This window comes from Cololabis saira, chromosome 13 (assembly GCF_033807715.1).
Source record: "Cololabis saira isolate AMF1-May2022 chromosome 13, fColSai1.1, whole genome shotgun sequence".
In the NCBI taxonomy this organism is placed as follows: domain Eukaryota; kingdom Metazoa; phylum Chordata; class Actinopteri; order Beloniformes; family Belonidae; genus Cololabis; species Cololabis saira.
Window position 1 is genome coordinate 3,200,067 of NC_084599.1, and position 72,089 is coordinate 3,272,155.

At 45.3% G+C, this 72,089-nt stretch overlaps 8 non-coding genes across 8 annotated transcripts; all 8 read right to left on the minus strand.

Annotated features, from left to right (window-relative positions):
* Positions 1-14,078: 14,078 nt before the first annotated feature.
* trnaw-cca (transfer RNA tryptophan (anticodon CCA)) lies at positions 14,079-14,165 on the minus strand. The gene is given in 2 exon segments: positions 14,079-14,124; positions 14,129-14,165. It is a non-coding gene; the product is annotated as a tRNA-Trp (tRNA).
* Positions 14,166-16,231: 2,066 nt separating this feature from the next.
* trnal-uaa (transfer RNA leucine (anticodon UAA)) lies at positions 16,232-16,314 on the minus strand. The gene has a single exon. It is a non-coding gene; the product is annotated as a tRNA-Leu (tRNA).
* A 128-nt stretch (positions 16,315-16,442) lies between these two features.
* On the minus strand, positions 16,443-16,525 carry trnal-uaa (transfer RNA leucine (anticodon UAA)). The gene has a single exon. It is a non-coding gene; the product is annotated as a tRNA-Leu (tRNA).
* Positions 16,526-18,919: 2,394 nt separating this feature from the next.
* trnal-uag (transfer RNA leucine (anticodon UAG)) lies at positions 18,920-19,002 on the minus strand. The gene has a single exon. It is a non-coding gene; the product is annotated as a tRNA-Leu (tRNA).
* Positions 19,003-24,988: 5,986 nt separating this feature from the next.
* Positions 24,989-25,071, minus strand: trnal-uaa (transfer RNA leucine (anticodon UAA)). The gene has a single exon. It is a non-coding gene; the product is annotated as a tRNA-Leu (tRNA).
* Positions 25,072-25,252: 181 nt separating this feature from the next.
* trnal-uaa (transfer RNA leucine (anticodon UAA)) lies at positions 25,253-25,335 on the minus strand. Its single transcript has one exon. It is a non-coding gene; the product is annotated as a tRNA-Leu (tRNA).
* Positions 25,336-37,812: 12,477 nt separating this feature from the next.
* On the minus strand, positions 37,813-37,894 carry trnal-uaa (transfer RNA leucine (anticodon UAA)). Its single transcript has one exon. It is a non-coding gene; the product is annotated as a tRNA-Leu (tRNA).
* Positions 37,895-39,281: 1,387 nt separating this feature from the next.
* trnal-uaa (transfer RNA leucine (anticodon UAA)) lies at positions 39,282-39,364 on the minus strand. Its single transcript has one exon. It is a non-coding gene; the product is annotated as a tRNA-Leu (tRNA).
* Positions 39,365-72,089: the final 32,725 nt, after the last annotated feature.

The following is a 72,089-nucleotide window of genomic DNA, read 5'->3' on the forward strand; positions in this document are numbered from 1 at the left end:
CAGGGAGAGAAAACAAATTAAAACCTAACAAAAAGGGCAGCGGCCGTAACACAGTAAAACCACATTCATAGATGAAATGACATAAGGGATGGAAAGGAGGGATGGCAGTTTTACAGGGGGGATGATTTGGACCGTTTTTATTTCAGGGGGGATGCCATCCGCCCTCATCCCCCCTCAACTCCAGTACTGGCGGTAGAAAGGTTTCTTTAGCACTGCATAAAGTCCACTATTGACACAAAATTCCACGTTGGATCCTCGAACTCCCGCTCAGTCTTTGCCAAAAGACATTTCTCACATAGAGGAGGCGGGAGGTGTGATGGCTGAGTTCTGTCTGGGCCACGGCGCTGCTGCTCTGCATGCCGGCTCATTGTCAAGGTTAGTTTGGCCTTAAAGGAACATCAGGGGCCTTATGTACTAAGAGTGCGGCGCACAAAAAACGTGCGTACGCCACTTTCAACGCTCACGGTCGGATGTACAAAGAATGACGTGAACGTAGAAAGCTGCGGTCCTTCACTCACACATCAAGGCTGTTGTACGCACTTTTCTGAGGTTTTGTCCGTTGGCGACACTCACTGGTGATGCAGTGAAGTGCAGAATATGAAGAAAATTAACGTCAATAATAAATTCACGACCACGTGAAGGACATGACAGTCCCCACATCACCAGATAAGTTACACAAGAGTGGAGCTGCAACAATCTCACAATCAACCACATGATCTGAACAAACAACTAAAGGAGCTCAACGATGGAACCCACAAATCCTGATGGAGCTTTGGCTCCGTTAGAGGAACCTGCTGATGGCAGGATCAGGAGCGAGTCCTCAGGCACCAAACTGATCTGCTGGTCCAGGACTAAGACTGAACCATCAGCTGGTTCAGGTACCAAGAGGTTCCTCCTGGATCTCTGCTCTGAACTGGACCAGCTGCTCCGGTTCAGACCAACATGATGCTTCAGCTGGAGCTGCAGGTCCGACATCTGTCTGTCACCATGACGACCGTATGGGAGGACTACTGGAGATAAAAGCCAGATCCTAAAACATCCCATAACTGTGTCTGGACAGAAATACATTAAAATTAATTTTGAAGCAAAAACCGGTGTTGTGCCAAAAAGTGATTGCCTGCCAGAATCTGATTTCTTCTGATTTGTGGCCGCGGGAGCGCGCACAGCAGCCCGTTGAGCGAGAGCGCTAAACCGTCAGATTTCAGATTATGAAGCTCAAGAATGAGATCAAGTAATATTTAGGCAGAAACAACCTTTCATTAACTGTATTTGGCCTTCAATCAATTTTTGGCAGGTAAAAAGAGCCATTTTCAGGGGAGAAATCAGATTCAAGCAGGCAATCACTTTTTGGCACGACACCTGTCTCTCCTCCTGCGGATGAAACACACCGAGTTACAGCAATTTTGCTCTTTATTTCTCACGTTTGCACCTCGATAATCCCGTCGGCACAAATTGTCTTTATTTCTGCAGCAGAGGAATCAGATCATGATGCTTCATGTTTTAAATATACATTCATGTTGTTCACATTGTTATACTTATGAGAGAGGTGATCGCGGACATCCATAATGTGTAAGACTCAATAAACGTGTACATTGGTCTTAATCCGTTAGTATATAATATGCATGACAATAAAGCAGAACGAGGAGCCGTTTTTCATCCACCAAAAATTCTGGTGTCGGTTTTTAAAATACAAACAAGAAAAGCAGAGTGTAATGATGCACTAACGCTGCCCATAAACATTCACAAACCCGTACAATCATAATAAAACCACAACTCTTCACGGAACGCAACGCAACGCAACGCAAAGCAAAGAACACCATAATGTAGGTGTCAAACTGAATCCCAGAAGGGCCGGTGTCCTGCATGTTTTAGATGTTTCCCTGCTTTAACACACCTGATTCTAATTAATCATCGTCACCAACTTGTCATCAAAGTCTGGACACTTGTGTTGATGACACAGTCAGTTGTATCATGGTGCAATGAAGCAGGGAAACATGTAAAACCTGCAGGGACACCGGCCCTCGAGGACTGGAGTCCGACACCCCTAAATTCCCCAAAATGAATTATTTATTCCAGCTCAGAGCATTTTCTTGTTAGGATGAGCGGTTTTTAATGGATAATTATCTTCATATCATATTCAAACATATATTTGAGGGAGGAGACAAGGCGGAGTGTTGTGCTCCCGCATGTGCGCTCAAATCCACGCTGATTGGGATGTACAGAGAAATCTGCGTGGATTTGGGCGAACGCACAGCTTTGTACATATGAATTTTTGCGGTCTTGTTAATTCCACGCACGGATTCACGTTGAAATCCACGCACTCTTAGTACATGAGGCCCCAGGTCTCATTCTCTGGACCTGTGCTGTTCTTCATACTGTGACAAATGAAAAAGTATCCTGTGGACTGGATCTGCCTGCTCAAACATTTAGTGTGAGAACCAACCTGATCTCACAAAAATTCGTGAAATGTCCACGACCTCTCACCACTATTTTCCGTGGCACCAACACGGAAATGGTAAAATTCCGTGTGAGCACCACGGATATTGTGCCATGCAAAGTCAATGGGCTCCTTTGTCGTGATATATACACGGATTATTATTATTATTATTATGTATATATATATTATTCTTTATTATAGTGGCTAAGTTATGAGTTTTTTACGCGCAAGTTACTGTTTGTTACTGTAAGTTTGTAAAAGCATGTTTTTAACGCTGTTTTAACAGTGTTTTAATGGTTTTTTGATGATTTTTAACAGTATTTTGATGGCGAGTATTTAAACGTGTTTTCGAGTATTTAACGTAAATTCGAGTATTTAACCATGTTGTTTGCTGTCGCCATGACGACGGAGGTGGTGTAAGTGATGTGAAATTATTATTTTTAGCAAAAACCACAAGGGTTTCCTATTTCTAACCAATCATAAGTGGTGCATTAACCTAACCAGACCTTAACCAGAGCGTCGTCCAGCCACAAAATATCATTTTTAATGGCTTTTGAACCAGGAAGTGGAGACAGGTGATATTTAAATTAATTGTTTTAACCATTCTCCCATTCCATCAAACACAGGGAATTCCCTGTGCATCCCCTCTACGTCACTCCATGACGAGCGGAGATCCTGATCACGTGACCAGTGCCCCGATCGCGGATCTGTTTTTTTTTTTATAAACTTTATTTAACGTTTAAATGTATGGATCGCGGATATCTGGTCATTGATTACTGTTGCTATGGACGTGGAAGTAAACCGTTAAATATATTGTGCTTTTGAACGGTTAATATTAAAATAAACCGTACACAGGTGCTCACACGGAATTTTACCATTTCCGTGTTGGTGCCACGGAAAATAGTGGTGAGAGGTCGTGGGCATTTCACGGATTTTTGTGAGATCAGGTTAGTGAGAACAGTTGTTCCTCCGTTCTGGAGCTGTGTGTAAAACTGCTTTTCTTTACAAATGTCAATCCTTGTAGATGTTGAAAGACTCATGTATATCTCCTTCAACAACTATGAGTAAGGTCTGATAAACATGTGAATACATTTTTTGCTACTCTTCCATTAAATAAAAAACCAAACAATCCACAATGACGACTAAAAGAACTGGAAACTGACAAGAATAATATGTAATTCACTGACAGATGGCTGATGTCGTCATTTTTAAATTCTGGTTAAAAAAAAGAAAAAAAAAGTAAGACGAGATGAAAACGGCCTGGACAGATATTATGCTCCCCTCAGAAAAAGATGTTTCCTTTTTTTTTTAAATATTTTTTATCCCCGATTTTTTCCCATTTTTTATCACCCAGTGCTACTTAGCTAAGCTACAGTCCTGGGGCCTCATGTACAAAGGGTGCGTACGCACAAAAACATGGCGTACGCCCTTTTCCACGCAAACGTTCAGATGCATCAAGAGTGAAATGACCGTGGAAATGTGCGGTGCCCGACGCCAACTTCATGGCTGGCGTACGCACGTTTCCACAGCTATTGGTCCTTTGGCGACACTTAGTGGTGATGCTGGGAAACTGTTAATAATGTGAAAACAATTAGCCCTCAGAGTGATGTGCACATCAGAGACACACTGATGAACAATTAACACATTCAACTGTCTGCAATTACACGAGTGGATATAAAAGCAAAGTGGTGCAGAAATACCGTTAACAACAATGGCAGCTTTGGCAGTGTTAGAAGATATCACAAATGGCGCAGTAAGAAGAGAAATAATATTTAGCCGGTTTTCCTAATGTAATCGGAGCTATCGACTGCACACACATTGCTATAAAAGCTCCATCACTGGATGAATATGTGTACGTTAACAGGAAGCATTTTCATTCCATTAATGTACAGATTATATGATTAATTTATGATATTTGTGAAGTTATTTCTTGGAAAAAGGGGATCAGATAAGATTCTTCTTCTTTCTGCTTGCTTTTCATTCACGAGTTAAGAACATTTGTATTTGTATTGAATTATTTTATTTTTTTTGAATGAAATAAAGAACATTAAATAAAAATAAAAAAATATGTCACAGGTCAGGTCATCTTCTCCCGCTTTATCCGTTACCGGGTCGTTACCTGACAGCTCTTCCGGGTGGAGTCCGAGGCGTTCCCAGGCCAGCCGAGAGACATAGTCTCTCCAGCGTGTCCTGGGTCTTCCCCGGGGTCTCCTCCCGGTGGGACATGCCTGGAACACCTCCCTAGGGAGGCGTCCAGGAGGCATCCGGTACAGATGCCCAAGCCACCTCAGCTGACTCCTCTCAATGTGGAGGAGTAGCGGCTCGACTCCGAGCTCCTCCCGGGTGACCGAACTCCTCCCCCTATCTCTAAGGGAGCGTCCAGCCACCCTGCGGAGGAAACTCATCTCGGCCGCTTGTATCCGCGATCTTGTCCTTTCGGTCACTACCCAAAGTTCATGACCATAGGTGAGGGTAGGAGCGTAGATTGACCGGTAAATCGAGAGCTTCGCCTTTCGACTCAGCTCCTTCTTCACCACAACGGTCCAGTACATCGACCGCATTACTGCGGACGCTGCACCGATCCGTCTGTCAATCTCACGCTCCATTGTTCCCTCACTCGTGAACAAGATCCCGAGATACTTGAACTCCTCCACCTGAGGCAGGACTTCTCCACCCACCCGGAGAAGGCATGCCACCCTTTTCCGGTCGAGAACCATGGCCTCGGTCTTGGAGGTGCTGATTCTCATCCCTGCCGCGTCGCACTCGGCCGCAAACCGCCCCAGCACATGCTGGAGGTCCCGGTCTGAAGAAGCCAACAGGACAACATCATCTGCAAAAAGCAGAGATGAAATCCTGAGGTTCCCAAACCGGATCCCCTCCGGTCCCTGGCTGCGCCTAGAAATCCTGTCCATAAAAATTATGAACAGGACCGGTGACAAAGGGCAGCCCTGCCGGAGTCCAACATGCACCAGGAACAAGTCTGACTTACTGCCGGCAATGCGAACCAGACTCCTGCTTCGATCATACAGAGACCGGACAGCCCTTAGTAGAGGGCCCCGGACTCCATACTCACTGAGCACCCCCCACAGAATGGCACGAGGGACACGGTCAAATGCCTTCTCCAGATCCACAAAGCACATGTAGACTGGTTGGGCAAATTCCCATGAACCCTCGAGCTCCCAGCGGAGGGTATAGAGCTGGTCCAGTGTTCCACGACCGGGACGAAAACCGCATTGTTCCTCCTGAATCCGAGGTTCGACTATCGGCCGTAATCTCCTCTCCAGTACCCTGGCGTAGACTTTCCCGGGGAGGCTGAGAAGTGTGATCCCCCTGTAGTTGGAACACACTCTCCGGTCCCCCTTTTTAAACAGAGGGACCACCACCCCGGTTTGCCACTCCAGCGGTACTGTCCCCTTCCTCCATGCAATGTCGCAGAGGCGTGTCAACCAAGACAGCCCTACGACATCCAGAGACTTGAGGTACTCAGGGCGAATCTCATCCACCCCCGGTGCCCTGCCACCGAGGAGCTTACGAACCACCTCGGTGACCTCGGCTTGGGTGATGGATGAGCACGCCTCCAAGCCCCAACCCTCTGCTTCCTCAGTGGAAGGCATGTCAGTCGGGTTAAGGAGATCCTCAAAGTATTCCTTCCACCGTCCGACAATGTCCCCAGTCGAGGTCCACAGCTTCGAGCCGCCGCGCCGACAATGGAGGCAGAGAACATGGTCCACTCGGACTCGATGTCCCCCGCCTCCCCCGGGATCCGAGAGAAGCTCTCCCGGAGGTGGGAGTTGAAGATGTCCCTGACAGAGGGCTCGGCCAGACGTTCCCAACAGACCCTCACAATCCGTTTGGGTCTGCCCGGTCTGTCCAACCTCTCCCTCCGCCAGCGCATCCAACTCACCACCAGGTGGTGATCAGTTGACAGCTCAGCCCCTCTCTTCACCCGAGTGTCCAAGGACATGCGGCCGAAGGTCAGATGAAACGACAACAAAGTCGATCATTGACCTCCGGCCTAGGGTATCCTGGTGCCACGTGCACTGATGGACACCCTTATGCCTGAACATGGTGTTCGTGATGGACAAACTGTGACTAGCACAGAAGTCCAACAACAAAACACCGCTCGGGTTCAGATCGGGGAGGCCGTTCCTCCCAATCACGCCTCTCCAGGTATCACTGTCATTGCCCACGTGAGCGTTGAAGTCCCCCAGTAGAACAATGGAGTCCCCAGTTGGAGCACTATCAAGTACTCCTCCCAGGGACTCCAAGAAGGCCGGGTACTCCCCACTGCTGTTCGGCCCGTAGGCACAAACAACAGTGAGAGACCTTTTCCCGACCCGAAGGCGCAAGGAGGCGACCCTCTCGTTCACCGGGGTGAACTCCAACACATGGCGGCTGAGCTGGGGGGCTATAACCAAGCCCACACCAGCCCGCTGCCTCTCACCCTGGGCAACTCCAGAGTAGTGGAGGGTCCAGCCCCCTTCAAGGAGCTGGGTTCCAGAGCCCAAGCTATGTGTGGAGGTGAGCCCGACTATCTCTAGCCGGTATCTCTCAACCTCACGCACAAGCTCCGGCTCCTTCCCCCCCAGCGAGGTGACATTCCATGTCCCCACTGTGAGGGTTTTGGTCCAGGGATTGGGTCGTCGAGGCACCCCGCCACGACTGCTACCCAACCCACATTGCACCGGCCTGCCATGGTCCTTCCTGCGGGTGGTGGGCCTACAAGAAGGCGGGCCCACGTCGCCGTTTCGGGCTGAGCCCGGCCGGGTCCCACGGGCAAAGACCCGGCCACCAGGCGCTCGCCTACGAGCCCCAACCCCAGGCCTGGCTCCAGGGCGGGGCCCCGGTGACGCCGATCCGGGCGACGTAACGGTCCTTGATTTCTTTTTCATCATGAAAGGCTTGTGAACCGCTCTTAGTCTGGCCCGTCACCCAGGACCTGTTTGCCATGGGAGTCCCTACCAGGGGCGAAAGTGCCCCCGACAACATAGCTCCTAGGATCACTCGGGCACACAAACCCCTCCACCACAGTAAGGTGGCGGTTCAAGGAGGGGTATGTCACAGGTGTCAAACTGAATCCCAGAAGGGCCGGTGTCCTGCATGTTTTAGATGTTTCAGTGCTTTAACACACCTGATTCTAATTAATGATCGTCACCAGCTTGTCATCAAAGTCTGGATAGTTCTGTTGATGACACAGCTCCTTGTATCATGGTGCAATTAAACAGGGAAACCGGCCCTCGAGGGCCTATTTAAATACATTTGCATATTTAAATGGGGGCGTGGACAGGGAGGAGTCTGGTACTCCTACATGTGCGCTCAATTCCACGTTGATTGGGATGTACAAAGGAAATGTGCTTGGATTCATGCCTACGCACAGTTTCATACATCTGGATTTTTTTGTGCGTAGGACGTTTTCTGGATTTAAGCGTACGCCATGTTTCAGTAGGAAATCCACGCAAGTCTTTATACATGAGGCCCCAGGTCTCCTCCTTAACCTGAGGAGTGTTCCCGTGGCAACCATGTAAAAAGACCTATTTGTTATCATTAATTTTGACAAACATTCAATTTGATGAGCACATTCTCACCATGTGAGAGAATATTCACCGTCGTACAGTTGGCCATGCTTAAAAGTTGATGCATCAGCCTGAACTTACCGGAGTCACGTACAAAAATGTGCTGCAAGAAGTGAAAGACAGAGATACTTTATATGCCTGTGCAAACCCTGGGAGAGACAGAAACTACACATCCACATTCAGTCCTGCAGAAACCAGGGAGCACCGGTGACCTGCACTGCATCTGCTCTGCAGACAAAGTAAGACAAACTGCAGTGCAACTGGCTGGAAAAATGGCTGGACATGCAGGGACATATTCAAAAGAATTACAATATAAAAGCAGTCCCACATATACCACGGGTTGATGTGTACTCTCATGTTTGACGCTGCTGCTGCTGTATTCAGCAAGGCAACAACCACAATCAGAATCAAGAATGTCTTCTGAAATTGAACAATTATTTTTCCTCAGTCAGTCCACATTGCAGCGTCATTCATCTGATACGGATTCAATTTTAGGAGGCGATTCATCCGAGCTCTTGTTTCTGGGCTGAAGAGAATCCCTGGGACTGCTTTGTCATCGTGTGGTTTTAGAGGTCACTGCGGAGCTCCTTAGACCTTACAATCCATCATTTTTACGTTAATTAAACTGGTAGAAGTGAAGTAGCTAATAATTTCCAGCTCTTCATGTGTGCATCACATCAGACGTGCAAATGCCTCAATGATGCACTTAGTAGAATCTTGGTAATGATCACTCAGGTCTATGCAGCTTTCTGTACTGCTGCTATTGGATTCTACATCTCTTTGTTCCACTTAACTGTGTTTTAGAGAGAGTGAGAGCCAGAGGAGAGAGAAGAAGAGAAGGGTAAAGAAGAGAAGGGAGAGCCCATGAATGTGGGCAGATGGTAAATACTTCTCTCCTGGAGGGAACCATGTCAGACTGCAGAGTGCTGCTGCTCTCTGCATGATGAGAGCGGGCAGGCAGACGATGCATGAGTGTGAGTGTGTGTGTGTTTGTGGGTGTGTTTGTTAGTGCGTGTGCGTGTGTGTGCATGAGTGTGCAGGCAGGAGCTCTCAGTGAAAGTAGGTGAAAGGGCTTTGCTGTCAAAACAAGCCAACACAAAGCCCAGCAGAGCAGGGAAGGGCTATTTTTCCAAGGGGCGAGGTGGAGAGGCCGATCGATTTGGGTGGAGGGGGGCGGTGGGGGGCACAGAAGCAATCTGATTAACTTCTGGTAGAACGCCAGCTGTTTTGGGTTGTCTCAGCAGCCAACTCAGATTGTGGGAAGTGAAAACCTCGGCCCCGGATTGAAGGCCGTCTTATGGGTGGACCACGTCTCGTATCCCAGAAGAATGTTCAGGCCAAACAAGGCCCATATCGTCCCAAATCCAACTTTATTTTTGAGATACTCCTCCCTTTCACAGTTTTCGCTGTTACAAGCATATCAAAGCTGGTTCATGCTACAACCAATACTGGAGTTGAGGGGAGGGTGAGGGGGGGTGGCGTCCCCCCTGAAATAAAAACGGTCCAAATCATCCCCCCTGAAATAAAAACGGTCCAAATCATCCCCCCTGAAATAAAAACGGTCCAAATCACCCCCCCCCTGAAATAAAAACTGTCAAAATCATCCCCCCCTGAAATAAAAATGGTCCAAATCATCCCCCCCTGAAATAAAAACGGTCCAAATCATCCCCCCTGTAAAACTGCCATCCCTCCTTTCCATCCCTTATGTCATTTCATCAATGAATGTGGTTTTACTGCTATTTCAACATTTAGAGTCATCACCAGAAAAATAACTTATTTGACAATTTTCACCTGTTTCAAGTAAATTTTCACTTGAAATAAGTAGAAAAATCTGCCAGTGGGACAAGATTTATCTTCTCATTACAAGCAAAAAAATCTTGTTCCACTGGCAGATTTTTCTACTTATTTTAAGTGAAAATCTACTTGAAACAGGTGAAAATTGTTGTTTTTTCCAGTGATGAGTCTTGTTTTAAGTGTAATGAGATTTTCTTACTAAAATGAGACATTTTAACTAGAAATAAGACAAATATTCTTGTTAAGATTGTGAGTTTTTGCAGTGATCCATTTTACTTATCCTGTGAAGGACAGAGTCATATTGATAAGTTCAGAAAAGTGTTTTTTATTGTTGTGTTTTGATGTATTTGATGTAAGTCCAGTGGATATTTAAAGCTTACAGAAGGCTGCATTTAACTGCTGCTATGTCATTCCTGCAGTATTTCTGCAGCTGTTTTGGTCACTGCTATTATTTGTAATATATTATATTATTTGTAATCAGCACAAATTATCTGTCCCCATATGATAAAATCCACCATCCCCCTGATTTATTTTTACAACTCGAGTACTGGCTACAACCCATTACCTCTGGGTACGCCTGGTCCTCATGGCACTTAACTGTGGCGTAGCTGGGCCATGAGCTCCAAAAATAGTCCAGAATCGGACAAAACGTTTCTTCTTTCTGAGATAAGACTTTCAGTACGACACAAGTATGAGATGCTGCTGTCACATCCACAGTCGTCTGTGCCTCTGCGGTAGCAACCCGGTGGCCGAGTCTTCTGGCCGGCCAAACTGGCTGCAGCAGTCAGAAAATAATGATTATTAACGGTTTGGATCCATATGAAATCCCTACTAAAGAGTGGAGCTCGGACGAGGACTTACTGCCGCAGTTCTGCACAACCCACGTCTTCGGCTAGCTTGTTTGCGGTGTGCGCGCCTACACATCGGAGCAGTTCCGTAGTTATAAGTCGTTGGAGTCTCATGTGCAGTTCACAAATGGATGGATGGGTGCAGGAGCTTCAGATCATAAAGCCGGCAAACAGTGAGAACAAGTTAAACCATTAGCGATCTTTTCCCCACGTCTGTTATGTGTGGAGCTGCTGCAGCTACAACACAGCAACGGGTTACCATGGTTACAGAATAACGGAAAGTAAACCATTACAAGTACCGGTAGGCTAAGACAAAACGAAGAGGGAGCACGTCTGTACACAGTGCAGTGGTCTGAAGAGCAGCTAAGGTAGCATCCAACATGGCGGCTCCGCCAGGTGATGACGCCAAGACGACCAAGCCCTATAGGACTCACAGCAGTCTGACCAGCACCGATCCAGCTGGACCTGAACTATGGGATTTGTTGCTTGTGTTGTTCTCTCAGATGTGAGTCGCTTTGGATCTGTGTCTGCTAAATGACAGAAAGAAAGAAAGAATAAAGCTGTGTTTGTAAGCTGTGTTTGTTAGTTGTGCTAGGCTGTGCTGGCTAAATCTCCTCGTTCCTGTAAGAGAAAGTGGCCTAAAGTGACCTCAGCTCTACTCCTCTGCACCCCACACCTCCCCTCCCCCTCTGCTATTCATTATGTGAGCCAACGCAGCTCTCCAGCGCTGATACATTTCTCTTCCTTTCTCTTGCAGCTAAACCTCCCTGAACCCAACACTCGCCTGTAATTGTTAACTGTCCTTTCCAGTTTATGCCTGCAGCCGAGTCTCACACTCACACACACACACACACACACACACACACACACACACACACACACACACACACACACACACACACACACACACACACACACACACACACACACACACACACACACACACACATGCGGAATCCTTATCTTTTTATAGCTCTCTTGCAGCCGAAAGAGCTTGGTGTTATATAACAAGAGATATATGTCTAAAAGGTATGAGCAGTTTAGTCTGTTTGTGTTATTAACAAGTTATGAGATACTGAAGATGTGTACTTTTCCTTCTCTAGCTGCAGGACTTACAGCCTTGTCAGAGACAATATAACACATCTTGAGGTTAAATGGAAACAAATCTAACTAAATATGTGATATTTGATCCTTAATTTGCTGAAGAAAATGATCAAGTATGCCACATTAGTGGAATTAATGAAATATTCCACACTTCATCAGCAGATATTTCACGTCTGGCATGGATGATGAGTTTCCACACCATCACTGGCAGATTTGTAGAATGGCATTGCGTCAGCAGTAGCTTGTTATGGAGTCTTCAGTCAAGTGACTTTGAGAGTTTTTCTCTTAAATCTCAGATTCCACCTCCAACTTGTGTGGTTGAAGATTGGAAGGAGCACAATGGAGAGCAAAGGCCAGGAAGTGTGCGTCCGATGGAGCCACTGGTTGCAGCACACCTTCAAGGCAGATGGCTGTCAGCACTGTCCTCCAGGAACCCCGGCCTGCCGTCCAGGTCTGACTGTTTTCAGTCGGCCCTGACTGAAAAGGCATACAAGGTGGCTGCGCTTTCGGCCAAAGCGCTCAATGTCCTTTCCCTGGTCACAGCTTATCAGGCTGAGTTGTGTGAGGATTTTGCGCAGACTCAGGACCCAGCCACACGGGAGGAGATTCCAGTAATCACCGACCTGTGTCTCCCTGTCCAACGCTGTGCGGTCCAGGCCACAGGCGCTGGGGAATATGGTTCAGCAGGAACGTGCGTGGTGGCTCAACCTCACCAGCCTGTCAGACAGGGAGACGTTGGACATGATGCAATGGTGGTGTGAAGCCGAAAAGAAGGAAGATGATGCTCTCCAGCTTGACCCGCCCCCCTGCCCAGCCATGCCGGCTGGCCTAAGAAATCCCCGGCCCCGGTTGCAGCTCCGCCAGCAAAGCCCGCGCAAGCTGCCTACAACCAGGCCAAGAAAAAGAAGAGAGTGGCCTGATCATCCCTCTCTTCATCGGTGTTGCAGCTGGAAGTTCCCCGTTCACCAGCTCCACCAGTTTGGCTTTCAAGCGTGCCTTCAGGGGCCCCCCATACCCCCATCTCCCGGTTGCCATGGTGAGCTGGGAGAAACGAACATTTGACGGCGGAGGGTTCAGCAGTAGCCCCTCCCTCATGTCCAAAAGCACACATAATCACACATGTTTCCACAAAGAAAAAATAAAGTGTGTCTCCAGGCCGAGTGCTGAGGGTGCAGCTTATGAATAAAGCCAAAAATATCAAAATAAACAGTACGGTGGCAACACCCGCTGTCCCCCCCCGCAGGAAGCCACGGCTTTTCCTCGGGAAGGGGTTCCCGCCCGCTCCTGCTGAATTTCTGACCATTACCACCCACACCTGCAACGTGTGTGTTCCACTCCCGCCCGCATCCGCAAAACTCTGAGAATTCATGCCGCACAATAATAGAGATGCATTGATTTTTTTTCTTCTCCCGTCCCGCAAGAGAAATGTCCCAGACAAATGTATCTGATTTAATGTTAACATGATCATTGTGGAGCTTGATGGATAATTGACAGTTCATAGGTCACCTGACAGAAAGTTAGATCCAAATCCATCATTGTCATCATCGCACAAGCTATTTCACCTTTCGCACACGCATCAATTATGTGATTGAGGTTATAGCAACGAGAGTAGCTGTGAGTGGTTCAAATAACACTAATAAATAACATAAAATAAACAAAGTTAACGAATTGAACTAATTAATTTAACAAATGAATCACTTAGCCATTACATTGCTGTGGTCGAAGAGAATGTTGCTGACTGACTGAGGTTCCAATCCCTCGTCTCTTCCAAGATGCTCCACAGACACTAAATGCAGTTTCTCCAAATATCTGACTGGCCTTGCTTTGTCTTTGTTTTGTAAAGACCTTGTTTGAGATTCTTTTCCACGTCATTGATTTCCATATTTTCGCTAGACTACATCCCGATCCCACAGTATTTTTTATTTAGCCGCCCGCTCCCGCTCGCAGCCCGCTCCCGCTAGATTTGCGTTGGGTCACGTGGGATCCAGCGGGACCCAATCCCAATGCAGCCCTCTACAGCACAGCATCCGCATGGCCACATATCTGGACAATTGGTTGCTGCTGACACAATCGGCGCAAACGCGTATTCTCATACGACACCTACTTGACCTAGGTTTCTTGATAAACGCGGAAAAGAGCATGCTGTCCCCGGCACAGGGCATACTCTTTCTGGGATTATGCCTGGACTCAGTGCCTTTCTCAGCTCCCCTGTAGGTGGAGCGGGTGAAAGCTTTCAGGTCATGTCTCGCACTTTTTCATCCAGGTTCAGTTCAGTTCAGATTCTGCCTTCGTTTACTAGGGCTGATGGTGTCTGATGGTATTTACCAGGAGTGGGGTTTGAACACACGTGAGCATTTGCTCATTGGATCTCATTGGAGTCCAACGCCTTAACCACTCAGCCATCCTGGTGATAAGGGATCCATCCCTTTTCATTCAGGCAAATTTGTTCAGTTCAGATTCTCCCTTCGTTTACTAGGGCTGATGGTGTCTGCCATTCTCGTAGTCCATCTCGGCCGTCTCCACATGAGGGAATTCCAGTTTTGGGTGGCCTCATGCCGGTTGGATCCTGTGCGTCATGGCGTGCCGGTCACACCGGGATGCGCCGGGGTGCTGCTTCACCAGCGAGTCCCGTCATTTCTGACCCACGGGTTCCCATGGGGGTCCGTCCTGTCCAGGAAGATGATCACTACGGACGCCAGCCTGACAGGTTGGGGCAGGAATTTACGAGAGCCGATCTGTGAGGGGCCACAGGAGTGTGGACCTCCAGCGGTCACACATACATTTTCTGGAACTATCAGCGGTGTTTCTTTCCCTGAAACGTTTCATTCCATCTCTCATGGGTCATCATGTCCTGGTGATGACGGACAATATGACGACGGTGGCGGACATCAACCGCCAGGGGGGATTGCGCTCCCATCGGTTGCACATGCTGGCACCCAAACTGATCCTGTGGAGCTCCTGTCGTCTCTCTCCTTGAGAATGACCCTGCTTCAGCACACCGTGATACAAGTTCCTGTGTCATCAACAGAGATGTGCAGACCTTGGTGACAAGCTAATGAGGACCATTAATTAGAATCAGGTGTGTTGATGCAGAGAAACATCTAAAACACGTGTTGAACTTCAGTCCTCGAGGGCCGGTGTCCTGCATGTTTTAGTTGTTTCCCTGCATCAACACACCTGATTCGAATTAACGGTCGTCACCACCTTGTCATCAAAGTCTGGATAGATCTGTTGATGACCAAGCTCCTTGTATCACGGTTTGATAAAAAAAGGGATACACCGAAAACATGCAGGACACCGGCCCTCGAGGACTGGACTCCGACACCCCTGAAAAACATGCAGGACAGGGGGTCCCGAGGACCAGGGTTGAAGACCACTGAACTAGAGGTTTACTGAACACTAACTAGAGGTTTAGTAAACACTAGGTATAGGCTTTACTAAACAGAAGTAAGGTTTTAAGTTTAGTTTTAAAGGTGGAGGTGGTGTCAGCCTCCTCCAGATTGGAAGTTGGTTCCATAGTAATGGTGCCTGATAGCAGAACGCCCGCCCTCCAAATCTAAATTTGGATACTCTAGGAACTACGAGTAAACCTGCATTCTGAGAGCGGAGAGCTCTGCCAGGAACATAAGGCACTATCAGGTCTTGCAAATAATGCGGAGCTAAGCGGTTTTGGGCTTTATATGCAAGTAATCAAATTTTAAATTGGATTCGGAATTTTACGGTTAGCCAATGAGGCAATGCTAACACTGGAGTGTGGAGTAATCCCTTCCTAAAATGCTCTGGACCAAGAATGATAACCTCTGTTTTATCTGAATTTAGAAGCAAAAGATTTCCGGACATCCAGTCCTTGATGTCCCTAAGACATGCCTGAAGTTTAACTAACGGTTCTGTTTCATCTGGCTTTATAGATAAATAGAGCTGCATATCATCAGCATAACAATGAAAGTGTATGCCGTACGAAAGTGCAGTTATACACGAAAGTGTATAACTGAACAAGATTGGCCCTAGCACTGAACCCTGTGGAACACCATAACAGACCCTTGACTGTTCTGAAGAAACCTCATGTACATGAACAAATCCAGTGCTGTCTCTGTGCTATGATGCATTCTGAACCCTGACTGAAAAGAAGATAATTTCTATACAAATGGTCACATGACTGACTTGCAACTACCTTTTCCAAATGGAAGATTGGAAATTGGTCTATAATTAGCTAAGATGTCTGGGTCAAGAGAAGGTTTTTTAGGTAAATGTTTAATTACTGCAACTTTGAAAACCTGTGGTACACATCCTACGTTTAGGGATAAGTTGATCTGGTCCAGTATTGTCCTGCCAATAAGAGAAAAAACTCATTGCTAGGTCTCCTTTGACTTGAAAACTGTTGCAATACCAAGTTGGTTGGCCCTCAGGCATGCTGGGCCTCCCAAGCAGCCTGCAATGACTGCAATGACATTGATCTAATCAAATGCACCCGTATTTACCAGGAGTGGGGTTTGAACCCACGTGAGCATTTGCTCATTGGATCTTAAGTCCAACACCTTAACCACTCGGCCATCCTGCCATTCTTTTGGACAAAAAGGGGCAACGTTTCAATTAGATGTCATGTTGGTTGGCCCTCAAGGGCCTCAAGCCGTCAAACCACACCTTGAATGACTCTCTTTGGGAACCACTGATCAAACACAACTGTATTACCAGGAGTGGGGTTTGAACCCACGTGAGCATTTGCTCATTGGATCTTAAGTCCAACGCCTTAACCACTCGGCCATCCTGGTGATAAGACAGTTGTCCAGAAAGGAAATGTTGTTCTTTCTATATCGGTACGGCGACCTTGAGTGCCAAGAAAGGCTCCTTTAAATACAATGTATTATTATTATTATCATTATTATTATCATTATTATTATTATTATCTCTATTCTCACTCCATATTCTCTTTCTGTTTCTTTTTTTCTACTGTGTCATTATTCATTTCCACACAGACCATATCAAACACTGATCCTGAAGGATACAGAGTTGATGTTCAGATGATTGTGGGCTGCACTTGAACAATGAAACTACCAAATGTTTATTGTTTTTCATTGTTACCTCCTTTCCCCCTCACATCCATCTGTTGAGATGTTTTCCTGTTTCATCGCACCCTGATACCAGTGGCAGGGTCCTTAACAGAGTTGTGGAGACCTTGATAACAACATTTACGTAAATCATGTGTGTTAAAACAGGGAAAGTTGTATGTGCAGGGTCATTTTTTCCACCGTCTTTGGGTCAGCCCTGGTTCACCCGGGAGACATCCTTATTGTTCTCTGTAAACACAGAGCCGCTCAGCTTGTACTGAACATCTCCAGCGCGGGTCATGTGGGTTGGTGTTTTAAACCCTGAAGGAGGTAATGTGTTTTTTTTGTCTCACAGTACTGAGGGACTCTGTGAAACCTTTTATGGTTTAATGCTCCTCATTACATCATCTATGTTCTTCTGGGCTCTGAGGGCAGAGCTGCAGCCCTTTCCTGGCAGCACCCCGTACCAGTGCACAGATGATTCAAACCAAGCCTTTATTTTTGGGAAGCACTAATGACTGGATGGGTTGATGGAAGGGTGGGGGGGCAGAGCCTCAGACATCAAACGGTGGGGCAGGGTTAACGCATAATGTCCTCGTGGACCACAAGATGCTTCTCCTTACTGCACATCGTTCAGCTGTGAGCTCCTGATTCCAAAGTTACGTCATTTGTGTGTTACCACCAATGAAGAATTTTAAACACTTAATGTTGGATATTTGCATTGTCAACATAAATGAAGATTTCAAAGTTAAGCTACTTTCACATAGAACGCGGCACACCGCCGGGGTAGGCGCAGACTCGGCGCAGAGTTGGCGCAGGTGGGAGCAGAGTCGGCGCAGGTGGGAGCAGAGTCGGCAGCGAGTGGGCGCAGACTCGGCGCAGAGCAGGGAACAGAGCAGCGCGCATATTCGTTGCAAGTTGCTTGGACAGGAAAAAAGGTTTTTCCGGTCTGGCGCCGTTTTCCCACTCGTTTGGACGTACAATAGCTACAGCTCGGTTTGCAAAATGCATGTGTCCCTGCTTCAAAGAAAAGCCCTGGCTTTAGTTCTTCTGAGGAGGAGACGAGCAGCAGCAGCAAGGAGGGGATGGGTCCATGAAATCCATTCATTCATACGCGATGCGCGCAGGCGCGCCGCTCTGCTCCCTGCTCTGCGCCGACTCTGCACCCACTTGCGCCCACCTTGTGCCGTCTCTGCGCCGAGTCTGCACCCATCCCGGTTGTGTGCGCGGCGCAAACCACGTTCTAGGTGAAAGCCGCTTTGCGCCGTCTTGCGCCCTTGCTGCTGCGGCAACCCGGCGGCAATCCGGCGGCGTGCGCCCTGTTGCGCCCTATGCCGCCACGCAAACTCAGCGGCGTGCATTTGTGGACATCCAGTCCTTTAGGTCCCCAAAAGATGCCTGAAGTTAAGCTAACTTCTGTTCTGTTTCATCTGGCTCCATAGACATGCGTATCATCAGCATAGCAATGAAAGTGTATGCCGTGATTCTGGATTATACTTCCCAACGGCTGCATGTATAAACTGAACAAGATTGGCCCTAGCACTGAACCCTGCGGAACACCATAACAGACCCTTGACTGTTCTGAAGAAACCTCATGTACATGAACAAACTGGAACCTGTCAGATAGATATGATTTAAACCAACGTAGAGCTGTCCCTTTAATCCCAACAACATGCTCTAACCTGTGCAGTAAAATGCTGATCTACAGTGATTCAAACCAGTGCTGTCTCTGTGCTATGATGCATTCTGAACCCTGACTGAAAAGAAGATAATTTCTATACAAATGGTCACATGACGGACTTGCAACTACCTTTTCCAGAATTTTAGACACAAATGGAAGATTGGAAATTGGTCTATAATTAGCTAAGATGTCTGGGTCAAGAGAAGGTTTATTAAGTAAATTACTGCAACTTTGAAAACCTGTGGTACCCATCCTAAGTTTAGGGATAAGTTGATCTGGTCCAGTATTGTCCTGCCAATAAGAGAAAAAACTGTCATTGCTAGGTCTCCTATGACTTGAAAACTGTTGCAATACCAAATTGGTTGGCCCTCAGGCATGCAGGGCCTCCCAAGAAGCCTGCAATGACTCTCTTAGATCTAATCAAATGCACCTGTATTTACCAGGAGTGGGGTTAGAACCCACGTGAGCATTTGCTCATTGGATCCTAAGTCCAACGCCTTAACCACTCGGCCATCCTGGTGATAAGGGCTCCGTCCAGAAAGGTCTCTAAAATCAGTGCGCCCTGCTCTCCCCACTTGTGCCGTCTCTACGCCGAGTCTGCGCCCATCCCGGCGGTGTGCGCGACGCAAACCGCGTTCTAGGTGAAAGCCGCTTTGTGCCGTCTTGCGCCCTTGCTGCCGCGGCAACCCGCCGGCAATCCGGCGGCATGCGCCCTGTTGCGCCCTATGACGCCGCGCAAACTCAGCGCCGTGTGCCTTGTTGCGCGCTGCTGACCTCGGCGGCAGACCCTGCGCCCTTGCGCGACGGCAGCACATACACAATGAATGGGAAAGCCGGCGGTGGCTGCCGTTGTGCGCCCTCTGTGTGAAAGCCGCTTTACTGCTGACTTTAGCAACCGGAGTTATAACTTTGAGACAGAAGCAAAACCAGTCACCTTGCACCATCATGAGGCAGAAATGGAAAAGGTTCTTCAGGAATTATTATGGACTGAGTGAGTCGGGTTCATTCATTCATAACATTTCTGTAGATGCAGCTGATCCTCCATGTGATCAGATTGATCAGTCTGATTTCTGGTTTCCGTTTCCCCTCACACACGCCTTTCCAGGAATCTGATGGCGACTGAATGTATGTGTCAGAGCTGACACCGGTGCCTTTATGTTTAATGTTATAAATGCAAACTTACCAGGAGGACTGATTAACATTTATAACCCTTTTACAGTCCAAAGTCAACATAAAAGAAAACAAGAAGAAGAATGCAGTAAAAGAAGAAAGAGAAGGAGAAACAAGGACTTGCTTTTGTTTGCTACCACCACCAAGGCCTGAACGACTCGTTGGCCCATCTTTAGTCTTTTCTTGAAGTCACCAACTTCATCAAATGTATTTGCAGCAAAATGTTTCTGGTCCAGTAGGTTCTAATGGGTTGTCTTTGCATGATTTACGTTCAAAAGAGAGTGCTGGACATAGTTCAGGAATCCCAATCAATAGAGAGCCCCTGCCAGGAACGTCCTGTTGGCGAACTTCACCTCCTACAAGAATGTCCTTCACCGCGTAAAGGTTCCTGAAGGCCACTCTTGCAGGTTCCTGGTAATGGAGACACAGGCCAACAATCCAGCCTCAAAGATTCTACCTGGAACTCCCACTAGCCTAGCGGAAACGGACCAATTGTCTGCCAGTCAATGAAAATATAACTACAGTTAGGAATCATAGCTTCTTTTTGGAATGTCATCCCAACTTTTTTGATTTGTGGCTGAGGATAGAAATAATAATAAAAAAAAGGATGAAGTTGTAAGGAAACAATTGAAGAATAGTGTGTGTGTGTATGGATGTGTGTATGTGTGTGTGTGTGTAATGCAGCAAGGGCGAGGGATGACTGTGGTGCATGATCAGCAGTGTTATTTATAGGGCCAGGGAAAAAAGGAGAAGTAGATTGCAGACCTGCACATCATCTTCCACATAGATCCAATACTTTTCCAGGTTTAGTTGGCGGTGTTTCAGTCAGTGTGAGTGTGTGTGTGTGTGACTGCGGTGTTATTCTGTAAGAACAAATGAAATGGATGCAGGTCTGTCCAGTTTACTCTTTATTCATGAAAACAGTAGCTAAAACAAAGATGTATCTGTTTTGATGGGTTTTGTAGTAGATTTATGGAAAAAGATCCAGCAATAACAAGCTGAACGAGGGCAAATCAAATGTGCTTAATCAAAAAATTAAGCACATAATTCCATTAGAAATCAAAAGTCTTGTGGTGTACATTGCAATTAGTCAGAGAAAACAAAAGTGTGCATGTATATGTATATTTATCGGTAGAATGTACATAAATAAGCAAGTTTATGAGTTAAAATTTGACACTAAAACATACAGATCAAGAAGGGAGTTTATTTAGGAGCAAGTTTCCCCTGACCACTCTTACCATTTACTTTTTACTCTTTTGTCCATACAGTTTTCTCAGAATCAGCAAATCTTCAAAGCAAGTGCACCACTGGATGTTAAAGTGTAAATACGGGAAGAACACAACCAGAACCGAAGTAAAAGTGGTTAGGCAACAATCAGACGCAGCAGTATTATCCTCAAGCTCGCTGGAGTACCCGTGATAAGTCCATGTGTGTTGGGACCTTGCCTGCAGCAGGGGCCTTTGGGGGCTTGTGCAAGGCTGGGGAATATTTCTCTGGCAGTGGATAGGGTCCTTTAGGTGTCCCTGAACACATACACGCACACTCTTCTCTGTGTCCTTTTATATTTGTTTGTCTGATGTTAGCGTGTCTGTCCTTTTATTGCAACACAACTCACCACACAGTCACGTTTGTACACTGCAAAACATGACAAACACGACAGTCAGTACCACACTACACATACTGCACCCATCACTGTCTTGTCCTTGTATCGGTCTTCTCTGTTCATGCTTCAGTGATTTTAGTCCTAATCAGAAATTCAATGTCAACAAAATACAATATGTTAGATCAGACAGTCCAAGAGTGCTGGTGGAGGACACACACACACACACTCACCCACACCCACGCCTATACGTATATCAGTTGCCACACTGGCTACTTAAGCGTCCTTGGCTCAGGTTAAGAAAAGATCACTCCCCACTTGTACACAGTAGTTTTTGGTGGTTTGTCTTTATTTTCATTGTTTGGACATAAAACAAAAACATTATTCTGACATTTAGGACAGACAACAGATGTAAGATGTATGCATACTTGATGTATCGGATGTGAATGTGTAATGCTGAATGTCAATAAAAAGAAATAAAAATAAAAGGTGGCCTCGTACATCAGTGAGATGGGAGTTAGACTCTATTTGTTATTTTCTCTGCTTGTTATTAACTTATTTCTGAGACCCACAGTCATATGAAGAAGCTTAAAAATATGAATCTAACTGACAAAACGTGTCAGTGTTTAGTGTAAACGGGTAACATTGCGTTCCTACTACTTTATGCTTGTAATATGAATATCTAGATTCTAGATCCAATGACTGTATGGAGTGAAAAAGCCCTGCGCTACATAGCAGCTGTGAAACATTTCTCCAAAGGCACCCAAGTATCCGTTACCTGTTTTGTAAAGGAATGAAGGGGTGGGAGGGGAGGAAAAAATAGAGTACATTTACTGCAGATGGAGAGAAGCTAGTTGGTTGTCAAAGAGGCAAAGATACTGAGGCCATGTGAAAGCGAGGAAGAGAGGCACAAAGAATTCAGATGAATTAATGATGAATCTGCAGGAAGGCAGCCCAGAGCTGAGAGTATAGAGTATAGACACACACACACACACACACACACACACACACACACACACACACACACACACACACACACACACACACACACACACACACACACACACACACACACACACACACACACACACACACACACACACACACACAGATGTTCTTGTGCTCCCACAGAAAGAGATAAAACATTGGAGGGTGGGGGGTGGGATACCAAATGAGAGAAGCAAAAATAGCAAGTGGGAAGCAGAGTGTTTACATGAATGTGAGGATGAGATGGGCTCTCTGTCATGCGGCAGGCTGTTCTGCAGCTCTGAAGAGCCAAACGACTGGAAATGAACAAAGACAGAACTGAAATTACTGCAGAGGTTTATTTCTATGTCGTACAGAACCCGCTCTGTGTGGTGGAACGGCACTGCTTTCTTTATACACCGTCACTCATTCACTCAAGTCTTTTAGCTTTTCCCTCCACCCTCCTACCAAAGTCACCTCATACGAGAACATTTACTCTGACAGGAAGTGAGGGGAATGGGAAAGAAGAGAGTTGCTGCCGCTGTTTGGCAGGTTTTCAATATGGAAGACATCCAAAAGACATGTGACATGGACACGGCTGCACGCAGCTTGACGTGAAGACGTGTGTGCCATTGGTTGCAGTACAGCTCAGGCTGTGGAGGAGGCATGGTTCTTGTCATCTGCCTTTCAAAAGCTAGAAAGGTAACAGAGCTGGAGGCAAGTCACACCCTTAAATTAGTTTGGACAATATGGAAAAAGCTAAAAAAAGAAAAAAGAAATGCAGATATTCTTAGGGAGCTTTCAGACCTGTGGCCCATTTGTTTTGTTCCGATTCAGGGGCTAAATCGATACAGTTGTTTCGTTTTTTGTTTGTGGAGTTTGTGTTCACAAGGCAACCGTCTGTAGTGGTTCAAACTGATAACAAATGCCATGCACAAACCAACTGTTCGTGCATGGCAGTTTTGGGAGTTTTGGGAGTTTTCTCTTCTCCTTTTCCATTTTTATTTAGTATAAGTATCTCATAGCCATCATTTTTGTCCATCGTTCTTGTAGTTCGTTGTGCTGGCTCCCTTTTTTCTCTTTTGTGTATGTTTGCAGGCCGGAGCTTCAGGGCTGCAGTTCCCCCCTCCGATCATCCCACTGCTGCTTCCACCTGTCTGTGTAGAAGTCTGCTGTGTGCTTGCTGACGTCCTGGCCTGCGCCCCCCCCCCCGACCACCCCAGTCTGGCCTCTGGCAGGAGGGTCCCCCCTTATGATCCAGGTCCTGGTCCAGGTTTCTTCCTCCTAAAGGGGAGTTTTTCTTGCCACTGTTTGGCTTAAGGCTTTTCTCCCACTAGGGGAGTTTTTACCTGCCATTGTTTATGTAATAATTCCTCGGGGGTTTATGTTCATGTTCTGGGTCTCTGGAAAGCGTCTGGAGACAACTTTTGTTGTATTAGACGCTATATAAATAAAATTGAATTTAATTGAATTCAGGGAATTACTTGGACATCCTGCTAATAACACATCACAGTAACTAGTCTAGAAGATACAAATGTGTAAATTCATTTTTCAGCATCACTCTGGGAGAAGATATTTCTAATCTTTGCAATATTACGGAGATGTAAAAAGGCTGCTTTTGTACAAATCTGATTTATATACTGTTTAAACGACAAATCCTGATGGAAAACAACACCAAGGTTTCTCACAGTTGCGCTGGAAGCCATCGCAACGCCATCTAACCCCTTCCTAAGACGCTCTGGACAGAGAATGATAACCTCTGTTTTATCTGAATTTAGAAGCAAGAAATTTCTGGACATCCAGTCCTTGATGTCCCTAAGACATGCCTGAAGTTTAACTAACGGTTCTGTTTCATCCGGCTTCATAGACAAGTAGAGCTGCGTATCATCAGCATAACAATGAAAGTGTATGCCGTGATTCTGGATTATACTTCCCAAGGGCTGCATGTATAAACTGAACAAGATTGGCCCTAGAACTGAACCCTGCGGAACACCATAACAGACCCTTGACTGTTCTGAAGAAACCTCATGTACATGAACAAACTGGAACCTGTCAGATAGATATGATTTAAACCAACGTAGAGCTGTCCCTTTAATCCCAACAACATGCTCTAACCTGTGCAGTAAAATGATGATCTACAGTGTCAAAAGCAGCACTGAGGTCCAGTAGAACCAATATGGACACTAATCCCTTATCTGAGGTCCAGTAGAACCAGTATGGACACTAGTCCCTTATCTGAGGTCCAGTAGAACCAGTATGGACACTAATCCCTTATCTGAGGTCCAGTAGAACCAGTATGGACACTAATCCCTTATCTGAGGTCCAGTAGAACCAGTGTGGAAACTACCCCCTTATCTGAGGTCCAGTAGAACCAGTATGGACACTAATCCCTTATCTGAGAACATAAGAAGGTCAATCGTGACTCGAACCAGTGCTGTCTCTGTGCTATGATGCCTTTTCCAGAGTTTTAGATACAAATGGAAGGTTGGAAATTGGTCTATAATTAGCTAAGGTGTCTGGGTAAAGAGAAGGTTTTTTAAGTAAATGTTTAATTACTGCAACTTTGAAAACCTGTGGTACATATCCTAAGTTTAGGGATAAGTTGATATGGTCTAGTATTGTCATGCCAATAAGAGAAAAAACTGTCATTGCTAGGTCTCCTTTGACTTGTAAAAACTGTTGTAATACCAATTTGGTTGGCCCTCAGGGCCACCCAAGCAGCCTGCAATGACTCTTTGGAACCATTGATCTAATCAAATGCACCCATATTTACCAGGAGTGGGGTTTGAACCCACGTGAGCATTTGCTCATTGGATCTTAAGTCCAACGCCTTAACCACTCGGCCATCCTGGTGATAAGGGATCCATCCAGAAAGGTTTCTATCCAGAAAGGCCGCAGCATGCAGGGCCTCCAAGCTAGGTCTCCTTTGACATGAAAACTGTTGCAATACCAAGTTGGTTGGCCTTCTGGGCCACCCAAGCAGCCTGCAATGACTCTCTTTGGAACCATCGATCTAATCAAATGCAGCCGTATTTACCAGGAGTGGGGTTCAAACCCACGTGAGCATTTGCTCATTGGATCTTAAGTCCAACGCCTTAACCACTCGGCCATCCTGGTGGTAAGGCCATCCAGAAAGGTCTCTAAAAGGTGTCTGGGTCAAGAGAAGATTTTTTAAGTAAAGGTTTAATTAGTGCAACTTTGAAAACCTGTGGTACATATCCTAAGTTTAGGGATAAGTTGATCTGGTCCAGTATTGTCCTGCCAATAAGAGAAGGAACATTTTTGAGTAGTGGAGTCGGGATGGGGTCTAACATACATTGATTTAGCTCTATTGATGAGTGAGCTCAGCTCAGGGAGGTCTATAGGATCAAAACAGGCTAGAGTCAAGTCAGAGCCTAGGGAAGTCACTAAAGCTGAAGAAACGCCTGAGTGAAGTGTATTCTAGATTCTACAGGTTACTTCATGATTTAATGTGGGCGGTAAAATAGAGAGGAAATTTTCCAAGACATTAAACATGCTTGAAAATATAATTCATTACTCTGTGGGGAGTTGCTTTAAAACACACTGGGGTGGGACAGTTAACATTGATATTGTACCTTTGCAGTCAAAGTGAGACATACCACCTCTCTTCATGAGAGTGACCCTGAAATATTCAACAGGAGGCAGACTGGGAGTCAGAAGGAGGTCGATGGAGGGAGGGAGGGGAGAGGTGAATGGTTCAAAAAGCTACAGCTTCATTAGCTGTTTCCATCCAGCTGTCAAGTCATGTTGTAGAGGCACAGTCACAGTTAAAGTGGGGCGGAAAAGGTCTTTGCGTTGCTGTAAAAGTGCAAAGGTTCAAGCGTGGTGGAAAAGGTCTTCACCTTGTTGATGCCTTCAGTTGGCCTCCACCAAGAACTGTCTCAACATGTGTCTGTAATCTCAACTCCAACAGACTCAACACCACGTCTGATTAATGACTGCAGATATCCATCAGACTCTGGTCATGAAAAGGAAATCATCACAAAACTCACATATAAGAGGCAGCTCAGTTTGTATCTCATTGGGTTATAGATGGTATAATCTAAATGTGAGACTCAGCTGAATCTGAATGAAAGTAAGCATGCATGAAATGGCAGATGACAAGGTTCAAACTGCATTCATGGCAACCTGTACCCCAATTCATATAAAACAGAGGTTATTATTCTTGATCCAGAGCATCTTAGGAAGGGATTAGATGGTGTTGCGATGGCTTCCAGTGCAACTGTGAGAAACCTTGGTGTTGTTTTCGATCAGGATTTGTCGTTTAAACCATATATTAAACAGGTTTGTAAAATAGCATTTTTCCATCTCCATCTAAAATGTAATTACTTGCGTATAAAGCCCAATATTTGCAAGACCTGATAGTGCCTTATGTTCCTGGCAGAGCTCTCCGTTCTTCAAGTGCAGGTTTACTCGTAGTTCCTAGAGTATCTAAATGTAGGCGTTCTGCTATCAGGCACCATTACTATGGAACCAACTTCCAATCTGGGGAGGCTGCCACCACCGCCACCTTTAAAACTAAACTTAAAACCTTTCTGTTTAGTAAAGCCTATAGTTAGTGTTTAGTAAAGCCTATAGTTAGTGTTTAGTAAACCTCTATTTGGTGCTGGTAAATCTCTAGTTAGTGTTTAGTAAACCTATAGCTGGTGTTGTTAACTCTCTAGGTAGTGTAAATTCTAGTGTGTTAGAGTCAGTAGTCATAGCTGCAGCTATAGAACAAGACTATAATAGTTAGTCTCAAATATAGCTTTGTGGTAGATATGCTGCAGGGGGCACCGACATGATCCACTGGGCGGTGCCTCTCACCCTTCTTCTCTTCTCCTTTTCCATTTTTTATTTATTATAAGTATCTCATAGCCATAATTTTTGTCCATCGTTCCTGTAGTTTGTTGTGCTGGTCTGCCCCCCCTTTTTTCTCTTTTGTGCATATTTGCAGGCCGGAGCTTGGGGAGCTGCATGCTGACCTGCAGTCCCCCCCTCCGATCATCCCACTGCTGCCTCCACCTGCCCGTGTAGATGTCTGCTGTGTGGTTGCTGACATCCTGACCTGCCCCCCCCGACCACCCCAGTCTGGTCCCCGCTTATGATCCAGGTCCTGGTCCAGGTTTCTCCTTACTTTTTCCTTACTACTGTTTGGTTTAAGGTTTTTCTCCCACTAGGAGAGTTTTTACCTGCCATTGTTTATGTAATAATTGCTCGGGGGTTTATGTTCATGTTCTGGGTCTCTGGAAAGATCCTAGAGACAACTTTTGTTGTATTAGACGCTATATATATAAAATTGAATTGAATTGAATAGAACTGTACATCCTGCTTCCAGAAATGAGTGCAAATCTCTAGATTCAAAGTTGTGTGTTATGTGTCATAATTACTCATAAAAGATGTTGAAAAGTGCAGGAATTAGCAATAAAAATAATGCTCACCAGCCTGGCATCTAAACCAGCTCAGCTCATAAACAGGCATAAACAGATGCCTTAAGTGTGACATAAGTGTGTACGCTTCACTAGAGACCGGTACCTAACTGCAGGAATTAATGTTAAACAAAGTGCAATAGATTGTTCACAAAATGTTGCAATGCATGTGGTCCTAAATGAACAATGGCTGATATGGGCTCAAATTAAAGCCATAAATATTTTGTATCTGTAAATAAACTTTGTACTTAAATATTTTGTGCATGTGCAAAAAATATTTGTACTCGTAGAAATATTTTGTGCATGTGTAGAACATTTTTTTAGCTGTGGAATTAATTTGTTTGTGTGCAACATTGGATATACAAAGCTACAAACGTTTTTTTACAAAATCTACAAACTTTTTTTATAACTACGAGTTGGCGACAACTTTTGTTCTCGCCGCCAGAGCGGTCACGTGGTTCATGGAGGTAGTTGTATCTGGGATTTTACCCAGATACAATGCAATAATGGAAATCTGAAGTTTTAGTCCGAAAATTGTCTGTAATTCTTCAGTAAATTCTTGCCAATATGGTTGAATAAGAGGACAGGCCCAGAATACATGGAAGTGGTCTGTCATCAGCATAGATCCGGACCCTGGAAACCCTGCCGTCTAAATCTCAGTTTTGGAGTGATAAAGAATGTTATTATGTTCTTCCAGCAGAATTCCCGCCAGGCCCTGGAATTGGTGGTCCTAGCCTGACTTTCCCAAATATCTCTCCAGTCCTCCTCTGATATCTCCAGGCCAGATTCCCCTCCTCCCATTTCTGCTTGACCTGGAAAGTGGAATGGTTTTTGGAGCTTTGTAATCTTTTATAAATTTGTGATATTAGATGTTTACTGTCTCTAGCCTTATATGCATCAGTAAAGATATTAATCAAGTTGAATTCAATATTGTCTAATTGTCTCTGACCTGGAAATATCTGAACATATCTTCTCTTCCAAATCTGTATTTATTTGAGATGTAAGTAAAAGACTCTAAGCCGTTCTCATCAGCTATAGTGCAATATGCTGTTATACCATTATGTGCCCATTACCTAATTCACTTATCTAAACCTGACGGTATAAACTCTGAGTCATATGCCACCCACTTCAGTAGGCCTCACTTCTGAATGAAATAATTTTCAATCCTCACTAAAGCTGCGTTTCCCCGGGAGACTGTCACGAGCAACAGTTGATATTTCCTCCTGCACCGCAGCGCTGTCCTTAACTCAGGTGAAGTCCTTGGTGAATTAGTAGGGTTTCATTTGCATCTCCAGATGGTCTTCTTATCCATAATTCATCATGTGGTGTTATTCATCATCTTGGTGCAGTCTTTTCTTAGAATCCTTATCTCTGAAGGTTTCCCTTATAAACTGTTGAAACACAAACTCTGGACAACTTTACTCTCCTCTGCATGGGTCATGGAGAACCTTGAGAGGATATTCGTCCGGATTCGGCGCTACATAAATAAAACTGAAGTTTCCCCTAATTATTTGCGCGTATTTATTTTTTCCCACTAATCCAGACTTCTTCACCTTTCAGATCCGTTTGTATAAGGCGTTTGTATTTAGACTCATTTGACCAGAAACACCAAAATATGAGGTATTAAATATGGAGCTAGAACAGTCACAAAAGTGACAAATGCACACGCTGAACCACAAATGCACAGGACAAGATTCACAAATGCACAGACCGATTCACGAATGGACAGAACAATTCAAACGTGCGTAGGACAAGATACACAAATGTATTTTTGATGCACACACAAATATAACCTGATTTACAAACGTTTTTTGTCTGTGAGCTGAGCTGGATTTGCGTGTGACAAAAGTGATTCAAGCGCTTCATTTGTGTGTGACGTTTGAGACTTTTGAGACTCCCCTGACGTGACTCAATCCTGCATCGGCAGGACTAAGAGCTCTCCAGTCTCCCGACGGCTCTGGCTGAACGGCCCGACAAACCTCCTCCGTTTTCTTTACGAGATCACAAGCAGAGCAGTGATCTCCTCTTCATCCCATGTTGATGTTTTGTTTATTTATCTTTATTCCACCAGCTGGTTTATTAAACTACTACCAAATATTGAATCACTTTTGTCACATGCGAATCCAGCGCAGCTCACAGACAAAAAATAAATCAGGTTATATTTGTGTGTGCATAAAAAATACATTCATGTATCTTGTCCTACGCACGTGTGAATTGTTCTGTGCATTTGTGAATTGGTCTGTGCATTTGTGAATTGTTCTGTGCATTTGTGAATTGGTCTGTGCATTTGTGACTCTTGTCCTGTGCATTTGTGACTCTTATCCTGTGCATTTGTGACTCTTATCCTGTGCATTTGTGACTCTTATCCTGTGCATTTGTGGCTCTTATCCTGTGCATTTGTGACTCTTATCCTGTGCATTTGTTACTCTTGTCCTGTGCATTTGTGACTCTTATCCTGTGCATTTGTGACTCTTATCCTGTGCATTTGTGACTCTTATCGTGTGCATTTGTGGCTCTTATCCTGTGCATTTGTTACTCTTGTCCTGTGCATTTGTGGATCGGCGTGTGCATTTGTCACTTTTGAGACTGTTCTAGCTCCATACTAAAAGGTCTGTAATGCTGAAAATGGCAGCTTCACATGAACGCTGGACATAAAAGACAAAGGTGAAAACAGGTATTAGCTCTGGACATTTAAACCAAAAGAAAAGAAAACAAGTGCATCATAGGGTGATCCTGTTAGTTCATCATTCCAGAGTGTCTAAATAATACATTAAAACATGCAGGACAGTGCGCCTCGAGGACCAGGGTTGGGAAACACTGCTCTAGGACAAGGGTTCCCTACCCCTATTTTAGATTCTACCCTGCATCATCACACCTCATTCAAATGAATGGCCATCACCAGCTTGTCATCAAGGTCTGGACAGTTCTGTTGTTGACACAGCTCCTTGTATCATGCTGTGCTGAAGAAGGGGAACATAAAACATGCTGGATAGGTGATCTTGAGGACCAGGGTTGGAGACCCCTGCTTGTACTGTATACTTTTAAACAGCCCAAATCTGGCTCAGACATGTACGGACGATTTGGAGGCGCTGAGGTCACTCACAGGAAGTGTTGAGAACAGAGTGCTGGTAATGGGCTGAAATGGCTCAAATCCGTGCGTGTAACTGGCAGCAGGAGTTGTGTGTGCTCATGGGCCATTAGCTCTGCCCATCCGAAAGCTTCCAGGAATTTGATCGATCAAAAAAAAGTAAATCCCTCCTCCTTATTATTTTAAAGTTGATTTTTAATGCTGGTGTAATGGGTGGTTTTCCTGTTTCTGTAAGTAGTCAGTACAATATTGTCTTTTCTTCTTGCTGCTTTGAAGAGGCTGTAAATGAGAGGTGGACATGTCTTTCATAAAGATGCTGCCAGTTTGCCGTTGCTTGGTGCTTCACACCAGACTGGGGGGATTTTCACAGGTGTACCAGATATGATACTGAAAACATTTAAATAGGATACTGGGATGGGATATTCTTCAAATTAGTAACTATTCACAGTTACCTCTAATTACTTATCGGAATATCTGACCATGTTGTGTTTTAATCATTGTAAAAAAATGTAGATTTAAGAAAAGAAAAATGAAAACGAGCCATTTTTGAGGCTTATATCCAGTTTTTAATGACCACAGTCTCGCCTGGCTCACACATTTAATCCTAAACGGGTGACTTTCAGCAGCAAGTGCTTTAGTCAAGCAGAAACAACTCTTCATCTGAGTTAGAGCACACAGCCTGTGTTCTCTGTGTTCTCCAAGGCAACAAGCCAGGTCTCCCTGGGTAACAAATCACTGAAGCCTATTGGTGGGAGCATGAGGAGCTCCCTGCAGCATTCCCATGGCAACCAGCTCTGTGGTATCACAGAAAGGATGGCATGTTGGTTTTCTTTATAATTCTGCAATGCCAGACTCACCCCCACACTTACTCCTCGCTCTGAATACATTTATGACAGTAAAATACAGTCATTCCTCCGACAAACAAAAGCAGCTCAGTTCTGGCAGCAGAAGAAACAATAAACCTGTTCTGTCTTGGTCTTTTATTCGTTAAACTGACTTCACCGTTTCATTAGGTTTCACTTATTTCTTTATTGTACACATTTAGCCTCTGAAGGATCATGAAAAAAAAAGAATTGAAATAAATGTGAACCTTTTTTTTGCCCTCTTCATCATTTTTATGTATTAATTTCTTAACCGTTAGTCCTTGTGTTGTCAACAGCAACGCAGGATGTATATGTCAGGGCAGAGCTGTGTTGTTATCAGTCATCACATTTTTAAACGATGCCTCTCTTTATCTGCACTTTTACCACCACGGTGTTCTTTTTGTGTCCGAGGTGGAGGGCAGTTTATCTGCGTGCCACTTTTCCGCCACCTGGACAAGAGCAGATGGAGCTGCCACGGCTCGGTTGGTACGGTGGTGTCGCCCAATCAGGATATGTAGGATGTGAACCTGAGCCACAATAAGATGTCCAGTGAACTCCACATCACCTGCGTGTACCCGTCAACGTGCATACAGTCAAGTGTTTTGACGGAACTGAAATAAAGTTCAAATGTGCTGTACAACGGAAAGAGGATGTGTTTGGTTTTCTGCATTAATCTGATTCTAGTCTGAGATACAATAACAGACACAAAAACAACTGTTTTCATGTTAAAACCCATCCATCCATTTTCCAACACTTATCCGGAACCGGGTCACGGGGGCAGCAGTCTCAACAGAGATGCCCAGACTTCCTTCACCCTAGACACTTCCTCCATCTCTTCCTCCATCTCTTCCTCCATCTCTTCCTCCAGCTCTTCCTCCAGCTCTTCCTCTATCTCTTCCTCCAGCTCTTCCTCCATCTCTTCCTCCAGCTCTTCCTCTATCTCTTCCTCCAGCTCTTCCTCCATCTCTTCCTCCAGCTCTTCCTCTATCTCTTCCTCCAGCTCTTCCTCCATCTCTTCCTCCAGCTCTTCCAGGGGAGTCCGAGGCGTTCCCAGATCAGGGTCTCCTCCTGGTGGGACATGCCTGGAACACCTCCCTATGGAGGAGGGACATGCCTGGAACACCACCCTAGGGAGGAGGGACATGCCTGGAACACCTCCCTAGGGAGGATCCAGGAGGATCCGGTACAGATGTCCAAGCCACCTCAGCTGACTCCTCTCAATGTGAAGGAGCAGCGGCTCGACTCCGAGCTCCTCCCGGGTGACCGAACTCCTCACCCTATCTCTAAGGGAGCGTCCAGCCACCATGAGGAGGAAACTCATCTCTAGGGGAGCGTCCAGCCACCCTGTGGAGGAAACTCATCTCTAAGGGAGCGTCCAGCCACCCTGCGGAGGAAACTCATCTCTAGGGGAGTGTCCAGCCACCCTGCGGAGGAAACTCATCTCTAAGGGAGCGTCCAGCCACCCTGCGGAGGAAACTCATCTCGGCCGCTTGTATCCGCGATCTTGTCCTTTCGGTCACTACCCAAAGTTCATGACCATAGGTGAGGGTAGGTGCGTAGATTGACCGGTAAATCGAGAGCTTCGCCTTTCGACTCAGCTCCTTCTTCACCACGACGGTCCGGTACATCGACCGCATAACTGCGGACGCTGCACCGATCCGTCTGTCAATCTCACGCTCCATCGTTCCCTCACTCGTGAACAAGACCCCGAGATACTTGAACTCCTCCACCTGAGGCAGGACTTCTCCACCCACCCGGAGAAGGAACACCACCCTTTCCCGGTGGAGAACCATGGCCTCGGTCTTGGAGGTGCTGATTCTCATCCCTGCCGCGTCGCACTCGGCCTCAAACCGCCCCAGCACATGCTGAAGGTCCCGGTCTGATGAAGCCAACAGGACAACATCATCTGCAAAAAGCAGAGATGAAATCCTGTGGTTCCCAAACCGGATCCCCTCCGGCCCCTGGCTGCGCCTCGAAATCCTGTCCATAAAAATGATGAACAGGACCGGTGACAAAGGGCAGCCCTGCCGGAGTCCAACATGCACCGGGAACAAGTCTGACTTACTGCTGGCAACGCGAACCAGACCCCTGCTCCGATCCTATATACAGGACTGTCTCAGAAAATTTGAATATTGTGATAAAGTTCTTTATTTTCTGTAATGCAATTAAAAAACAAAAATGTCATACATTCTGGATTCATTACAAATCAACTGAAATATTGCAAGCCTTTTGTTATTTTAATATTGCTGATTATGGCTTACAGTTTAAGATTAAGATTCCCAGAATATTAAAATTTTTTGAGATAGGATATTTGAATTTTCTTAAGCTGTAAGCCATGATCAGCAATGATCAGATGATGATCCGCTTATCATTATCTGTGTGAATTTTATCATCTCCCAAAGAGTCGGACGGTAAAAATCTAACGTTTCTGTGCAAATGATGTCCACCTGCGCTGAGAAAACTAGTGCGAACGTCGACCGGTCAGGTTCAAATTTGAGACGTCATGTGGAGTTAAAGCATCTGTCCAGTGTTAGAAAGTCTCCAAGTCCTCGAACATCAAAAAAAGTAATCAGGAAAGACCAAGAAGACCCAACAGTACCAAACGACCCCAGTCCCACTGCTGCTCCTTCAGGGGGTTGATTTCCCAGCAACAGGTAGACACATTGATAATGGACTACATTGTTGGAGATTTACAGTCTCTGGGTAACGTTGAAAAACCCTCCTTCATCAAGCTAGTGACTGGTTTGCAACAAAGCAGACGTGTGCCTTCAAGAAGGGACTGTTAAACAAAGAATATAATGAGGTTATCACTAACCTAAAAGCTGAACTTGCTGATATTGACTGTGTATGCACAACAGCAGACTGCTGGTCAGCTGTCAACAAAGGATTTATGGGCATTGCCATTCACTGGCTTGTAAAAAAAAAAGATGTATCACACAGGAGATCAGCAGCCCTTGCATGCCGTCGAAGGAGAACACACACATAATGTGCTGGCAAAGGTGTTGGCAGATGTGTATAAGGAATTCAAAATTCAAAACAAGATTGTGTGCACAGTGACTGACAATGCCTCAAATTTTGTTAAGGCATTTAACTGTTTTGGAGAGAGTGTCACTGTTGCTAATGCAGCAGCTGCTGAAGCAACTGAAGATAATGAATCAGAAGCTGCCCCTGTTAGTGAGAGCTCGGGTGAAGATGATGATGATGGGATTGAGCCTGCACCTCTATCAGATTTACAGGATCCTTATCTTCCCCCTCACAGAAGATGCATGGCTCACACCTTAAATCTAGTTGCCAAAGACACAGAAAAGTAACTGATAACCAGTACAAAGCACTAGCGAGGCCTGTGTTTTCAAAAGCATCACCTCTGTGGAACAGAGTAAAACGAAGTCCGAAAGCCTCAGATTTTGTTGTCACTCCAAACGACATCCGTTGGAACTCTATGTTCTTCTCCATGCAGCGACTGTCTCACATAGCCACTGTGGCAGGGTGGAGAGGCTGATTGGGCCCACCTGTGCCCTAATCAGCCTGAGTGGCTGCAGCTCCTCCACCCTGCCACACACCCCCAACGCCAACCTCGAGCCGGGGTCCGTCCGGCCGAGCCTACTCCCCCCCCCCCGCCCCCTCGGAGCGGGAGAGGAACCCTCCGGGCTTCCTGGTCGAGTGGTCGCCCCCGGCGTCGGCCTGAGCCGCAGAACGGTCGGGGTGGTCGCCCCCGGCGTCGGCCCGCCCGCCGTGGAGGATGCGCTCGGGGCCGGGCCCATGGTGGCCTCGGCCACCCGGTGCGCGCACGACTGCCTCCTTCACCTCCGCGACGCAGCCCTGCGCGGGCTGCTGGTCCGCCTCCAGGACCGCCTCTTCCCCCACACTCTGCTCTGGCCGCAGGTCCGGCCCCGTCTCCGCGGGACCCGCCGTCGCGGGACCCGCCGTCGCTGGCGGCTGCGCCTCCGAAGCCGCCTTCCCCGCCAACTCCGCCTCCGCCTCCGTCCCGGGAGCCTTCGCCTGGTGGCCTGCAGCCACTGCCTCACGGCCGGTCGGCTGCAGCGCCACCAGCGCTGCCGCGGCGAACCTCAGACGGGGTGCAGGAATGGGTCGCTCCGCGGGTCCCGCCGCCTCGGGAGCCGTCGCTTGGCGGCCCGCAGCTTCTGCCTCCCGGCCTCTCAGCTGCGGCGCCGCCAGCTCCTCCCGCGTTGCTGCGGCGGCCCTCAGACGGGGTGCACGGGTGGGTCGCCCCACGGCCACCAGGGCTTCTATGGCGGCCAGCTGCCGCTCGCCCTGGTCCTGGAAGGCGGCCGCCATGCCCGCCATGGCCCGGGCGAGCGTGTCCAGGGTCCGCTCCATGCCTCTCTCCTCCATCCTTCGCGCCCCACGATGGGTGCCAGATGTAGCAGTGGTGGGATGCCACGGGGGCCCGACCGAAGGATGGAGAGACACAGAGTTTCGTGCAGACCCTTTTATTAGACCATAAAACACCGCCAACACGTGCGGAAGCACCTTCACACAGCTTCTCAGGAGCCCTTGCTGCTGGGCAGCCATGCCTTATGAAGGCTGGCAGAGTGGAGAGGCTGATTGGGCCCACCTGTGCCCTAATCAGCCTGAGTGGCTGCAGCTCCTCCACCCTGCCACAGCCACCTTAACTCCCCAGGCCAGCAGTCTGTCCTTGGATCCTACTCCTGCATATGACACACTCCTTCTGCACACAGTCTGCCATGAGTTTGGTCTTCGTCGATTCACTCTGGAAGAAATTGACTTCATACACAGGTTTGTGAGTGTAATGCAGCCCTTATCACCTGCACCTGCATCCTTCAGTAGGAGAAAAACACCTTCCTTGGGTACCTGGCTCCCACCACTGTCCAGTTGAAAAGTGATTTGAATAACCTTTCGGATGAGAGTTTAAAGCCTACTGCCACACAAGGTCTGACTACATGTCGTCCCCTCATCCAGAACATGATGCAGTCACTCTCAACAAGACTGGAGGGAAAGCTTGACAAGAAATAACACGTACTAGTAGCTATACTAGTTCCAGTGTTCAAGATGGACTGAGTGGAGGACGAGATTAAAGGCTGAATTATGGTTCTGCGTTAAAGCTATGCCGTAGCCTACAGTGTAGCCTGACCTGCACCTCCCAAAAAATGTAACTACGCGTCGAGGCGACGCAGACCCAACGCAGACCGAGAGGGCTGTGATTGGTTTGCTTGGTAGCAACGCATTTCCGGTTCCGGTTTTCTCTCGGTCGCCATTGTTCACTGTGACTGGAAAATCCGGAAACTAAACAAAGAATCAACTAGAGACGACGATAACAATGAAATTGTTGCAATTCAGCCACATTGGAGGGTTTTCGAGCATGAATCGCCTTTTCTTTTCTCCAGAAAAGAACGCAAACCCCTAACGCTATTTTACAAATCTGATTAATATACAGTTTACACGACAAATCCTGATCGAAAACAACAACAACGTTTCTCACCGTTGCACTGGAAGCCATCGCAACACCATCTAATCCCTTCCTAAAATGCTTTGGGGGGTGACGACATCCACTACCAATCCAGGAAGCAGGAACACACAGAGACACACGACAAGCACTAGAAATCTGCAACAAAAAACCACAAACAAAACACCAAACCGGCACGGAGCCGTCCAAAACACGAACAGCAATCGACCCAAATCTTGAGATCTGATCGCAGTCTGAGCTAAGCTACCGCTACCGCTACCTAACCCCAAAAACTACAGAGCAAGCATGCAGGTGAACAAGCCAGTGTGTATGTCTATGTGTGTGTATGCGTGTATGTATATGATCATGCGTGTGTGTGTGTGTGTGTGTGTGTGTGTGTGTGTGTGTGTGTGTGTGTGTGTGTGTGTGTGTGTGTGTAATAAACCAAACAAAGCTCCACCTGAAGTGTATCTATAGTGGGGGAGGGGGGGGAACAACCCCTCCACCCGCGAGACCAGAGGCCGACACGGAAGAACCCGGAACCCAGGCCGCCAGCAACCCCACAGAGGGGAGAAGTAGAGATGCTTTTTTAAGTAAAGGTTTAATTACTGCAACTTTGAAAACCTGTGGTACATATCCTAAGTTTAGGGGTAGGTTGATCTGGTCCAGTATTGTCGTGCCAATCAGAGAAAAATGTTTTGACTTGAAAAATGTTATAATACCAAGTTGGTTGAGCAGCCTGCAATGACTCTCTTTGGACCCATTGATCTAATCAAATGCACCCGTATTTACCAGGAGTGGGGTTTGAACCGCGTGAGCATTTGCTCATTGGATCTTAAGTCCAACGCCTTAACCACTCGGCCATCCTGGTGATAGAGAATGTGTTTGGTTTTCTGCATTAATCTGATTCTAGTCTGAGATACAATAACAGACACAAAAACAACTGTTTTCATGTTAAAACCCATCCATCCATTTTCCACCACTTATCCGGAACCGGGTCACGGGGGCAGCAGTCTCAACAGAGATGCCCAGACTTCCTTCACCCCAGACACTTCCTCCATCTCTTCCTCCATCTCTTCCTCCAGCTCTTCTTCCATCTCTTCCTCCAGCTCTTCCTCCATCTCTTCCTCCATCTCTTCCTCCATCTCTTCCTCCATCTCTTCCTCCAGCTCTTCCTCCAGTTCTTCCAGGGGAGTCCGAGGCGTTCCCAGGCCAGGGTCTCCTCCTGGTGGGACATGCCTGGAACACCTCCCTAGGGAGGAGGGACATGCCTGGAACACCTCCCTAGGGAGGAGGGACATGCCTGGAACACCTCCCTAGGGAGGACTGACATGCCTGGAACACCTCCCTAGGGAGGAGGGACATGCCTGGAACACCTCCCTAGGGAGGCGTCCAGGAGGATCCGGTACAGATGCCCAAGCCACCTCAGCTGACTCCTCTCAATGTGAAGGAGCAGCGGCTCGACTACGAACTCCTCCCGGGTGACCGAACTCCTCACCCTATCTCTAAGGGAGTGTCCAGCCACCCTGCGGAGGAAACTCATCTCTAAGGGAGCGTCCAGCCACCCTGTGGAGGAAACTCATCTCGGCCGCTTGTATCCGCGATCTTGTCCTTTCGGTCACTACCCAAAGTTCATGACCATAGGTGAGGGTAGGTGCGTAGATTGACCGGTAAATCGAGAGCTTCGCCTTTCGACTCAGCTCCTTCTTCACCACGACGGTCAGGTACATCGACCGCATAACTGGACGCTGCACCGATCTGTCTGTCAATCTCACGCTCCATCGTTCCCTCACTCGTGAACAAGACCCCGAGATACTTGAACTCCTCCACCTGAGGCAGGACTTCTCCCCCCACCCGGAGAAGGCATGCCACCCTTTCCTGGTGGAGAACCATGGCCTCGGTTTTGGAGGTGCTGATTCTCATCCCTGCCGCGTCGCACTCGGCCTCAAACCGCCCCAGCACATGCTGAAGGTCCCGGTCCGATGAAGCCAACAGGACAACGTCATCCGCAAAAAGCAGAGATGAAATCCTGAGGTTCCCAAACCGGATCCCCTTTGATAAGGGGATCCGGTCTCTAAAATCAAATAAAGAAACAAATCATTTAAGTGACCACTAACATAATGCTTTTGGACAAAAAAGGGCAATGTTTCAATTAGATGTCATGTTGGTTGGCCCTCAAGCATGCAGGGCCAACCAAGCAGTCAAACCACACCTTGAATGACTCTCTTTGGGAACCACTGACCAAACACACCTGTATTTACCAGGAGTGGGGTTCAAACCCACGTGAGCATTTGCTCATTGGATCTTAAGTCCAACGCCTTAACCACTCGGCCATCCTGGTGGTAAGAGATTTGTCCAGAAAGGTGTTTTTGTTAATCCAACTTCTTTCTTTATCGGTACGGCGACCTTGAGTGCAAAGAAAGGCACCTTTAAATACAATGTATTATTATTATTACCATTATTATTATTATCATTGTTATTATTATCTCTATTCTCACTCTATATTCTCTTTCTGTTTCTTTTTTTCTACTGTGTCATTATTCATTTCCACACAGACCATTTCAAACACTAATCCTGAAGGATACAGAGTTGATGTTCAGATGATTGTGGACTGCACTTGAACAATGAAACTACCAAATGTTTATTGTTTTTCGTTGTTACCTCCTTTCCCCCTCACATCCATCTGTTGAGATGTTTTCCTGTTTCATCGCACCCTGATACCAGTGGCAGGGTCCTTAATAGAGTTGTGGAGACCTTGATAACAACATTTACGTAAATCATGTGTGTTAAAACAGGGAAAGTTGTATGTGCAGGGTCATTTTTTCCACCGTCTTTGGGTCAGCCCTGGTGCACCCGGGAGACATCCTTATTGTTCTCTGTAAACACAGAGCCGCTCAGCTTGAGGTCAGCTCAGGGAGGTCTATAGGATCAAAACAGTCTAGAGTCAAGTCAGAGCCTAGGGAAGTCGCTAAAGCTGAAGAAACGCCCACAACCGGCTGGTTGATTTCTTCTCTAATTCTCGTGATTTTACTGTTAAAGAAGCTCATAAAGTCCTCACTACTGAGATCTGCAGGAATGCACGGCTCCACAGAGTTGTGACTCTTTGTCAGCCTGGCTACAGTGCTGAACAGAAAACATGGGTTACTTTTGTTATCCTCTATCAACGTTGAATAATAAGGTGTTCTGGCTTTGTGAATTGCTTCTTTTATATACCATTAGATTATCTTTCCATTCACGATAGGTATCTACAGACTTACAAGAGTACCACTTCCTTTCCATTTTACGCATGTTTTGTTTCAGCATGCGGATATCTGAATTATACCAGGGAGTTAAGCTCCTGTGGTTGGAAACCCTCCTTTTCAAAGGAGCGACTGAATCTAAGACTGAGTGCAGCAAATCAGCAGTGTTACTAGCAAAGACATCAACATCTGCAAAGTAAGATCCATGCTTACTCTGAATAAGGCCCAGTACACCGGTGCATTTGTGGAAACAATAAACGGGAATGTTGGTGCTGGACTGCAAATGTTGAATAAACTGTGTGTGATGTGTTGGTAACCACCGTGTGTGTACATTTTAATGCAAACATTGTGGGTGCAGTGACCAGAGTCAAGCATGTATGGTCTGTCACAGCTACACCTATTAGAGGGGGTGTGTGTAGACAATGAGTGACTGAAAGATGACAATGTGTAAAGATACAGGATAGCAGGTAATGAGAATGGTGTTTAGCAGAGATGCTCAGCTCAGCTGCTCTGGTTCTGACTCAAACATGCTTGGGAGGACTGAGGTGTCAGTTCATTTACCTAATGTTAAAACCTTGAAAACACGTGTCTGACTGGCAACAGGAATTGTGTGTTCATGATCCCATCGTCAAGCCTCCAGGACGGCGGCTAAACAGAACGCACCAGTGTTCAGAAAGAGCCTCTGCTTGGGATTCTTGGGATTCGTCTTTTTTGAAACTACTACAAGATTTTGCATGGTGCAAGGATACTCTAAAGGCACCAGAGATTAAAATCACATGGCTGAAAATGAGTGTGGCTCAGTGGCTGCTGTACGAACAGGTAGAGGTGAAGCTTCGGCAGCCCCGTGGTTTTCACTACTTATCTAACATTCCCCATGACTTCAACTCCATGCTCACCCACTCAGAAGGAGCAGTTTGTCTGAGTTTTCAGCAGTTTGGCAGATTTAGTATGTAGGTCATATCTTTGAGGAAGGAGACAGGGCGGAGGGGGCGGAGCCTCCCGCTGCACTAGCTGCTGCCGATTGGTCACTTACAGGCGACACGTGATTGACTCAGATTTCTTCTTTATTGCTCTGCAACTCTTTCTGTCTCTCTGGCTCTGTTCATTCGCCGCTGGCCACGTTAGGGACTCTGGGAGGCTGGGTGTCTTGTCCTCCTCCATCTTGTCTCTCTCTATCTCCATTAACTTCACTTCTTCCGCCCTCTTAAGTAGCGTGACCTACATTCCCCTCTGGTGCCACAGTCCCTGCCTGTGTTTTCTTCTCCCTCCACAGCTCTCACACACACACACACACACACACACACACACACACACACACACACACACACACACACACACACACACACACACACACACACACACACACACACACACACACACACACACACACACAGATCTAAAATAGAAAGCCAAGCTCAGCCCTGACTGAACCTTGTTTCAAGACACTGCGTGTTTGTGGACGATGCAGGGATGCAGCGCCGCCTACAGACCAACGCGCATCACTGGCGTCACCCGCGCAGCTCCACAGCGACCCCTGCTGGTCCTCGTTCAGGGTTACAGCAGCCTTTCCAGGAGCGCCAGGGCCACTCTGTGCCTCCACACAGTGGTGGAGCCGTAAATCACGGGCTGCCAACCGGAGCCGCTGCTGACATCCTGTTGGATCAATGATCTGCATCTGTCGTCATTCTGAGTGTTTGTTGTTATCTGCTATCTGCTGGCAAGGCAAGTTTATTTGTAGAGCACAATTAACCACAAGGTAATTCAAAGTGCTTCACATCAACATTAAAAGCAGCAAGACACAATTAAACAGTAAATAACAAATAAAATGATAAGAAAAGAGGTAAAATAATAAAAAGCACAAGTTGTTAGTCAGTAAGGGCAGTAGATCCAGCAGGTACATGTCATTCTTACAATGGCAAGAATTACGTTTCTATACGGTCAAAACGTACAAAGACCGGGTCAAATACAGTATTACAAAGTAATCTGTAACAATTCGTACAGTGAATTAAACCAATTTGACATTTCTATGCCACAATGTCTGTTTCCAGGTTTTATTTCATAGAACTGACGAGAGTTACGTTTCTATACGGTCAAAACGTACAAAGACCGGGTCAAATACAGTATTAGAAAGTAATCTGTGCCGATTCGTGCGGTGAATCAAACTTGAGAATAATGGAATAATAATATGACCTGTTGTGTTGGTCAAATGCTTCTTATTTTATTTGACTTATTGTTCTTTTAGAGCTGGACCTGAACTGACGCTAGAGGCTCCATCATTCCTAAAGTTTATCTGTACCAACCCTTCCCCCCACCCCCTTGTCTTTTTTTTTTTGTGTCATTGTAATGTTTCTCTTTTTGATTATGTGAAATGTGGTGTTGTTAACCTTTTTTTTTTATATTGTTTCTGTCTTCATTTTGAAAAATAAAAATGATAAATAATTAAAAAAAAGGAATCAAACCAATTTAACAATTCTACGTCACAATGCCTGCATTGAGGGCTCATCCATAACTTTGCACGGTTTTCAAAACGTTTTTAAGAGTACGCTTAAATAACAAATAAAATGAAATAAAATGATAAGAAAAGAGGTAAAATAATAAAAAGCTGTTTTGTAATCCATGCTTTGTGGCTATTATAGTGTGACTTTGTGATAACTTTATGTTGTTATACTTTTATACTTCATGTCTGCATGTCATTGTGCTTTTCTGCACGATTACTATCATTTTTAATGGTTCTACACTCCATGTTCATTTATTTTATAATGCGTTGGGTGATTTATTCTCTCTCATTTCAAATCTCTTTTTTGTCATTTGATCCAGTTACCAGACAGAAATGACCCAATTAACCTCACCTCTCTGAAATCCAGAGCTGGTAGTAACGAGTTACATTTACTCCATTACATTTACTTGAGTACATTTTGGGAAATGTTGTACTTTTAGGAGTAGTTTTGAATCACTATACTTTTTACTTTTACTTGAGTAGATTTGTGAAGGAGAAACTGTTCCTCTTACTCCGCTACATTAGGCTACGTTGAGCTGTTACTTTTCTTTTATCCCTTTTATCCACGTACGCGTCAATCTCATGACATCACTGGTGATTCTTTGGGAAAAATGTTTGTTTTTGCATGTTTTGTCACATTTACACAGACTCAAACACACACAGAGTTTCTATGAGTTCATGTTTGTTCTAGTTCTGCCTGGTTAAAAAAGAAAAGTACAAAGGCTTGAAATTTTGTACTACTTGTGGTTAATTTATTTTTTTATTCTGTTATTATTTTATTTATTGTATTATTTATTAAAGTACTTGAATTTACGTTAAGATTATTTTAATTTAAGCTATTTTTTATTTTTTATTAATTTTAATTAATTTTATTGATTTAATTTGCCTGAAGATGATTATTTTGTACTTTTATCTGTTTGAATGGTCGAGTTAAAAAAATAAATCAGACGTTACTCAACAGTTACTCAGTACTTGAGTAGTTTTTTCACCAAGTACTTTTTTACTTTTACTCAAGTAATTATTTGGATGACTACTTTTTACTTCTACTTGAGTGATATTATTCTGAAGTAACAGTACTTTTACTTGAGTACAATTTTTGGCTACTCTACCCAGCTCTCTGAACCCCAGGAGGTGTGGAGGAAACGTACCAGGACAACCAGTCCTCCCTCCTCCGTCTGGGGGAACTTCATGGACTTACATGAGCGCTACATGAAAACTGAAGTGACTGAATTTGAGTGAGATAATACAGGACTGTCTCAGAAAATTAGAATATTGTGATAAAGTTCTTTATTTTCTGTAATGCAATTAAAAAAAAAAAAATGTCATACATTCTGGATTCATTACAAATCAACTGAAATACTGCAAGCCTTTTATTATTTTAATATTGCTGATTATGGCTTACAGTTTAAGATTAAGATTCCCAGAATATTCAAATTTTTTTAGATAGGATATTTGAGTTTTCTTAAGCTGTAAGCCATGATCAGCAAAATTAAAATAATAAAAGGCTTGCAATATTTCAGTTGATTTGTAACTAATCCAGAATGTATGACATTTTTGCATTACAGAAAATAAAGGACTTTATCACAATATTCTAATTTTCTGAGACAGTCCTGTAAATGTTTTGTGAAGAGGACCTTTTAAAAGTTTTAGTTCATGCCTTTTTGATGTATCTGACGGAAAGGAGCGTGGAATTTTGCCACCTCCACGTTGAGAGGATGATGTGGATGTAAGTTTGGTGCCACATCTCCCACCATCAGGGAAAGTGAACAAAGTCTCCACTTCCTTCAATTCACCGCCTGTTTTCTTACTGGATTCCACTTCATCCTGTGCATGTGTGCTTGTGTGTTTGTGTGTGAGTGGTCTCAGCTAAAGCAGCATGCTGCATCAGAGGAGCTGCAGGAAACGTCCTCTTCATCACCGGGTGAGAACACAGATCTGTTACTTCGTTAGTCTAAACCAGCTCTTACTGCAAAAACTCATTTTCTAAGTACAAAAGTTTTTTTTTTCAAAAAAGTTAGGAGATTATTTCAGAGAATTTTGCTCATTTTAAGAATTCAAGCAAAAGAAAATCTTTCTTTTCCAACTGGCAGATAAATCTTTGCTTAAAATAAGACGATTTTGACTAGATTTAGGAATATATGGCTTCTTTCTAGAGGGGCTCTTTTCTTCATCTTGCTTCAGATGTCATAGTTTATTCCTCATTTGTTGCACTCGTGTGATTTTTCATCGTGACAAAAATAAATGACGAGGCCTCATACCTTTGTTGTTGTGACACATTTAAGTCTGCTAAAATGTGTCGCAGTATCTTTCATATAATGTCAAACAGTCACCGTTAACACAGACTAGAAAAAAGTATCTAAAACCTCACAATCCAGATCTGAGTGATAAAGGCAAGGGAAGTTTATTTGTAAAGCACAATTCAACACAAAGTAATTCAAAGTGCTTTATCAACATTAAAAGCGGCAAGACACAATTAAAACATAAATAACAAATAAAATGAAATAAAATGATAAGAAAAGAGGTAAAATAATAAAAAGCACAAGGTATTAAAAGATAAGGGCAGTAGAGTCCAGTAGGTATTTAGTAAGTATTTAATTTAGGAGTACGCTTGAGTAAACAGTAATGTTTTTATCCTGATTTAAAGGATCTACAGTTGCACCAGACCTCAGGTCTACAAGAAGTTTGTTCCACCGGTGAGGAGCAGAATAACTGAACGCTGATGAACCTTGCTTGGTTCTGGTTCTGGAACCACAACAAACCAGATCCAGATGAAGCTCAGGGGTCTGGGATCTTCCTGGTGTAATATGGTCCAGTTTCCTGGTGTAATATGGTCCAGTTTCCTGGTGTAATGTGGTCCAGTTTCCTGGTGTAATATGGTCCAGTTTCCTGGTGTAATATGGTCCAGTTTCCTGGTGTAATGTGGTCCAGTTTCCTGGTGTAATATGGTCCAGTTTCCTGGTGTAATGTGGTCCAGTTTCCTGGTGTAATATGGTCCAGTTTCCTGGTGTAATATGGTCCAGTTTCCTGGTGTAATGTGGTCCAGTTTCCTGGTGTAATATTGTCCAGTTTCCTGGTGTAATGTGGTCCAGTTTCCTGGTGTAATGTGGTCCAGTTTCCTGGTGTAATATGGTCCAGTTTCCTGGTGTAATATGGTCCAGTTTCCTGGTGTAATATGGTCCAGTTTCCTGGTGTAATATGGTCCAGTTTCCTGGTGTAATATTGTCCAGTTTCCTGGTGTAATGTGGTCCAGTTTCCTGGTGTAATGTGGTCCAGTTTCCTGGTGTAATGTGGTCCAGTTTCCTGGTGTAATATGGTCCAGTTTCCTGGTGTAATGTAGTCCAGTTTCCTGGTGTAATATTGTCCAGTTTCCTGGTGTAATGTGGTCCAGTTTCCTGGTGTAATGTGGTCCAGTTTCCTGGTGTAATATGGTCCAGTTTCCTGGTGTAATATGGTCGTGTTTCCTGGTGTAATGTGGTCCAGTTTCCTGGTGTAATGTGGTCCAGTTTCCTGGTGTAATATGGTCCAGTTTCCTGGTGTAATATGGTCCAGTTTCCTGGTGTAATATGGTCCAGTTTCCTGGTGTAATATTGTCCAGTTTCCTGGTGTAATGTGGTCCAGTTTCCTGGTGTAATGTGGTCCAGTTTCCTGGTGTAATGTGGTCCAGTTTCCTGGTGTAATATGGTCCAGTTTCCTGGTGTAATGTAGTCCAGTTTCCTGGTGTAATATTGTCCAGTTTCCTGGTGTAATGTGGTCCAGTTTCCTGGTGTAATGTGGTCCAGTTTCCTGGTGTAATATGGTCCAGTTTCCTGGTGTAATATGGTCCAGTTTCCTGGTGTAATATGGTCCAGTTTCCTGGTGTAATATGGTCCAGTTTCCTGGTGTAATGTGGTCCAGTTTCCTGGTGTAATGTGGTCCAGTTTCCTGGTGTAATAAGGTCCAGTTTCCTGGTGTAATATGGTCCAGTTTCCTGGTGTAATATGGTCCAGTTTCCTGGTGTAATATAGTCCAGTTTCCTGGTGTAATGTGGTCCAGTTTCCTGGTGTAATGTGGTCCAGTTTCCTGGTGTAATATGGTCTAGTTTCCTGGTGTAATATGGTCCAGTTTCCTGTTGTAATGTGGTCCAGTTTCCTGGTGTAATGTGGTCCAGTTTCCTGGTGTAATGTGGTCCAGTTTCCTGGTGTAATGTGGTCCAGTTTCCTGGTGTAATATGGTCCAGTTTCCTGGTGTAATATGGTCCAGTTTCCTGGTGTAATGTGGTCCAGTTTCCTGGTGTAATGTGGTCCAGTTTCCTGGTGTAATGTGGTCCAGTTTCCTGGTGTAATATGGTCCAGTTTCCTGGTGTAATGTGGTCCAGTTTCCTGGTGTAATGTGGTCCAGTTTCCTGGTGTAATATGGTCCAGTTTCCTGGTGTAATATGGTCCAGTTTCCTGGTGTAATATGGTCCAGTTTCCTGGTGTAATGTGGTCCAGTTTCCTGGTGTAATATGGTCCAGTTTCCTGGTGTAATATGGTCCAGTTTCCTGGTGTAATATGGTCCAGTTTCCTGGTGTAATATGGTCCAGTTTCCTGGTGTGATGTGGTCCAGTTTCCTGGTGTAATGTGGTCCAGTTTCCTGGTGTAATGTGGTCCAGTTTCCTGGTGTAATGTGGTCCAGTTTCCTGGTGTAATATGGTCCAGTTTCCTGGTGTAATATGGTCCAGTTTCCTGGTGTAATGTGGTCCAGTTTCCTGGTGTAATATGGTCCAGTTTCCTGGTGTAATATGGTCCAGTTTCCTGGTGTAATATGGTCCAGTTTCCTGGTGTGATGTGGTCCAGTTTCCTGGTGTAATGTGGTCCAGTTTCCTGGTGTAATATGGTCCAGTTTCCTGGTGTAATATGGTCCAGTTTCCTGGTGTAATATGGTCCAGTTTCCTGGTGTAATGTGGTCCAGTTTCCTGGTGTAATGTGGTCCAGTTTCCTGGCGTAATGTGGTCCAGTTTCTTGGTGTAATGTGGTCCAGTTTCCTGGTGTAATATGGTCCAGTTTCCTGGTGTAATATGGTCCAGTTTCCTGGTGTAATGTGGTCCAGTTTCCTGGTGTAATGTGGTCCAGTTTCCTGGTGTAATGTGGTCCAGTTTCCTGGTGTAATATGGTCCAGTTTCCTGGTGTAATATGGTCCAGTTTCCTGGTGTAATGTGGTCCAGTTTCCTGGTGTAATGTGGTCCAGTTTCCTGGTGTAATGTGGTCCAGTTTCCTGGTGTAATATGGTCCAGTTTCCTGGTGTAATATGGTCCAGTTTCCTGGTGTAATGTGGTCCAGTTTCCTGGTGTAATGTGGTCCAGTTTCCTGGTGTAATGTGGTCCAGTTTCCTGGTGTAATATGGTCCAGTTTCCTGGTGTAATATGGTCCAGTTTCCTGGTGTAATGTGGTCCAGTTTCCTGGTGTAATATGGTCCAGTTTCCTGGTGTAATGTGGTCCAGTTTCCTGGTGTAATGTGGTCCAGTTTCCTGGTGTAATGTGGTCCAGTTTCCTGGTGTAATGTGGTCCAGTTTCCTGGTGTAATGTGGTCCAGTTTCCTGGTGTAATGTGGTCCAGTTTCCTGGTGTAATATGGTCCAGTTTCCTGGTGTAATATGGTCCAGTTTCCTGGTGTAATGTGGTCCAGTTTCCTGGTGTAATGTGGTCCAGTTTCCTGGTGTAATATGGTCCAGTTTCCTGGTGTAATATGGTCCAGTTTCCTGGTGTAATATGGTCCAGTTTCCTGGTGTAATATGGTCCAGTTTCCTGGTGTAATATGGTCCAGTTTCCTGGTGTAATGTGGTCCAGTTTCCTGGTGTAATATGGTCCAGTTTCCTGGTGTAATATGGTCCAGTTTCCTGGTGTAATATGGTCCAGTTTCCTGGTGTAATGTGGTCCAGTTTCCTGGTGTAATGTGGTCCAGTTTCCTGGTGTAATATGGTCCAGTTTCCTGGTGTAATATGGTCCAGTTTCCTGGTGTAATGTGGTCCAGTTTCCTGGTGTAATATGGTCCAGTTTCCTGGTGTAATGTGGTCCAGTTTCCTGGTGTAATGTGGTCCAGTTTCCTGGCGTAATGTGGTCCAGTTTCCTGGTGTAATGTGGTCCAGTTTCTTGGTGTAATGTGGTCCAGTTTCCTGGTGTAATATGGTCCAGTTTCCTGGTGTAATATGGTCCAGTTTCCTGGTGTAATGTGGTCCAGTTTCCTGGTGTAATATGGTCCAGTTTCCTGGTGTAATATGGTCCAGTTTCCTGGTGTAATGTGGTCCAGTTTCCTGGTGTGATGTGGTCCAGTTTCCTGGTGTAATGTGGTCCAGTTTCCTGGTGTAATATGGTCCAGTTTCCTGGTGTAATATGGTCCAGTTTCCTGGTGTAATATGGTCCAGTTTCCTGGTGTAATGTGGTCCAGTTTCCTGGTGTAATGTGGTCCAGTTTCCTGGCGTAATGTGGTCCAGTTTCTTGGTGTAATGTGGTCCAGTTTCCTGGTGTAATATGGTCCAGTTTCCTGGTGTAATATGGTCCAGTTTCCTGGTGTAATGTGGTCCAGTTTCCTGGTGTAATGTGGTCCAGTTTCCTGGTGTAATGTGGTCCAGTTTCCTGGTGTAATATGGTCCAGTTTCCTGGTGTAATATGGTCCAGTTTCCTGGTGTAATGTGGTCCAGTTTCCTGGTGTAATGTGGTCCAGTTTCCTGGTGTAATGTGGTCCAGTTTCCTGGTGTAATATGGTCCAGTTTCCTGGTGTAATGTGGTCCAGTTTCCTGGTGTAATGTGGTCCAGTTTCCTGGTGTAATATGGTCCAGTTTCCTGGTGTAATATGGTCCAGTTTCCTGGTGTAATGTGGTCCAGTTTCCTGGTGTAATATGGTCCAGTTTCCTGGTGTAATGTGGTCCAGTTTCCTGGTGTAATGTGGTCCAGTTTCCTGGTGTAATGTGGTCCAGTTTCCTGGTGTAATGTGGTCCAGTTTCCTGGTGTAATGTGGTCCAGTTTCCTGGTGTAATGTGGTCCAGTTTCCTGGTGTAATATGGTCCAGTTTCCTGGTGTAATATGGTCCAGTTTCCTGGTGTAATGTGGTCCAGTTTCCTGGTGTAATATGGTCCAGTTTCCTGGTGTAATATGGTCCAGTTTCCTGGTGTAATATGGTCCAGTTTCCTGGTGTAATGTGGTCCAGTTTCCTGGTGTAATGTGGTCCAGTTTCCTGGTGTAATATGGTCCAGTTTCCTGGTGTAATATGGTCCAGTTTCCTGGTGTAATGTGGTCCAGTTTCCTGGTGTAATATGGTCCAGTTTCCTGGTGTAATGTGGTCCAGTTTCCTGGTGTAATGTGGTCCAGTTTCCTGGCGTAATGTGGTCCAGTTTCCTGGTGTAATGTGGTCCAGTTTCTTGGTGTAATGTGGTCCAGTTTCCTGGTGTAATATGGTCCAGTTTCCTGGTGTAATATGGTCCAGTTTCCTGGTGTAATGTGGTCCAGTTTCCTGGTGTAATATGGTCCAGTTTCCTGGTGTAATATGGTCCAGTTTCCTGGTGTAATGTGGTCCAGGTGGGGATGTTATTGAAATAAATCACAAACACCTGAGCCGCCACTCAGATAGGAATCTCTGTCTAGACTGGAGGATTGTGTTTTTCCAGCGGCCCTGATGAACATTTATTGAACGCCTTGTTAACGCCCTCTGCGTTCACCTCTGTTGAAACAGAGTGGTCACATGACCAGTTGGTCGTATATATGGTATAATTTCCAGCCGATATATAACATATTGTTTTATATCAATTTATGTTGTTAAGAAGTTTGACTATTTCTAAAGGAGATGAATGTGCATGATACAGTGATCTTCAAAGGCTCAAATGCTGATGTCATACCCGTGAGCAGAATGTGAAATGAAGCTTATTGTTTTTTCCAGTACTTCTTGTACCTTGTGGTAAACTGTATGCATTTCCATCGACTCTTATTGAGATCTGTGTTGTTTTTCAGCCTAATGATCCTTTATTTGTACTAAACTCTCCTTAGATTTCATTTTAGCAGCTCCAGTAAAACAGCTGCTGGATCAAATCAACTCCAGATGTTTTATCTGCTTCATTTGTCTTGAACTTGTGTGAAGGAAACGGACCCCACCTCTCAGTCAGCTGTTACAATATGTTTGATCCCCTGAAAATTGAACTACTTTGCTTAAAATGTTTGTCACATCTTTTTGAGACCTTTTAAATCAAAGCATTGTAGGGAAAAATCATCAATCATTTGTCAATGTCCAAATAATTCTGGGAATAAGTATGTTTTTCACCAGTGGTGTCAATAATCATACATTTTTCAAGTTAAACCACATGCTTTTATCTTCTCTACAACAGGGTCTTCTTTTTCCCCACTGCAGTCTTCTTCTCTGACTATGTTTCCATGCATCAATAACCCTTTTCTAACCAGAATATTAGCAATAACAACACTATCTGACACATTCCCCCTTTGCTCACTCACGAGTACAAGAATGTGGGTTTCACAACGCGGCCGTCGTTGCTGACCCATAAATTATTTACATTTTTACAACCATGGGAATGCTACAATCTGTGTTTCTTCACATCAGCAGTCTCTTGTAAGAGGGCTACATCATGGCTAGGAGAAGCCAGGTCGTTAGCGGGTATAGAAGGGCACAGCTTTACATAGACAGGTAAGCCAAATTTGTCAGCCGAAGCATTGCCTAGTGAAACAGGGTCCTTGGACTGGGTGTGGGCTTCACATTTAACAAAGCAATAGATGAAGGTAGTTGACAGGCTTCTAACAGTTCACCAATCAATTTACCATGTCTAACGGGTGTCTCCGAGGATGTGCTAAATCCTCGGTTCGCCCACAATATATAAAATCGTGTACACAATCAAAAGCATATCTGGAATCTTAATAGATTGTAACAGTTTTACCTTTTGATCAGTGTATATAGTTTCATCTACTTGGGTGGAGCTGGAGTAGGGCAAGGCGGCGCTTTCAACAATTAAGAATTATAATAATAATAATAATAATAATTCATTTTATTTGGAGGCGCCTTTCACGACACCCAAGGTCACCTTACAGAATAAAAACACAAGAAATACAATTAAAAATACAATAAATATCCATACAAGCAACAAGACAAATAATATAACAGTAGACAAACAAACTGGTGGGAAGTAGTGCGTGATGTCCGGTTATAGTAAATGGGCAAGTTTGAACAGGTGGGTTTTGAGTTGTGTTTTGAATGTGGTGATGGAGTCTATTTGTTTTATGTGTGGGGGGAGGGAGTTCCAGAGTCTGGGTGCCGAGCAGCTGAAAGCTCGGGCACCCATGCTGCTAAGGTGTGAGGTGGGAGTTTAAAGGAGTGCAGCAGAGGTTGAGCGGAGGGTGCGGGAGGGGGTGTAATCTTGCAATAGGTCACAGAGGTAAGTGGGGGCTAGGTTGTGAAGGGCTTTGTGGGTGAGGAGGAGGTTTTTGTAAATGATACGGTATTGGACTGGGAGCCAGTGGAGTTGGATGAGGACGGGGGTGATGTGATCAGATGACTTGGTGCGGGTGATGATCCGGGCGGCCGAGTTCTGTATGAGTTGCAGTTTGTCGGTGAGTTTGGTTGGGAGGCCAGTGAGGAGGGCGTTGCAGTAATCAATACGGGATGTGATGAATGAGTGGACCAGGATTTCTATGCTGGATTGGGACAGTGCTGGACGGAGTCTGGAGATGTTGCGGAGGTGAAAGAATGCAGTCCGGGTGATGTTGTGAATGTGACGTGCAAATGAAAGTGTGCTGTCCAAAATGACGCCGAGGCTCTTGACGTGGGGGGAAAAGGGTACCGGAAAGCCGTCGATGATGATGGGAAGGGCGGGAGAGGGTTGTGACTTGGTGAGGGTGGATTTGGAGCCGATGAGAAGAGCCTCAGTTTTATTGCCGTTGAGTTTTAAAAAGTTATTGCTCATCCAGGTATTGATGTCGTGTAGGCAGGTGGTGAGGGAAGTGGGAGGAATGGCAGCGGTGGGGTTGGAGGAGATATATATCTGAGTGTCGTCGGCGTAAGTGTGAAAATGGACCCCATGGTGACGGAGAATTGAACCTAGGGGTAGGAGGTAGATGGAGAAGAGAAGTGGACCCAATACTGACCCCTGGGGGACACCCATTGTGACACCCGTGCACCCAGATTTATGGTTCCGTAGTTGGACAAACTGTTGACGGTCAGTGAGGTATGATGAAAGCCAGGAGAGTGCAACACCAGTGATCCCAATGCCAGCCAGGCGGTCCAGGAGTATTGGGTGAGAAATGGTGTCGAAAGCTGCGCTGAGGTCCAGGAGGATGAGGATGGTGAGTAGGCCGGAGTCAGCTGCACGGAGGAGGTCGTTGGTGATTTTAACCAGGGCTGTTTCAGTGCTGTGATTGGGGCGGAAACCGGATTGGAAGGGTTCGTGGAGGTTATTTGAATTGACGTGGGACTGTAATTGTGCTGCAACCACCCTTTCCAGAGTTTTGGAGATGAAGGGAAGGTTGGAGATGGGCCTGTAATGATTGAGGTCGGATGGGTCTGCACCGGGTTTTTTTAGGGTGGGTGTGATGGCAGCTAGTTTGAGGATTGGGGGAACAGTTCCAGTGGTGAGGGAAGAGTTAATTATTTCAGTAATCATGGGGGAAATGGATGGCAGACATGCTTTGACAAGCAGGGTGGGGAGGGGATCAAGCTGACAGGTGGTGGTTTTGGCTTTACGAATGAGTTCTGAGATGGTGTGTTCTGATACCGGAGTGAAATTGGTGAGAGAGCTGGAGAGAGGTTGGTTGGTGGTGGTTATCCAGGGTGGGTCATTTGTGGGAGTGCGTGTTGAGGCCAGTTGATGGTGAATGATGTTTATTTTGGAGCTGAAGAAGTCCAGGAAGGCGGTGCACTGGTCTGTGGAGATGTCTGGAGGGAGGGTTTTTGGAGGCTGAAGTAAGTGGTTGACAGTTGAGAAAAGGACTCTATTGTTTCCTGTGGCAGAGTTAATGAGGTTGGAGTAATATGATGATTTGGCAGTATTAAGTGCATTTTTGTAGTGGTGGAGGTGGTCGGAGTACATTTGGTTGTGCACAGTGAGTCCGGTCTTTTTGTAGAGTCGCTCCAGTCGACGGCCTGTGGTTTTGAGCTGGTGGAGGTCGGGGGTGAACCAGGGGGCGGAGTGGGTAAATGAAACTGAGCGGGTTTTCAGTGGAGCCAGGGCAGTGAGGGAGGAGGAGAGACAGTTGTTGTAGTGGTTTATCAGGTCAGCAGGGGAGGAGGATGAGGGGGGATTGGGGAAGGAGCTGATAAGGGTAGAGAGATCTGTGGGGTTGATGTGTTTGATGTTCCTGAAGGAGATGATCCGTTGTTCTTTGATTTTGTGCAGTTGGGTATGGATGTCATAAAGTATGGCTTTGTGGTCCGAGATGGGGAAGTCCATGATAGTGAGGTTGGCGGGAGTTATGTCTGTGCAGCAGATTAAATCGAGAATGTGACCTTTGTTATGTGTTGGTAGGTTGACGTGTTGTGTGATACCAAGGCAGTTCAGGAGTGATGTGAAGTCGTTTGCCAGGGTGCAGGATGGGTCGTCAATATGAATGTTGAAGTCGCCATGGAGGATACCAGTAGGGTACATTGTGCATACAGATGTTAACAGTGATGAGAATTCAGTAAGGAAAACAGCGGAGGGTTTTGGTGGTCTGTAGATGGTGACAATGATGATGGGTTTGGGTCCAGAGAGTTTTACGGCTAGGCATTCAAAGGAGGAGTGTTGGGGGACAGTGAGCGCAGTGACTTTTGTGTTTTTACGGTAGATGAGAGCCAGGCCCCCCCCCTCCCAGTGGCGCGGGGTTTACTAAAAAAGGAAAAGCCAGGTGGGGTGGTTGCATTTAACTGGGTGAAATCATTCGGCTGTTGCCACGTTTCTGTGAGGCAGAGAATGTCCAGAGTTTTGTCGGTGATGAGATCAGAGATGAGAAGGGCCTTATTGCATCACAAATTGTATAACCTGCGTATGGTATTCCATTTTTATAAGCAGAGCCGTCAGTGAAGAAAACAAGAAGAGTCAGGACGAGTGTTAAAGACAGAGGTGTCAAAAGTATTCACATTCATTACTCAAGTAGAAGTATAGATATTAGAGTTCAAAAATACTCCTGTAGAAGTTGAAGTATCAACTCAAGTTTATTCTCAAGTAAAAGTATAAAAGTACTGGTTTCAAAACTACTTAAAGTATAAAAGTAAAAGTAATATAAGGGGTGGAAAAGCCATTAAGGACAAAAGCCATTGAAAATGAATGCCTCTTAGTATAATGCAAATATATTAAAGAACCATATATGTGCACTATTGAGCATTAACATGTGTTTCAGAGAGCAGACACGTACAAACCAATAGGATGTCGGAATGGTATTATGTTTATACTTCTCATCCAACCACAACCAAATTCACTCTATCCGGATGGCGCAATTTAACTGAATAGTTTTTTAAAAGGCCAAAATGAAATAGAGTAAGGCTTTTTTTTAAATGTAAGGAGTAAAAAGTACAGATAATTGCGTGAAAATGTAAGGAGTAAAAGTAAAAAACCGTCTGAAAAATAATTACTCCAGTGAAGTATACATAACCAAAATTTCTACTTAAGTAAGGTAATGAAGTATTTGTACTTTGTTACTTGACACCTCTAGTTAAAGATTAGTTGGACATGCTTTCAGAAAAGGCTTATAGACACTATAGTTGGCTTACAGACAGATTTCCATGCACTTACATGATGAAGTTACCATAGGCAGGATAAGATTAAGTAGTAGGAGTTTTTTTTGTTATCCAGCCCTACCCTTTGTTGAGGGCAATTAGCAAATATATATTTTGCATGTACCCTGGAGGAAATCCATCAATCTGATCTCGTGACAGACCACAATTCTCTTTTGCTGTCAACATTATTTTAGCATAAAGCTCCCTGGGATTATCATCTTTTCCTTGTTTAAGTTTTGTGAGAGGAGTAAAGTCAACCTGTATTACTTCCCTCTGAACTGTTCAGGCAATAAATATTGTGAAAAGGTCTGAGCCTTGCTTTTCAAATCATGTGGCAACACAGGCCAGAACGCAGCTCCCTGTTTCCTCTAGCCATTTTTGTTTATTTATTTAAAATCACTTACTATTATTTTTAGTTCTCTTTCGGCTCCAAATTTTGTAGACAACAGATCTTGGATTTTTGTAAAATCCAGTCGTCATCAGAAGTGTCATCGTCACTTGATTCTTTAATATGTTTCACCGGATAAAGGTTTTGATTTTATCATTTACCTGGTTCTCTAATTTCATTTTTGTCTGCGTTGTGTTTTTTAAATTCTTCTAGTTGAGCCATCAACTTTTTATTTTGATCAGTAAGCGAAGCTATTTGGGATTCTGCATTACGGCGTCTACTTTCATCCCTCCAAAGATCTGAGGGAGTTTGAAGTGCTTTAGTTATTTTAACCATATTTAATACTAACTAAGTAACAAATAAAACTAACAAATAAAACTATTGGTACCGTGATTACCATACATGTATTTAAAAGGACCAGTCAACCGTTCCTCTGACTCTTTACTGAGAAAACTTCCCAAAAACTTTCCATTTTCTTTCTGTAAGATCCCTCCAAAAAACTTTCAATTACACTTACTTTTACCCACAAATCACTTGCTAATTCTTCCAAACATCAGTCTACTTCAGAGCATACAAATAATTCCTGTTAATGTAAGGAGAGCGAGTCAATTCTTACTGAAATGAAATATACCTCAAGTATTTGGGAGAGCGAATCATCCCATCCATCCATCCATTGTCCACCGCATTATCCGAGTCCGGGTCGCGGGGGCAGCAGTCGGAGCAGGGATCCCCAGACTTCCCTCTCCCCGGCACTTCCTCCAGCTCTTCCGGGGGGACTCCAAGGCGTTCCCAGGCCAGCCGAGTGACGTAGTCACTCCAGCGTGTCCTGGGTCTTCCTCGGGGCCTCCTCCCGGTGGGACATGCCCGGAACACCTCACGAGGGAGGCGTCCAGGGGGCATCCTATACAGGTGCCCGAGCCACCTCAGCTGGCTCCTCTCGATGTGGAGGAGCAGCGGCTCTACTCCGAGCTCCTCCCGGGTGACAGAGCTCCTCACCTTATCTCTAAGGGAGCGCCCCGCCACCCTGCGGAGGAAACTCATTTCGGCCGCTTGTATCCGGGATCCCGTTCTTTCGGTCATGACCCAGAGTTCATGACCATAGGTGAGGGTGGGAACGTAGATCGACCGGTAAACCGAGAGCTTTGCCTTTCGGCTCAGCTCCCTCTTCACCACGACGGACCGATACAATGACCGCATTACTGCGGACGCCGCACCGATCCGCCTGTCGATCTCGCGCTCCGTTCTCCCCTCACTCGTGAACAAGACCCCAAGATACTTAAACTCCTCCACCTGAGGCAGGAACTCTCCCCCGACCTGGAGGGTGCAAGCCACCTTTTTCCGGTCGAGAACCATGGCCTCGGACTTAGAGGTGCTGATTCTCATCCCAGCTGCTTCACACTCGGCTGCAAACCGCCCCAGTGCATGCTGAAGGTCCTGGCTCGAGGGAGCCAACAAGACCACATCATCTGCAAAAAGCAGAGATGAAATCAAGTGGCTCCCGAACCGTACCCCCTCCGGCCCCTGGCTGCGCCTAGAAATTCTGTCCATAAAAATAATGAACAGAACCGGTGACAAAGGGCAGCCCTGCCGGAGTCCAACACGCACCGGGAACAAGTCTGACTTACTGCCGGCAATGCGAACCAAGCTCCTGCTCCGGTCATACAGGGACCGTACAGCCCTCAGCAGAGGGCCTCCGACCCCATACTCTCGGAGCACCCCCCACAGGATGCCACGTGGGACACGGTCGAAAGCCTTCTCCAAGTCCACAAAACACATGTGGACTGGTTGGGCAAACTCCCATGCGCCCTCGAGCACCCTGCGGAGGGTGTAGAGCTGGTCCAGCGTTCCACGGCCAGGGCGAAAACCGCATTGTTCCTCTTGAATCCGAGGTTCGACTATCGGCCGAATTCTCCTCTCCAGCACCCTGGAATAGACTTTCCCCGGGAGGCTGAGGAGTGTGATTCCTCGGTAGTTGGAACACACCCTCCGGTCCCCCTTTTTGAAGAGAGGGACCACCACCCCGGTCTGCCAGTCCAGAGGCACTGTCCCCGACTGCCACGCGATGCTGCAGAGGCGTGTCAGCCACGACAGCCCTGCAACATCCAGAGACTTGAGGTACTCAGGGCGGATCTCATCCACCCCCGGTGCCTTGCCACTGAGGAGCTTCCGAACTACCATGATTCATTCATTACCCAAGCGAATCATCCCCATTTATAAAAAAAAACTATATATATATGTATATATATTCTATATATATGTCCGTTTCCCACAAATATCTCAGTGTTCCAAACACTTCTTCTGGACCTCAAGTCCTGCATATGCTATAAGTCCCTCACTGGACTATTCTTTTGGTACTCAGACCAACCATGGCGCCACTCTTTAATGTTACCCGAGATATTAAACTTTTTTAGAAGAGCGAGTCAAATTCTAAGGCAGGATAAGCAAAGCATTCTCACAACACAATCAAATTCAAGTGTTATGAAATTGTCAGCATTCCTAAACATCTCTACAATAACCTTTCCCAATAACCCCTTGCTCACAACCACACAGCGGACTTACCTAAAATTTCAGGATGACGTCAACCTTTTTTCTGGTACTCCAGTCCACAGACTTTCGACAACAACTCAGCAACAATAATTTGGGATTTTGCAAGTGGATCCCTTACCTCTGGAAATTTAGATAGGAGTCGCTGGTTGTGCCGTTGTTCTGGAAAGAGGAGTTCCCATCAAAGGTCTATTGTCATCCGGGTCACAGCACCAAATTGTTGAGGAATTTATCAAAATCAGTTCATAAGTCCGATCGTGGTATAGTGAGTTTATTCAGCCGGCGGTCTACCCCTGAGGAGTCAGGAAGTCCATATATGGTCCTCGTCTCTGCAGGGGCTGGAAGTCAAAGCCACTTCCACGGTGCCTGTCTTGGCAGGGATGCAAGACGCCGGAACTTGTGTGACAATAGGTCAAGCGGGGGTATGAGGCTGGGGCAACTTGCAAGGCGTCGTTCCCCTGCCAGGGTTTCAGGAAACTGGAACTTGCATGACAATGCGTCAAGCGGGGGTATGAGGCTGGTGCAACCTACAAGGCGTCGTTGTCCCTGGAGGCCCACGTGCTGTCACAATGCTTCATCACTACTCACTTCATAAATGTAATGAAGGATATGAACATTTCTGCATTTGTAGACGGTAGAAAGTACCGGGATAGAGAGATTTACAAAAAGGTGAGAGAAAAGTTGCGCGAAGCAGTATTTGTAGGAACGCCAGACCAGATCAAGCTCCGCTGGAAGACGCTGAAACAAACAAAACCACTTCTACTGGGCTGTTGATTATCCGCCGTGCTGCTGTTATTGTTGTTGTTTTGGATTTGGATACAGGAAGAAGAAGTGGAAATGACGGGAATTGCGTCACTGAACTGCGTTCTCCGTGCGTCACTGGTTTGATCCAGATATCTCAAATGATTAATTACCATGTAAAACAGATTAACGCGACTGCATGTAAACGTAGTCTATCTTTTCAGGCTCTTCTGTTTTCCTTCTTTCCATAAATGCTTTCCCCCTAAATTCCACCGATAATGGCTGTCACCCTCTGGTGCCGGGTGTGAGCAGCGTGGGGCCGTGTGGTTATCTCGGCGTGCTGAGAGCTGCCATTGCTGCTCCCGTCCTAATGAAGCAGGAGACTTCTTGGCACGGTGGCGCAGCAGGTAGTGCAGCCGTCTCACAGCAAGAAGGTCCTGGGTTCGATTCCCGCCGGGGACGCTGTGGGCACTGAAGTGCGTGTTAGTTCCCCCATGACTTCAGTGCCCACACCCTGGGTGGGGTTGGTGAAAGGATCTTTCTGTGTGGAGTTAGCATGTTCTCCCCGTGTTCCCTTGGGTAGCTAATGTGAGCTACCCTCACAAAAACATGCAACAGTCCTGGGCTATACATGCCCCCTCTGGCCAACCGGGGCGCCAGATGGGGTGGGGAGGATCCGGCCGGAATAACGTGATCCTTCAACGCGCTACGTTCGGCCGGAGAAACCCCACCCTGTCTGGTGAAAAGAAGCGGTCCATCACTCCTCAGGATAAGAAGGAGACCTGAGCTCAGTGTAGGGCCCTCCCTGGGTTGGCAGAGGGGAGCAATGCCCAGGACTGTCTAGGTATGAGCACTGGGTGATGAAATGGGTAAAAAAAAAAATCTTGAAACTTTGTTTGGAAAACCAGCCCAGCGTGGAATATAAGGTCATGGAGACAGACGGGTTGAGGGAACGAGCAGAAGGAAAGACCAGAATTAATTTAAAGAGGAATGAGTGGATACATGATCGAGGAATTATTCTATTCAGATTTAAAATCAGAATAAACCAGACACTTACTTCGGAATTAAGTTTAATTCGGAATGGCCATTTTCATTCGGAATTAGGTGTTTACATGGTAATTTTTACTCATTTTAAATTGTATTTAATTTTAATTCCGAATTAAAGAGGAATTAAACTTCCCATGTAAACGCGCTTACTGTGGCTTTAAATAGGACGTGAAGAGTCGGGAGAGTTCCTTATATCTGCTCTGTCTGAGGAGAAGCTTGGGTGGTTTTACGTCATGAGAAGTGGAAGGAGACCTTTGCGGCTGTTCTGGTTTTGATGTTAACAAGGGTCTTTGACTACATGGTTCAAATGTTTTGAGAGCTTAGCAGAATTGAATGTGATCCCAGACACTTGTGTCAGCTGTGTGATGGCTGCCTTTGTCAATCAGTGGCATCAAAAGAATATGGCGTGTTTTATGATGGCTGTAAATAGTGACTTGCCTTCCTTCCTCGTGGTTACAAAGCATCGACATTTGTGCACATTAATCGTAATTCATCCACAGTTTCTTTTGCAGAATGTTTGGAAAAGTTAATGCAAAATGCGAAGCCTCTTTAATTCAAATGTAAAAACTCATGTTAAATGATCTCATGGCTCGGTTAGCTGGACGGCGTTTAAAACCACGTTCTGACCACATGCAAAACAGAGAGAATTCCTGGAAAATGGCCTAAAAAAGGAAAACAAACAGTGCAAGCGAAAAAACAGAATAAAGACAAAGAGCTAAAGGAGCCGAGAGAAGGGAACATTATAATCGGAGGCATGGAGGGAGCGGAAGTTGAGGAACAAGCGTTTTTAAGGAAAAAGTAGCTGCCTATCGTGGTGCGGCTCTTTGTGTGTCTATCTTTAATTGACAGGTTTCCCCTTCAAGTTTTCCTTCCTCATGGTGACCTCACCAGGGATCCCCCAGATACTTGACCTGTTAAATATCTGTCAGCCGTTGGTGACGTCTCAGCGATTTATTGCTCAGGAGTTTTTTGAGCTGCACACAAATCAAGATCAAGTGACAGCTGTGGACTGCTGACCGCCTGCTGATTTGCTGCCAACCATCGGCGAGCATCAACACTGGCAAATCTTTTGCCTTTTTACCATAGCAGACTCCGCCCAATAAGCCAGTCAATCGGGAGGATTTACACACACACACTGTTCAGACTAGAGTCGCCACCCGTCCCTTGAAATACGGAATTGTTACGTAATTGGGAATTAAAAGTTGCGTTCCGTATTGAACCAATACGGACATATATTATGCTCTTATTTATTGATGTCATAATATACAGGTGAAGGTCGGAAAATTTGAATATTGCAAAACTTAATTCGTAGTAAATTCAACTAATGGTGAAAAAAATAGCCTATATTATTTCCCACTACATTCAAAGTGAGATATTTCAAGCCTTTATTTGTTATAATTTTGGTGATTATGGCTCACAGTTTATGAAAACCCCAAATAAAAAAATTTGAATATTTTATTGAAATCAATAAACAATTCAATCATCAAAATTGTAACAAATAAAAGTTTAACATATCTTGCTTTGCATGTACGACTGTGAAACTATGTAATATATTAGTTTCACCTTTTAAGTTGAATTATTGAAATAAATTAACTTAAACACCATATTCTAATTTTCCGACCTTCACCTGTAGCTATATTTATATTTACCATAGGAGCAGAGGATATTTCAGTTGCTAGTATGGTTGTCTGTCTGTACAGTCATGCTATAAAAGCACTTTAAACTTTAAATCAAAGCATTTTGTTTCATATAAAATAAATACATTTCTATGCAGTTTAGAAGTTTTGGGGATGTCCCTTTTTTTGGCGCCTGCGCTGCTGAAATCGGGGCATCCCTTATTTCTATTTCTGAAAGGTGGTAACCCTAGTTCAGACACTACAATTTAGCTATTTTAGCTTGGGCTACCTCATGCTAACCAATGATGGTAACTATTTTATTTATTTAATCTGGTCAAATTTGTCCATCCTTTGTTGTTCGTGACATCACAACCAGACCAACGTTAGAAAAACAAACTCCACCTCGTGGGAACTTAAAGGAGACCTATTATGAAAAACAGGTTTTCTCTTGCTTTAACATATATAAAGTGGTATCCCCTCAGCCTGCCAACTCAGAGAAGGAAGAAAGCAACCAAATTCTGCAGTGTCTGTACAGCCGCCCGGATGAGCCGTCCAGTGTGATGTGGATCTACGAGCCAATAAGATTCTGCTGATTTTCGTTACGTAACCAAAATGCAAACCACGTCCACAACTAAACACCGTGTCCTAACTGCATGCGAGCGTCCGATGTCTCGCACTGCGTGACATCGGACACTCTCTGTCCATCTCCCTCCAGCAGCTGCCACTTTATTGAGGTTTTTGTAGTGAAATGAGGAGGAATCATAGAGATAACTTCTCATTTCAACTAACTGGATCAGCCGTTCCTCATCATGACTGTTTCCTACAGCACTTTCAACCGGCTTTCAACGCGAGCGACAGGAAGAAAATAGAAGTAGGGCGTCCGACAAATGTTCAATTCAAAACGACGCGCTGCGTCGCGCTGCGCAGCACTGCGTCGCTGCGGACAGTTAGGACAGTCCAATAGAAAATAAAGCAAATGGATGGATGGAATTGATTTTGTCGCTGACACTCGCTCACATCGCATGCAGTTATGACACTAATCGGGGCACCATCTGGATTTCCAGGAAAAATGATAACTTTAACAGTAGGAATCAGTCTCCAAATAGGGATTATTCCACCAGAACACAGTAAGAGCTGTTATTACTGGTGAACGCGAATGCCGATTCGAAGTTGAAGCAACAGCAGAGACCTGTAGGTGAGAGGGAAAGCAGAAAAGAGAGAAGAGAGACCAGAGAGAGGGGGGCCTTCTCTTTTATAGCTGCGCCCAGGAAGTCCATGCTCCTTCCTGCAGCTTGAGGTCCTTGTCCAATCAGGGTGTGATCCCTTATCACCAAGGGGCCACATATGCAAATCCTGGCTGGGCTTTGTGTCCATGGGGTTTTTCCGTTGCTCCAAGCCGTGTGGCCACGGTGTCGTAAACTTTAGTCCTGGTTTCGGGCTGTGGAAATTTACATTGCCCCTTTTGTTCTCCAGACCACGCTGGAGGTGTCATAAAACTTTAGGGTGGCTAATCACAGGGCGGTGGTCCAACATTACCGCTCAGCGGTCTGGATTAATCCATTAATGTTACCTCACTGAGAGGAGTCTCCCAGTCTGGTCTCGGATGTGAACACCAGCTGTCTGCATTTCTTCTTCATCATGCATCAGTACTCTGATATCACATCAATGAGACACTGACAAGTCCACTGGAATCCAGTCTGGAGTACATCACGCACAACAAAGTCCACAACAAACTCGGCCCACCAGTTCTCTGTAGTCCATCACTGATACACCCCACAACTGCAGTCATCTGAGTATTTCTGCAGATGACAGGACTCCGACTTGTACTGGAAGTCTGAGGTGTACAGCATGAAGAGGAGTGGTGAGAGTACAGTCCCCTGTGGTGTTCCTGTGCTGCTGACCACCTGCTCAGACATACAGCCATTTAGTCTCACAAACTGTGGGGTCTGTTAGTCAGGTGGTCAGTAATCCAGGAATTGTGGAGGCATCTACCTGTGACTTCTGAAGGTTCTCACAAAGTAATGCAGGCTGGATGGGGTTAAATCTAGGGCTGAAACGATTCCTCGAATAATTCGAGTAATTCGATTACAAAAAATGATCGAGGAATTTTCTCTGCCTCAAGGAATCGTTTAATTTTGCAGCTCAAAGTAGGGTGTTTCGCCCGGACTACATTTAATGTGGCACAACGGGCTGACGCCGCGCACGTATAGGAAGAAGAAAGAGGCGGCGGATGTTTGGTTTTAGTAACATGCCATGCTCAGGCATAGATATATATATTATATATCTATGTGCTCAGGCAGTCTGCAATGGCCCAGATGGGAGACAAATCTAGCTCAGTGCTTAACTTTTATTTTTAATCCACGCTATATTCTTGTGGTCTGTTCTCCTATATGTTCCCCCTCTAACCCGGTACATACATGGGTTCTTCTAAACATCTGTTCCCGCTACAGTTTTAACTAAAAGAAAAGGCAGAAAATGTCAGAAAAATAAAAACGTAATAAAGCTAACTGGGTAGTTTTCTCTCTGTAGTCATTGATGGATAAAACAAGCAGCGCTGGTGGCTAATGTGCTCCAATACAGCAGGATCAAAAGTTTATTTTGAACACTGCCAAAACTAAAAATCTTATACTTTAACTTAAAACTTAACTAGAACTTAAAATTTGCTTGACACAAATGAAAGTTAAATTGAAACACGTGGGAAAAACACCTAACATTTTAAGTGATGTGTGTTATCAAGTGTAATGGCATTTTTAGGTTAGAAATAAGAACATTTCTTGGTAAGATCCTTTTTGAGTGAAGGCAGTGAATTTGAAGTTCAGGGTTTTTAAATGCACAGCCATGAACCTACTGTATTATATAATTTAGTCCTAGTAATGTGAATTAACATCTAACATCTTATGTATATTTACAATTGCTCTTTAACTAAATAAAAATATGTTTTATCCGATTACTCGATTAATCGATGGAATTTTCAGTAGAATACTCGATTACTAAAATATTCTATAGCTGCAGCCCTAGTTAAATCCATTGGAAAATTCACAGACCTAGGTTTCAAAGAGGACAAACCATGGAACCAAGTCCTAAAGCTCTGTAGAAACCAGTAAACTACAACTATCCTGGAGACTTTGGGACGACTGAGCATGTTACTGCTAAAATTCACTTCAGTGGTCATCTAGGTAATTAGTGCCCGAGCACTTACAGTGCGAAGGCCCTATTGTATCTGTAGAAATTTTTATTCTTTATTCTTTATTTTCCTTCTGACGAAAGGAGGGCCTTTTTTCCCCCTAAACGTGTCCCAAAAGTCACCAAATTGTGCACGCAAGCCAGGCCTGGCAAAAAATTTGATATTTCATGGTTTGCATTAATGGGCGTGGCAAAATGGCTCATCAGCGCCCCCTAGAAAACGTTTTGCCTCAAGCCCCTCAATACGGTTTGGCGTACATGCACGAAAATCGGTACACACCTGTATCATGTCGCAACTTAAAGAAAAGTCTCTCTTTTGAATTAATTGTGTAATTTTGGCGAAATTTATGCCATTACTTCAGCCGCTTCAGAGCCCGAACCGTAACATGCACCCAGGTGTGTTATACATCAAAATGTGCGTCTCCATCCTGCGACCATGGGCATTACTTTTCTCAGTCAAAAGCGTTACCGTGGTGACGATAGATGCCAAAAAGCGTGCCCCCACTTCATCTGGTTGGTCCATATTTGATAGTTCCTACTTTCTGCCATAACTTTTGAATGGTGTGACATAAAGAGTCGTGGGTGGTGTCATCGGACTGGGTATTGAGTCCTTGAACATACAGGTACAGGTGTGTACCGATTTTCATGCATGTACGTCAAACCGTATCGTGGGGCTTGAGGCACAAAGTTTTCTAGGGGATGCTGTTGAGCCATTAGGCCACGCCCATTAATGCATTAAACCATAAAATATCACATTTTTCGCCAGGCCTGGCTTGCATGCAAAATTTGGTGAGCACGTTTGGGCACGTTTAGGGGGGCAAAAAGGCCCTCATTTCGTCGGAAGAAGGAAAAAAAAAAACGAGAAAAAAAAATTCCTACAGATGCAATAGGGCTTTCGCACCAAATTATAGCAATAGTACTGATGTTGACTAGATGTGTTAAGAGCATAGTATTCTAGTTTAACATAGTGTAACTAGTTTAACATAGAAATGAATGTCTCACTGCAGTCCCTCTGGTTGAACTAATACAAAACAGGTATCTGAAATACACAACACTGTTTAAGTTATGATAAATCACAATATAAAGAGGCTGTAAATATACAGTTTAACTTGAATACTCACATAGAAATGAAGGTTGAATACTAACCTAAAAATAACAAACCAGCAATGCAATTTTTCTCAATGTTTGGGGATAAGGAGTTTCTTCAACAGGTCACTTTTTTCTGCAACTCTGTCTATGACCAAGTCATTGTCAAGGGACATGAGGATCTTTCTCTGTGGTCATAAGCATGGATGCTTGCAGGTGTTCTTGTGACTGTGTGCTCCTTATTCTACAAGAATACTTTTTATGTGTTTGAGCACAGAGAAACTTCTCTCACAGGCTACCTGTGTCACAGGCAGAGTAAGAAGGAACCTGTATCCCCAGCCAAGGATATGATAGGCATCTGTGAACAGGTTGTAACGTTTCAGAATTTGATAGCAACAGACTGGGCATTCCTTACAAGATTTGCACTGTTTGTTTAGTACACCTGTGTCTTCTTGGTCATCATCAAATCCACCCCCTACCATCCTGACTTTGTACTCTTCAAGTGCACAGATTTTAAGCCGTGGCCACTGAGCTGCCAGGCACTTTAACTCAGACTGCAAATTGACAGCTGCTGCTCTGCTGTGAAACCCGAGCAAACATTTGCTAAGTTCTTGAAATGCAGAATCAGGCAGAGCATCTGATGATGACACTTCAGCAAAGTTTCTCGGATCAAGAAGAGCCAAGTCGGCATAGAGTGTACCATGGGTCAGAAAACGCCTGTGGATGCTCTCTGTGATTGTATCCATAATCTGGTTATGGACCTCAACTTCATAGGCTCTGTTTGCATCTGTGAGAGTCTCATCACTTGTTGTCATTTCACCTGCCATCATCTTCCTTTTCCTCTTCCTTTTCTGTGGAAGTTCTGCCTTCAACTCAAGCTCACAGTCCTCTTCCACCATGAGTTGTGCACTTGCCCACTGGACGAAGGTATCAGCAGCTTGCTTAACTGACTTAAAATCTCTTGCTATTTTCTTCACAGCATCTTGAGTTGCCATTACCATCCTGTGTGCAGTTAAGATATCTAGTCCACTTGACTGTAGGTATTTTGACAGTGGTGTTGTGACCTCAAAAATCCACAGGAAAAGCTGAGCAGTTAACACTGTGTCATACCTCATCAGCGCCTCTAAGAATCCTCTAGCTTTGACACGCACTGCAGTTTTTAAATTGGCCTGACCTTGAAAGACGCTAAGTGTCATGAGGACATCAATGTATAAAGCCTGCTCTGGTTTTCCAAATGACCCAAAAATCGTCTTCAAGGCTACATCTTTGGCCCACCACCTTGTTTCTCCAATAGTAGAGAACGTCTGTGTCGAGTGTCCTGGCTTCTTTGTTCCCACACGTTCATCCTTTGATACGATTCACGAATGAACACAGCAATCTCATTCATGAGGGAGAAGAGGGACCCACTGGATATGGCCACTTCAGTTGTGTCGGCCAGAACTAGGTTCAGCACATGTGCATAACACCAAACATGTACCTGGTTTGGGGCTTTGGATGACAGGAGTGTAGAGAAGCCTCTGTACTTGCCTTGCATGTTTGATGCACCATCAGTAGCATTACTGACACAGTTACTGATGTCCACATTAAAACGTTCCATCACATCTGTCAGCATCTGAACAAAATATTGGCCAGTGGATGCCTCACACTTAACCATTGCAAGAAGCCTTTCCTGAATTGAATCTGTAACATATCTCAGAATTACAGAGCACTGCTCATGGGACGTAATGTCCTGGGTTGTATCTATCTGCACAGAAAATATCACACTTTCAGCAACCTCTTTTGCAATGGTCTCCTGAATTAGCCACTTCACTGTAGAAATGACAGTGTTCACAGTGGTTTTGGATAAAAATGTTACTGCAGTTACTGACTGGTGCAACATTTTACTTTTTTCTATGCACTCAGTGAGATGTTCCTTCAGACATACATCATATTTCCCAAGTAGAATGCTGAGCTCTAGAAAGTTGCCGTGGTCATCTAGAGTGTACGCTGCCTCAGATTGCTGTCCTCTGTAGCTCAGTCCTCTCTTTCCTATGAACTTCACCACATCTACTACTCGTTCCAACACCTGCTCTTCCTCACTTGATCTCTGTGAGCCACAATTTGGGGACCATGTAGCAGGCTGGCTATATCTGCTTTAGATGCCCTCAAAAAATACGCCTCAGCACTACTTATGTGCATGTTGCTCCTTTCATGTTCCTCAACTCTTTGACTGATATGGTTCCAGTCCTGCATTCCACTTATGAAGGGATTGGTTACAGTTGGTTTGGCAAATGCTAAACATACTGCACAATACAGGGTATGGTTCTTTTCACAGTATGTAAGCCATTTTCTGTCTGGGCCATCTTTGTGTTTAAACACTCTCTGCAATGTCAGGTATTTTGTCTACTTCTGAGGGTGGTGTGAAAAAAAAACCTCTAGGCTGTGACTGTCTGACTTGGGGTGCTTAAAGTAATTTGAGGTTGAGCTGGAGTGGGTGTCATCCTCTGCTCTCGGTCTAAGCTCAACCTGAATAAAGAAATGATGGAATTCGCCTGGAAAACTTTGCACATGCTAACAGATCGGGAAAATACTTAGCCAATCAATTAAAAATAAACAAAGAAAAAACAACCATAACATCCATTAAGGACCAGTCAGGGGGAGTTACACATGACCCCTGTTTAATAAATTCAGTCTTTAGAGACTTTTACTATAAATTATACTCGTCACAAATTGAACCATCTGATCAATCCATTAATGAGTTTCTTGGAGACATTAATCTGCCGAAGTTACATCAGGAACAGGTTATGAATTTAGACTCACCGCTCTCAATAGGAGAACTCCATGAAGCTCTTCAACATATGCCCAATAATAAAGCTCCGGGCCCAGATGGTTTCCCAGCTGAATTTTACAAGGAATTCTGGAGTATATTAGCACCAACATTTTATAAAATGATTCTAAATGCTAGGGAAAATAAAAGCTTACCCTTAAATATGAACTCTGCTAATATTAGTCTTTTATTAAAACCGGACAAGGATCCCTTGCTCCCATCGAGCTACCGCCCAATTTCATTGATAAATGTAGACCTTAAAATAATTAGCAAGGCCATTACTGAACGTCTGAAAAGAGTCACCCCTTCTATTATACATCCGGATCAAACAGGCTTCATTAAAGGTAGACATTCGTCTACTAATATTCGCAGATTATTAAATATTATAGACTATTCGAGTATCAATAAACAGGAGACTACTATTATATCCTTAGACGCGGAAAAAGCATTTGATAAGGTAAATTGGAAGTTTCTATTGGCAACTTTGCATAAATTTGGATTTGGCGAATCTTTCATTGACTGGATAAAAATATTATACAGCTCTCCCAAGGCACGTGTAAGGACAAATGATCAAATCTCTACAAGTTTTACCTTGCAAAGAGGCACTAGACAGGGTTGCCCTCTCTCTCCCTCATTATTTGCAATATTTATTGAACCTTTAGCAGCAGCTATTAGACAAAATCAAAATATTAAAGGTATACAATGTAAAATATTAGAGCACAAAATTAGTCTTTATGCGGATGACGTACTCCTCTTCCTCCAGAACTCACGATCTTCACTATCACAGACAATTGCACTTATAGAGGGATTTTCATCTCTGTCTGATTATTCTATTAATTGGTCTAAATCCACTGTTCTGTGTGTTAACTGCAATTTTAGGAATATAACCAATACTCAATTACAATCAGGGAACATTAGATATTTAGGCATAAACATCTCCCCTAGGCTGTCAGAGTTAATAAAATTAAATCATGTTCAGCTTATAAAGAAAATAGAAGATGATCTTTCCAGATGGAGCTCTCTCCCCATTTCGCTCATGGGTAGAATAGCCACCATTAAAATGATGGTTTTACCAAAAGTAAATTATTTTTTCTCAATGATACCATGCAAACCCCCTCTTTCCTGGTTTAAATCGTTGGACTCATATGTATCAAAATTTCTGTGGAAAAATAAAACTCCACGTATTAGTTTAAAGACATTGCAAAAATCCAAAGAATATGGAGGTTTAGAATTACCTAATTTTCAGTATTACTTCATAGCCAGTAAGTTACAGTATATTGTAAAATGGTCAAAAGATCATCCTTTAGATAGTCAATGGCTGAACTCAGAGCAAGTGTTTTGTAATGAACTAGAAATCTCAGAGTTACCATTTATTAGTCAAAGTATCAAACGTCATCAATGTTTCAAAAGCATTAATATTAGCACAACTTTATCAGCTTGGTGGGAATTTCTTAAAATAGCTAAAATTTCACTTTTTCCATGTGACCGTACACCCATATGGAACAACCCAGACATCGTGAAAAATGATAAAAAGATGGTTAACTTCGTTCAATGGAGAGATCAAGGAATACGGTACTTACAGCACGTAATTGTAGGAGGACAGTTTGTACCTTTCAATACACTTATTGTTCAATACGGAGTTAGCAGGAATAAATTTTTAGAGTATCAACAACTTAAGGCAATAATAAATAAAACATACAAAATTAGCCAATTAGATTTACAACTTCCCGCTAAGATAATAGATTTATTGAATCTAAGCACTTTAAAGTTGTTATCAAAACTCTACAGGTTAGTGTCTAAACTGGACGATTCAGTCTCTCTCCCGATCTCTAAGTGGGAGGCGGATCTCTCTCTTAATACCGACCAGTTTTCTTGGTCACAAATATGCTTAAATACGTTTACTATGACTAAAAACCCAAACCTACAACTTATACAGTACAAAGTTCTTCATAGAATACATTATACTGGACAAAGGATGTTCCAGATGGGCTTTGTCACCTCTAATATCTGTTCACAGTGCACAGAGAACACCCCAGATAATTATATGCATGCTTTATGGTTCTGTACACCGGTACAGAGGTTCTGGAAGGAGATTTGTGAGGATTTATCCACATGGATCAACCACAGAATCCCAGTATGCCCCACGGTATGTATATTAGGTCACCTGGGAGACACTCAAATAGATCCTAATTGGACACACCGGGTTCTCACTGCCTTATGTATCGCAAAGAAAACCATTTTAGTAAATTGGAAACAAAAATCCAGTTTATGTATCAACCATTTTAGGAATCTTTTATCAGATCATATTAGTAGTGAGATAATGTCTGCCTCCACTGAACAACATTCGGCTGAATTGCACTCTCTGTGGTCCCCGTTTATTGGCTTCGTTACCTAGTGGGGGCGGGGGGGTGGTGATCTCGTAGCCCTTGGGGTTGGGGGTCGGCTTGGGGGGTCTGGGGCGCGGGCCTCTGGTGGCCCCTGGGGGGCGGTGGGGGGGGCCGCGGGGCCCTGTCCCTAGCCGGTGGGGGCCTTGGGGGCCTGTGGGGGGGGTTACCTCATGGCGGTGGGGGGGGGTGGCTGGGGAGGGCTCGGGCGGGGGGCTGTGGCTGGGGCGTCTCCGGGCCTCCCGGGGGGGGCGGGGCCGTGGACGTGGGGGTCCCACCCGGAGGGCCCGGCCCTGCCTGGGTGGGGGGTGGCTGTCTGCGCTGGGGGGGCATTGCTGCCTTGGTCCTCCGTCGCTGGGCGGGGGCCAAGTGCCCCTGCGGATGTGGGGACTCCGGGACCCTTGGGGTGTCCGCCGGGGTGGCCTCGGGGGGGGGTGGGGCCGGGTCCGGGGAGCGGGCTTCCCCTGACCGGGGGGTGCACGGGCGGGCGCGACGGCGGGGTGGCACCATTCCCAGGTATCTATGTCTTATGTTGTCAGTATGAATGGGAGGATGTTGGACCGTTTCCTCCTCCGTCTGGGGGCTCCGGCGGCGCCGGGGGCGCCCTTGGAGGTACGGTGGGGCCCTTGCCCGGCTCGGGGGGCCGGCCCCCGTCTACTGGACGGCCGGTGGGGGGACGCGGGTGTCTTATCAGGGCCGGCTTTGCTGGTCCTGCTTCCTGGCTTCGGCCTCCGCTCCCCCTCTTGCCCCCCCTACACGATTCATACGCACATAGGCGAAAGGCGGGGGGTCCGGGTCGTGGGGGGCACTGTCCCGCGGGGCCTGGCACTCCCCGCCTCA